Here is a 72,089-nt window from a genome sequence, read left to right as displayed (position 1 = left end):
CCAAATAACTCTATTTTCGTTTCGTCAGTCCATAGAACACGTTTCCAGAATGCAACATCTTTATCAATATGACGTTTTGCAAAGGCTAGCCTTGCTTTCAGGTGCATAGGCTTCAATAAGGGAGTCTTTCTCGGACGACATGCTTTTAAACCAGCTCTCTTCAAAACTCTACCAACTGTATGTCGAGATACATTCACTCCAGAGGTGCTCTGTTCATCAACAATCTCCCCAACAGAGATCCTTGGGTTTTGTTTTACTTGTCGAACAATTTTCCGTTCATCTCTTGGGGAAAGAATCCTTTTTCTCCCTCTACCCTCTAAACTCATAACGTGGCCTTGCGATTTGAACTTGTTTATTATGGCTCTAACAGTGGATTTGGGAAGGTTTAGCTTCTTTGAAATCTTATCATAGCCCTCCCCATTGGTATGGCATGCTACAACAAGCTTCCTGACGTCTTCGCTGTGTTCCTTAGTTTTAACCATGGCGATTGAAAATTATAATTTAGTCACTTATAATAGTTTAAATAAATCTCTATCTAAAAATTATCTGAAAAAAATTATTCACTGAATTAGCGTTAAACAAGCATAATATGGCTATAAAAAAGTTCAGAAAGCACGTAAACCGGAAATTGATTGATATTATACTGATACTACAAGAAAAACAAAGCCGTGCCAATAATTTTGAACAAGGGTTTTTTGCAATTGTGTTTGTTGTTCCTTTGTTATTTATTTTTTCTAAAATCGGATTGCTGCATCGGAAAGGCCAGTTAAAAATACATAATATACTTTGTTATTTTCTTTAATTTAATCCCTTTTTTAGAATTTATTAGACAAAATTTAACTTTTATTTTACCGTGCCAATAAATATGATCATCACTGTATATATATATATTTGGTAAAACTGGTAATTAGTAAAAACTTAAACAGAGTCCTCAATACTATTGCAGAGCAAATATGTATTTCATTATTGTATTACCTTTTATCTGTTTGGCTACATATGTTTCAGATGTTGGAACATGTATACGATCCAACAGCCTCGTCATACCTCGCATAATATATATATATATATATATATATATATATATATATATGTGTGTGTGTGTGTGTGTGTGTGTGTGTGTGTGTGTGTGTGTACCGGTTGATACACCAGTTCACGTTAGTACTAAAATAGGTGATTATTTGGGAATTCCAGGTGCGGTATATGTTATTCACTTATCGCCATATTGTTTCCATCGTCTATCCCTGCTTGACCCTAGATTGAAGCGGTGCCAGTTTGTGGGAGGTTTGGCTCGATATTTCGGAATCCTTGCATTATAACTCAGGAGACTGGAAGGTTGCATTGATGTATATATATATATATATATATATATATATATATATATATATATATATGCATATGCCTGTATGTATATATATATGTAACTTTCTTTCTCTCTCTCCCCCTCACTCTCTCTCTCTCTATATATATATATATATATATACATATTGATGTATGTATATGTTTGTATACAAACTGAACGTGATAAAAAAGCTAAAATGTATATATATATATATATATATATATATATTCAAAATTGTCTCTTCTATATTCAAAATATTTCTCAAAATTAATGATAGTAGTCAATTTAAGAAAAAACAAAAAGTGGCGTTAATTGCATGAGGCGAATATCTTTTTTTTAATAATTGATATTAACTGTAAAATATAGAGTGTCTTTATAGAGATAAATCTATTTTATGACGGCTATGAAGACATTTTGATGATATTACTGTGGGTTACTGATTACACTTTTTAGTTTTTATCTCCGGTTTGTGACTTAGTTTGTTTCAATTCATATTTTGTTTAAAGTGTTGGGGGCAGACAGAAAAATATATCCGTTTACAAAACCATTTATGAATACGTTACATATTGCAATATTCTATAAATTGAATAGAAACATGGGAATAACGAATATGTTTTGAAATCTTACGACCGTTTCTCTGTGAGCAGATATTGATTTATTAATATCGAATCTCATCATATGAACAGAGAGTTTACCCCATGTTAAGCCTAGTATAAAACATCATGACAAATGTGGGGGGCATCGAACAAATAGAGGGTATAGAAAAAGAATTATTATGTAATTAGAAAACATTTATACACTTTTATATAGATTACGTATGAATAAAACATTGACACATAGCCAAAAAACAAAGATTGCATTATAAATGATAAATTACATGGCTTTGAACTATTAGCGAACTATTTTTCTGATATAAGTTTTCCAAAATCAAAAGCAAATAATTAAGGAACTCTATAATGAGAACATTCATTCATTAAATTTAATATATTTCTGTCTATAACTGTTATTAAAATTAGCATTTTAAAACGTATATTAAACAGAATTTTACGAACGAGTAAATAAAATAATAAAATCAAAACTTTCTAATAAGAATAATTAATAACCATAGAAAGTTGCTTAAAAATTAAAATGTTGAAAGTAATATATTAAATAAAAGTATACACAAATATATAAAATTAAAGGATAATGTAATTTAAATTCAAATAATATAGCCAATAGATAGTTAGTTAAACATTTCATAAGAAAACTATGTTTAATTTTGTCAAATACTTCTTTCTTCAATCAGATAAGCAGATGAACAACTAAAACACAGAAGAAGTATAAGAAATGATACATAGATTCCGGTAGTGTTTTTTTATTAGATTATAGTTACAATATATATTACTGGGTTTTGGTTGGGCTTTCATACAGTTCAATAATATATGCATATGTCTTTCGAGTTTAGCATTTTAATCAATTTTCCAAGTAGACGGATCAAGTGATCCCACGGGAACATCATTTCTTCGATATCGAGTAGACTTGCTCGAGAGATTATTATTCATAACAAAAATGTCTGACAGAACCGAGCATGAAAATGGCTCAAATGGCTTAAGAGTAAAATCCCTCAATATAAATTGCGTACATATTTATAAAACTTTAATCAAAACACAAGGAATGCGATCCGTTCACTTAAAATATTTTAATTAAAAAAAACAAAACAAATACAATAAAAATGTAAGTAGCTTTATTTATATAAACGAAACCGTACATGTACGTGTGTGTATGTATGTCTGTGTGTAAATATTTAACTGATAAACTCTCAAACTAAATATCTCATGACACATAAATTAATAGATAATAGCAATCATGCACCGAGGATTGTTTACAGCTAGTAACATTTTCGGTTGGTTAATAAGGCGTACACATCTCTATCGGAAGTATAAATGCAAACTATTCATCTTAACTTGCCGATAGATGTTTAGGTTTTTTCTGCGCATGCCGAAATTCAATGCATTATGTAATATTAAACCATTTTTTATCTATCACTCGGCAGCTACATCGGAAACATACGCAGCTGGAGCGCTGGATATTTTTCTTTCGATTTTAGTTGCTTTGTTTTCTGCTGATTCTCACAAAAGGTAATAAACAATTACATAATTGTATATATATTAAACATTTGCTTTAATTCTTTTGAAAGGTGCAGCTTTAAAGAGAGAACATATTTTCTTGAACGTCATCATTTCTTTAGAGTGTTGTGACGATGTGAAGATCCTCTTCCCTAGAATAGTTTACCGAAACATATATAAGAAGAGCGATTACACAAAATGTAAATCATGAATCCAGTTTGTAAACTACACGGTTTTCATTTAAACGAATGGTTATGAATGCCCCTATCTAGAAGCGTTATGGATTGCATTGGTTTCCTGGTTTACACTTTATTTTAAGTGTTTTGGATTTCAATATCTATTACCTACGTTACATGCTTCCCTCAACAAATGCAGTACATATTTTCGGTTACATGCGTAGAACTGAAACTAAGATAATCCTTATCGACAATAAATATTTAATGGTAAACGGCTCAGGCGAGAACACACAGTAAGTGTAAATTCAAGGAAAACTGCCTACATTTAACAAATGGGCTCACTGGTTATGAATCGTGTGAGAGCTGTTAATTAATAATAAAAATAGATAAAATTCTGTTCAGCAAACTACGCGACGCAGCAAGTTGATATTGATCAAGAAGCATTTAAATAAATGGCCACTGGGCGGAAACACAGCAGAGTGAACGGATGAGATAGGTTATGACGAACTAAAAGCATGTAGGAATGCAAGTTTAAACAAATAAAGACCATACTATGATCTGTTCCATCTCATTCGAATGTATGCAGTTGCACCACCATCGGTTTGAATTATGTCACACCTTTGATTGAGAGGATACTAAGGCATCAAGGAGATTTCGGCATCAACACCTACACTAGAAAGCTAGGTACAATGCTAAACATTGATTGTCAAGTAAAATATGTGGTTTTACTTTGCCACTTCCACGATAAATGCAAAAATACCAAGTAGTAGTGTAATGTAATGATACAATTTGCTGAGATTGCTGTTACTCAGACTCTAGGGAAACTGGATGTATTTTTAAACGTGATAACGTTGATTACAACATATCTGAGAATGCGAAATTATAATATTACTAGTAATATTGATTCTATTACAATTATTCCTGTTCATACTATTACAACTAATACTACTATTACTTGTACTAATACTATTTATACTACTACAAATATTAGCTATCTAGTGTGATCAGATTATTTTTTCCTTTCTTCTGTCAGTAGAAATTAAGCAAAGGAAACGCGTTTGCCTGTGATTCTCTGTGTGTCCGTGCATGTGGGTCGGCGTCGATAAACTGTGAATGTATGCTTTCTGCCGTACTTATGCATTGCCACACACAAATATTCGCGTCTATGGTTCACAGCTTCTTATGGCTGGAAGGCGCTTACAGAGTCCAAGTTGACATCAACAGAGCAGCGTATAGGTCAAGAGGACACAATCCCAGGGTCACAAATTCACAAATACCGGGCGTGACGTGAAGGAGGAGAGAGAGAGAGAGCTTTCGAGCATGCTTTCTCGGATCTAGATTAAACATTAAGCCAGGACATAACAAATAAACTACATACATAGTGAGTGCTTACTGGAAGAATTCTCGGCATATTCGCCAATAAAAGAGAAAATCAAATAAAAAAGAAATGAGAAGAAAAAGAAAAAAATAAGACAAGAGTAATTTAGTTGATTGAGCCAAATAGGACAGTAAAATTATTTTACAGGCGAAAGAGATAAAGAGAAACATACAGACAGAAGAAAAGAGGATATATATATATATATATATATATATATATATATATATAGAGAGAGAGAGAGAGAGAGAGAGAGAGGGAGAAAGAGAGAGATGGAAAGAGAGAAAGAGAAAGATAAAACAAGAGAAAAGGGAGAAGGATGATGTTTATTTGAGAGTAATGTTGTACTCGTGTCAATAGTATTTTTAATGATTACGAGTATATCACATAAGGATATACATGACTTATACTTATATAATACGTACGTTACTATAAAGGTTCATGCCCTCATATACTTGCAATCTTACGACGGCAAATTTAAAAAAGTAGATTATAATATCGAATATATGCTATTGCTTAAAAAACACATTTTGGTTTTGAGCTGACGTGCCTGTCTTGTTATGTTGACACAATTACAATAAAAAGCAAATGGTAGACAATAAACACAACTTCACAAAGAGAAGAGGATCATGGCCATATGAACCAGAAAAGTGACTATATTTCTCTGTAAATGTATATGAAAAATATATACGTAAATGGTTTTCTTGATAAACATCAGAGAAAATTTGAAATACAGAGGGTAAATTAAATAAGAATACTTAAAAACCCTTAGTTAGCTGTACCGAGTCGTTTCCTTCTCTAAAGAAATATACGAAATAATGAAATTTTTGCATGAAAAACTAACGCGTAATAAAAGGGATAATATATATTTTCTATTCCAAAATTAGGAAGGAAAACTAAATTGCCAAGTATGCTTTCAGAGTCACGTATAACTCGAAGACACTCTTTTAAAAATATTCGACTTGAATAATAGTAAACTAGAAGTGATCATTAGAAGTAAAATAAAATATATATCTATATCTCATATTAATCAGTAAATATATCAAATATTTACTACTATAATATGAAAAATGTGTTAAATTCGAACATGTTAATACTTTCAGAAATCTGATTTCATTGAAAATTGCATTAAATTATGTTTTTGTACTTAAAATTAATTTTGTCTTTTAAAATGTGTAAAATAGCATATCATTCACTGGTAGCATTAATGTGATTAACACTGAGAAAAGCATTTTCAGTTGATATTTACAATAAAAGTATTGCACTAAGAAAATCATAATATAGAACGCTATAGAGGAAGGATATTATATGGCTCATTAATAAAGAATAGTGCAACACACAAAACAAAACAAAAAAACAATTACCTTACACGTACTTAATAAAGTAAAAAAAACAAGATCTATTGGCTCAAATTAGTATGTAATATATATGTTAATAATAGAGGCAATAACATTTCTGGAGTCACATTAAGCAGATTCTGAGGCAAAAGCAATCAAACGTCTTGCAATGATTTGCCAACAGCACGAAGTTTATCATGTATGTACCTTAACGAGTAATCGATGGCATTTTTATTGATTATCATGTTCTGATTGCTGACCTGGCTTTGTATTGCATTGTGGTAATCCATTGCCAGAGAGTTAGAAAATTTTCCCACAACTCAGGCGGATTTGAACATTCTGTGTTTAAGTGTATCACAATGAACAAATCCCTTATCGCCCTTAGCATTCTCGTTCTCTCTGCATCCTCCATTGTTTGTATCCAGCCATTGTCATCAAACAGTAATCCTCTTTCTTCGCAAGCAGATTTAAATGATGGAAATATATTTCCTTTCTACAGTTCGTTACCATACAAAAGAACTAGGTCACTTTACATGATTGAGTAGTAGACATAAAATGTAGAATTCACCACTATATAGTCAGACTCTATACATATGACTAAGAATATTTACTTAAAAAATTCCTGGCCGATTAATCATTTTCCTTACCACTTTTATTTTATGTCATGTCTTATTTTGGCAGGTATGGGATTTTGGCACATCCGAGTAATATATTGTTTGGGCAAATTCATCATTGTTGCAAATATTGAACAATGCTGTTAAAGTTGTGTATGAAGCATGTTCATTAAACTATCTGCTGTTTTTTATTTCAATACGGACCAGATGTTGATCAGGAAGATATATATGGAGAGAGATCACTACATGTTCTCTTACATGAATTCAAATCCAAGTATAATTAAAACTGCTTCTGGTAATTCAATATATATCATATATATAAAGTATTGCTCAATTTAATCTTGGTTTACATCACAAACTGTCTCAACGCTTCCTCCTACACTATATTACGTATTTAATGGATATAATGGAAGAGCATATTTCTACAATTATATAACGGTTAAATAACTTCAGTAACATCATGAAAAGTATAACTCATTTTGAAGTTATAGCTTGACTTTTAATAATTTGTACTTATGCATTTACCGACCCGGAGTTTCGTGAGGTTGGGTCGGATGCGAGCAGCAGATTACATAAAACGATTTAATCAGGTTAGTCGGGCATTGAAATAGTCAATGAAAATCTAAGCAGACGACATTTAATAAATTGAAAGAAGAAAACAGTTTTTAATCACGCACAAATATTTATTACCTTTAAGAAAATATTCTAAAAAGCACGTAAATTCATCCAGTGGTTGTTTCTACATCAGAAAACATATTCTAGCTTTTTTTTTTCATTTCATTATTATTTGATGTTAATACTCGTCATACTCTCAGCTGTTGTCATCGTCTATTTTATTCACTCGTTCATTGTAAATTATAACATCCTATCTAATATGAAAGCAGTACATTTCTCATATTTTTGGAAATATTAATTTGGCTCTTTTCACATATTTTTATCAAACAAAGTTGCATTTTCTATCAGTTAATACATTAACGACTTATCCGGAGTACCGTTCTATGGTTTGAGAAACTCTAGGAAGATTATTTGATAGTCCTTCTGTAAAGATTGCAGCTTTGTTAACTCCTGTGTTTCCACACCTTACAATGTAATTAATAAATAAAATTGATTGCCGAAGTATTTACTAAATTTAAACCAAAAAGTAAGTTAACACCCCTTTAATCGAAAAATCTGACGTCTGCGTCTCGTGGGGAGGCACCGTCAAATTAATTTCTATTAAGTATTAGATCCTGAACTGAATAAATTTGCATATGGATTAATTAATTGATTATTTTATATTTTGCTTGTTTTAAACAAGCCTGGATGCCCGAGGTTGCCCGACTATTTGGAGGTGTGTGTTGAGCAAAAAAACAAAACAACAAAAAAAATAGTAGGCAGGTAAGCTAAAACCCGTATGGCGGAGGAAAAGAACGCGATTAAAAAACATGACGTTTTGTGGCATTGACTCTATCGCTAAACCAGAAGTGGCGAAGTTTTAAATTAATGCTAGTCAATCGAAAGGAGAGGATAAATTTCGAAATACCAGCGAAAAAAGTGACCCTTTCTTGTAAAAAGTACTCAGTTGAGGGTAAAAGAATTAATGTTCTTGCTCAATTTTCTGATATTTGTCGTTTGAAAAAGTCGAGCTACCTGGCCAATCTGGCTAGATTAATATATAAAAATCAATATGTTTCCATGTCAGTTTGTTTGCCTGTGTCTATCTTTCCAAACCCTACTTCTTCCGAATCTAAAAGTCGCAGAGCGACGCTATGGGGTTTCAAGTAATTAGACTTTTAATGACCGTACTTTTATGGGTCTTAACCGGTATAAATATTTTTATAAGGAGTCAAAAATGGGAAAAAATTGAAAAAATCGTCATACATTTTGTATATTCGTCTTAGTTCATTTTTAATCGGTTCTTATTCGTGTCATATTAGTACAGTGGTAACGTCACCAGCTTAAATGTTAAAGTTTTGCTTTCGGTTTCAATTCTAGCTGAATCACCCAAATCCTTTTTTTTATTTTTGAAATCGCGACTCTATAATTATATATAAAAAATCTGGACAAATAAAAATATCATATTTAAGCGTATTTTACGATCGGACAAATCCTGCTTCCCTCTCCACTTGTATGGTATAGTTTTAAAAATGGAAAATAGTGATCAACAACGAAGTTAGCTGCGAGCGAAAGTAAAATGTTTCCGCCTGTCACGTTAGCAACTGAGCCAAGTGAAATTAAAATTAAAATATATACGTATGCGCAGATTTTGTGAAACCGGAAGTTGCAAATCGAATGTATTGTTTTTACGATTCAAACAAGCAAGCAGGCTGAACGGAGTTATATATATATATATATATATATATATATATATATATATATATATATATATATATATATATATATTTAAGCCCCCCCCTCTTTGGGTAGAGCACTGTCGTAAATAATCTCACCTGCTACTGAAAATGCGAAGCTCGTTGTTTGTTAGTTTACGAACAGGCGATTTGAGCACTATAAAAGTGGTGGCGGGTGTCTATTTTAATAGACATTCCGACGAGTTATTTACGGGCGTCGATTCCATGGTCGAGTGGGAGAACTGCCGACTGTCAACACGACGGTTCAATCCTTGGCTTGGGAGAGATGCTAGTCTAGCGGCACTGATGAGTTGTGATACAACGAAACAGGACTGTATGTCGATGACTACAAATATATTTTAAGCCCCCCTCTTTGGGTAGAGCACTGTCGTGAATAATCTCACCCGCTACTTAATTGGCTGAAAATGCGAAGCTCGTTGTTTGTTTGTTTACGAACAGGCGATTTGAGCACTATAAAAGTGGTGGCGGGTGTCTATTTAAATAGACATTCAGAGGACTTATTTACGGGCTTCGATTCCATGGTCGAGTAGGAGAAGTGCCGACTGTCAACACGACGGTTCTAGGTCCAATCCTTGGCTTGAGAGATATGCTAGTCTAGCGGCACTGATGAGTTGTGATACAACGAAACAGGGCTGTATGTCGATGACTACATATATATATGATTATATATATATATATAGATTATATATATATATATATATATATATATATATATATATATATAGAGAGAGAGAGAGAGAGAGAGAGAGAGATGTTGATGAACACGTATTGTTTGTAGAAATACATTTAATAAAATGATGTTTTAAATATATCGGTTCTGTGAACAGTTGCACAACAACGTAGAATATTTAGCAAACCTCCAGTCTTTCGTTGGATAACTACATGAATTATTATTATTCAAGCTTCTAGTATTTAATGATTTTCTGTCTTTGAAATTATTTGTAATTAATATTCTCTACAGTCAGTATAATAAACTACATTTAGATGTAAAGTTTTAAGTTTTCAGTCAATAGGATAAAACGCTTTAGCTGTTAGCAAAACAACAACGATCTTGATTGAATTGATATTTTCTCCACTCTATCGCACGTTTGGAAATATTATGCGTATGTGAATTTGTTTCTTTTGCATAAATTATTGTTGTAAAAAACACTACATATATTGATGTTCCAAATCTAATAATAAAATATGTGCTAATTTTTAAATTATTATTTTAGTGTACATGCGTATAGTTTGGTGTTAGTCGGTTCCGAATGAAATGTGGATATCCGTTTCGTTATCATACTCCCTAACGGTGATAATAGTATTCAGAGCTAATGTATCATTAAAACCAAACTTTATGATCCTATACTTTGTATCTTTCAGAAATTTAATGAACATATATACACCAAAGAGAACGACACACATCAGTAATAGTATAATAGTATACATAACGTCAATATCAGTAATAATATACACACGTTAAGAAACGTGTAATTAAATACTAATTTCAATGAGTACAGGTCAACAATGGTAGATCATAGACATAAATATATTCCTAATTAAAATTAAAAACGTATTGACAATGTGTTTGATCATTGAATCTCGTACATTGGAAATGTATAGGTTAGTATTATTTATCGATAAATCAACTTACTAAAATCGAATCCACTTAGTCTACCCTTGCGACTGATGAATAAAAATCCATTAGAAAACAAATAATATAATTTCAAATAAAGTGATAGGAAAAATAACATATATTCTTAGCAACTTGAAAATATTAACAACAAAGTTTGCCAGCCAGGAGCACTTCAACATTTGTTTTAGTTTCGGTTGATAATTTTTGTATTATGGCGTCAAGTGTTTATTTTCAGCCATTTTTCTCTAGCGCTTTCGATCAATAAGCCTCGTCAAGAGTAATTTTGTTGAAAAGGCTGTTTCTGTTGTCTGAGTATATATAATAAGATGTTATATATGTGTTTTTTTATTTGTTAAATTTTATTTACTTAATGGGCCTCTTTAAATAAGGACTTAATCAAAATATGTATGCACATATGCAACTAACATTTTTGTATAATAAACACACTTTATATATATATATATTTATATATATATATATATATATATATATATATATATATATATATATATACAGGGTGTCCATAAAGTCCGTGTGCGCCTTAAAATATTTATAATTTTATTTGTGATTGCAATAGAAATAACATGTAAAAAGGATTTGATTTTGGAGCGAAAATGTGGGAGCCAATAACAATTGAATGCAGTAATTACTTGGGATAAGAATTATAAAATGAGATAACAGTATTCAAAAAGAATATATATATATATATATATATATATATATATATATATATATATATATATTTGTTTTCGCAATAATTACCTTTTTGTATAATATCCGTATAATTTGTTATTTAAAAATTGTTTGTTTTTTGTAATTGCGAAAATACCTAAAAACTGTAAAACAAGACAGCGTTATTTCCGTTACATTTATCGTATATTAAAATAAAAAAATAAATGAAAAAAAGTTTATTGCGTTTAGAGTTTTTATTTAGGGAGATTATAAATAATTAAGTATTTGGTATATAAATAATAAAATATTTCAATCATTCCTATATACATCGCACATTTCAGCTTCAATTCCCGCCTCTATACGGGTCCGAAACTAGGTGCATGCCTTTTCCTCAAGCGCCGGCGATAGCTCAGCGAATACTCGACAGATGGCGGAGATCAAGCTATCTTTGGTGTTGTGGGAGGTCATGTTGGTGATGCTCGTAACATATGACCAAACGAAGTAATTCAGCGAATTCGTGTCGGAGCAAGAGTTAAGCCATTGAGTGAAGGGTACAAAGTTGTATCACCATTTTTTTAAGCAAGTCTGGGTCATATTGGATTTGTGGGCCGGAGCCGAGTCCTACTACCACACCCAGAGTCTGCCAGTTGCCACTTGATTGCACTAGCAGATCACTACACACTTCAGTATATCCAGGTCCACTTTGCTTTTGAGTTTCAAGCCGACTTCAAAAATATGAGATGGCATGATATGACCCTCTCTAGTAACCACACTAAAGACCATAATCATTGCTGGAAACATCGTTCAGCTGAGCCGTCAAACGTTTACCCGTCCGGATTTGCATTTTGAGGGTACTGGCAAAGGTTCTGTTTCATGACTTGGATCGGTAGAGAGAATCAGTTTTACAGCGGCTCATCTCTGATCTCAATTGTTTTACCCTGTCACTTTCCGACATGATAGATAACTCTTATCTCCTTTGGGATTTTTACACAACTAACCATCTAGTAGATAGTCTTAAAAAAATAAAACGAAAACAGGTTCTTTTCAAACGAAGATAGAATCACGAGATCCTCTCAAGGGCGACAATTTTATCGTTCTACCCTGCGGATTGTTTTGTTTTTATAGTCATGCATACGTCTGGGAAGATCTGATCCGGTTTTTTCCTATATAAAACAAACGAAATTTGAAATGTTTTAAGAGAAAATCAATCCGCACAGCTAGTTGCAGTACATCCAGCCGATGTATTTTAAAATGTTTTCATGTAAAACGGTAAACCCTCCTACGACTTAAAGCGATTATTCCCACATGTGACGATAGTAATGCTCTTCAGATTATAGGAAAATTCATAATACATCCGCATATAACAAACCAATACGTAAACTATTACGTTCGAAAATGTGGGGAGATTTCATTTACAATATATTTTAGAACCACTAAAATAGTATTAATCTGCCAAAGACATACATTAAATAGTTGTTGTTTTCATTCTTTAGAATACAGTATTTTTGAAATCCCAAATGGCCTTGCTGTCACTATCTCCACAGTGTACACAATTCTTTTGATATGGATTCGCAACGTGCATAAAATAATGAAGGTTTTTCCTTTGTATTACTCGTTAATAGAGTCTGCAAGGTGACTCAGAATAACAAGACTGATAAAGAAGTTAATCTGATCCTAAGCTGAGTTTACCGTCCGAATTGGCTGACAAGTTGAGACACGATGAAGGGAAATAATAATAGCGATGAGTTAGGATTTGCCGTGGGCCAAAACGACGAGCCACATTGAAGTTGAGGCAAACAGATTGCAGCCGCTCAGCACCCAACCCGCTCTCGTATATCCGGGGTGTGTGTGTTTTGGGCTTTCTGTAAATACAAAGGCGGGCAAACGAGCGAGCGGACGGACCGAACTCGTTTCGCTTATTGTGTTAAAGGTGAAGTGGCGAAGATGAGAAAAAAAAAAGAAAGGTAAAAAATAGAAAGTAGGAAGAAGAAGAAGAAGAAGAAAAAGAAAAAGAAAAAAAAACAAAGTGATCAATACAAAGAAAGGAGAAACGTAAATAAGAATAAAATAAAGAAAACGATAGAGAAAGGAAAATAATAATGTAGAAAGGAGGAACTAAAAAATAGTAGCAGAATATAAAACATATGAAAGATGGTAAAATAGAAATTATAATGACAATTATGATACACAAGGTGTTGAATACTAGCACCGCTTTTATTAATAGTACAAGTACTAGATGCTATGGTACAACTAATAATAGCGTGTAGATGAGAATGAATCGTAACACGAAAATTTAATAAAACGAGAAACATGTTAGAAAAATACAGGTAAAGGAAAAACTGAATAATAATAATAATAATAATAATAATAATAATAATAATAACAATACTACTACTACTACTACTAATAATAATAATAATAATAATAATAATGATAATAATAATATCGGGGACTTCTCCCTGAGGAACAGAAAGAATGCCAGAAAGGAAAAAGAGGAACATATGATTTGCTATATATAGACCAAAAGGTCCTAAAAAAGGTAAAAAAAAAAGAAGAAAGAATTTAGCCATGCTATGAATCGACTACAAAAATGCGTACGCACAGGATCTCTCAAGCATGCATAATAGAATGCTTTAAAAATGTATAAGATATAAGGCAGGGTCATCAACGTGATTGAAAATGCGATGAGAACTGGAACTGACAGCTGATGGACAACACAACAGAAATCAACATACAAAGAAGTATCGTCCAAGGAGATTCACTATCACCATTACTGTTCATCATAGCCATGCTGCCCCTGAACAATATACTGAAAACGTGCCAAGCCGGATACAAGTTCTCTAACACGGAGGAAAGAAATGAACCACCTGATGTACACGGACGATCTGAAACTTTTTGCAAGGATCAAAACTGAACTAGAGACATTGATAAATGCCACCAAGATATTCAGCCAGGATATCTAAATGGAGTTTGGTATGGGAAAGTGCGCAGTATTAGTTATGAGAAAGGGAAAGCTAGAGACTACAGAAGGCATGGAACTACCCAACAAAACGGGGATGAAATCAACAAAACAGAAAACAGAGATACAAAGAAAAAGACAGGAAAAGAAAAGTGGGAAGAGAAACAACCACACGGAAGATTCATAAGGATGATAAAAGATGAAAATAACGAAAATACTTGGACATGGATGCGAACAGAACACATAAGCCGAGAAACTGAATCCCTAATAACTGCAGCACAAGATAACTCGATAAGAACCAACCACACCAAAGCAAAGATCGACAAAACACAAGAACACAGCAAATGCAGACTCTGCAGACAAACAGATGGAACGATAAACCATATAATAAGTGAATGCAGTAAGATGGTTTAAAAGGAATACGAGAACAGACACGACGACGTGGGAAGGTTAGTATACTGGGAATAGTGCAAACAACTGCATCTCGAACGCACAGACAATTGGTACAAACGTACGCCGCCAACAAATACTTAGAAACGAGAATCACAAAGTCCTATGGGACATGAATATACAAACTGATAAACCCATCCAAGCAAGAAGACCGGATGTCGTAATAATTTACAAGAAATAAAAATCCTGTTAAATCTAAACTTTGCTGTTCACGCTGACCATAGGGTGAATATCAAAGAAAAGGAGAAACGGAGCAAATACACAGAGCTAGCCAGAGAGCTGGAAAGTATATGAAAGATGAAGAAAATCAAAATAATACCTATAATAGTAGGAGCACTAGAAACAGTCCCGAAAACTTTGAAAAAGAATCGAATAAATTGGAATCAAAGGAACAATACAACGAACAGCAACCATGAAAACAGCTGAAATATTAAGAAAAACTATTGAATGTGGAAACTAACATGCAGGAGCAACTAGTACGGGTCAGACAAACTGCTGCAAAGGCAAAACATGAAACACTACATGGAACCAATAACACTGAAACCGCATATCTATAAGTTCTCTGATCCAAGCCCATCCCCATTGTCACATGACTGCAGCCCAAAAGAGCGAGACCAAATAATCAAGTAGAGTCAAGGAGGGAGGAAAGACCGATGAACTGATCAGACCTAAGCCGAATAAGTGTGAAGAGAACTGGGACCTTGGGGAGGCTTATTGCCATTCAAATACCAGCAAAGACCAATAACTGCTGCCAACGAGAAATCAATGGCAAGCAGCTGTTGCGATAATGCCAATTTGTTTGGAAATGTCATCGAAAGAGGTGGAGAGTACTGGAAAACGGGGGAGAGTTGTTGCCACTCAGCTATTTTCAGTGAAAGCTGTCTGAAGACCTCTGTGAAAGCTCCTTGTGAACAAATAATAATAATAATAATAATAATAATAATAACAACAAGAAGAAGAAGTAGGAGTCCACGTATATTGGTTTAAAAACCTTCCAGCTCTCCACTAATTTCTTGCAACAATGCTAAGACGACTGTTTTATGACGGGTAACTTCCCTCGTTGACTGACAGAGGGAACTACAGTCCTGATTATGAAAGATAAGACAAAATGTTTTAAAGTGAAAAACTTAGACTAATCAGTTGCCTCTCACTCATGTGGAAACTTTTCACTAATATAGTGTTTCACAATATCCATGGGCATTTGGACCAAAACAACTTGGCTGTCGAAAAAGATCATGAGGCAACAAGGATCAGCTTCTGATCGATAAAATGATTCTAAAAACTGCAAAAGATCTACCAAACTTCCAATGGGCTGAGTAGACTACAAGAAGGCATTCGACATGGTTCTACATTCATGCGTACCCAAATGTGTGGAAATTTTCGGAATAGCCCCTAACATCCGGGCATCTATAAAAGTAACATGAAGAATCTGGAAACGAATTTAATTTAAGGAAATGTTGTATCAAGCAAATTGAAAGTTAAGAGAGGGATCTTCGAGATCTTTCCCCTATGCTTTTTATCATCAGCTTGATTCTGCTGACATTTCTTTTATGGAATGTGAAATCAGGCTATGAAATCGGAAAAGGACTTTCTACAGCCAAATATTTATTATTTATAGATGATCTTAAAGTGTTTGGAAAGAATAAGAACCAACTCTATACCTTGATGGGCACGATCAGATTGTTTAGTAATGTAATAGGGATGTAATTTGGCATCTACAACTGTGCTATTCTTGTGATGAAAAGAGGCAAGCTAGTCCACGCAGATGGCCTTAAACTTCCGACAACAGATCTGATGTTGACAGCGAGAGAGGCTAAAGGTTTTAGGGATGCTGGAAGCGGATAAAACTAGGAGCATTGAAATGAAAATAGCACACAGCCGAGTACAACAGAAGATTAAAGGTTATTATTTAATCACACATCCACAGTTGGAATACAATATATGCCGCCAAGGCCAAAGCAGTAGCTATCATTTGATATACTGCTGGTATACTTGACTGAAGTGTAGATGAATTGAAATGTTTTGGCACAAAAACATGTAAAATTCTTACATTTTATAAGGCCTTTGCTAAGGAAGGGGATGAACATGGATTGTTTCTACCTAGAAAGGAAAGGGTTCAAGGCTTCTTTAGTGTCGAAGAAAACTTAACTAAATATATTTTTGGAAGACATGGAATTCTTGTACATGAAGTGAGAAAAAAAGATAATTAGATTTGTAGTGTGCAACAGTCAGAGATTCCAACAGAGAAGAGAAAAATTATTTGGAAGGAAACTACACAGTGTATCCTTAAAGAATACTAAATTTAGAGATGACGACAGATGGGATTGATTGATTAGGGGAGATCTTAAAAGATCTACCTAGAGCATATTAATGGCAGCCCAGGAACAAGCCACCCGCACTAGGTCCATCAAACCCTACATCGATAAAACTGCACTAATGTGTAGAATGGGGAATGAAAGAGAAGAAACATTAGCGTACATTGTAATAGAATGCCCTATGCTAGCTCAACATCAATATAAAAATGGAGACACGACAAATTCTCCCAGGTCCTATACTGATATATGCAAACTCGACGAATTAGACCACAATGAGCTTAAACCAGAAGTGGTTCAGGAAAACGACGATTTCAAATTTCTTTGGGATATTCGCATACAGACTGATAAAGTCCTTGAACACTCCAGATCTGACATAATTTTACTAAATAAAAACAAAAGAAATTTCTCATTCATTGACGTAGCCTGCCCTTTCGATACCAGAGCGCAAGACAAAGAACAAGAAAATAAATAAATACCAAGATCTAAAATGGAAATTAGTTAAACTCTAGAAATATAAAGATGTCAAGGTGATTCGCATTGTGGTTGGAACGCATGGGACCATAACAAAAAGCCACCATGAATAGCTTAATCAGATTGACTAGACAAATTCTTTTCCAAATTTACAAAAAGCTTACTAGTTAGGAACGGCAACAGTGTTAATACAGCTTGAATGTCTAAAGTCAAAGGAATTGCCCTGATCTTCAAAAAGAAAAATCTAATTAAAAACATGCAGAACTTAAGACGTCTATGGAGGAGTAGGAGGAGGACTAATAATAATAATAATAATAATAATAATAATAATAATAATAATAATAATAATAGCAGAAACCTAATAAAAAGTATAAATACATGGACAGTATCACTAGTAAGATACTTTGGACCTTTTACAGGGTGGACAAAAGAAGAACTGAAACAACTCGACCAGAAAACCAGGAAACTCATAACTATGCAAAATGCACTACACCCAAAGGACGATACTGATAGGCTCTAAGTGAAAAGGAAAGACGGAGGGAGAGGACTGATTTGTATAGAAGAAGAAAAAAAAGAACTAGAAAAATACATAATGCAAAACACTGCAAGGAGAATTATAGCAGCAAGGGACACAGAAATAAACAACAAATCAGAAAACAGAGAGACAAATGACAAAGCCAGAACAGAGAAGTGGGAAGAGAAACAACTTCACGGAAGATTCATAAGAATGACAAAAGATGAGAATAATGAAAACACCTGGACATGGATGCGAAAAGGACCTATAAACCGAGAAACTGAATCTCTAATAATTGCGGCACAAGAAAACTCGATAAGAACTAAGCATATCAAAGCAATAATCGATAAAACACAAGAAAGCAGCAAATACAGATTCTGTGGAAAAAGAGACGAAACGATAACCCATATAGTAAGTGACTGCAGCAAACTGGCTTAAAGGGAATACAAAAACAGGCATGACCAAGTGGGGAGGGCGGTGCACTGGGAATTGTGCAAACGACTGCATTTTGAGCGTACAGACAAATGGAACAAGCATACACCCGCAAAAGCACTCGAAAACGAGAACCACAAAATCCTATGGGATATGGACATACAGACGGACAAACCCATCCAAGCAAGAAGACCAGATGTGTTAATAATTAACAAGAAAGAAAAATCCTGTCAAATCGTAGACTTTGCTGTCCCAGCTGACCACAGGGTGAGTATGAAAGAAAAGGAGAAACGAAGCAAATACACAGAGCTAGCCAGAGAGTTAAAAGCGATTTGGATGATGAAGAAAATCAAAATAGTACAGATAATAGGAACAATTCCGAAAAATTTCGAAAAAAGAATGTCAGAAATTGGAATCAGACGAATAACTGCAAAAGTACAACGACTAACGATTATGAAAATGACTGAAATATTGAGGAAAACCTTTGAATGCGGAAAATAATACAAGAAAACAATATAACGAATAAGCGTTACAGGGAATGAAGAACACCGAAGCTGCATATCTACAAGTTCTACACCCCCATCCTTCACCCTCCATAGTTTCATCACCTAATAAAAACGTGACACCAAAAAGATGAGAAGAGTCAAGAAGGACTGAAAGACCGAGGAGAGAGCGCCAGCCAGACCTCGGTTGGACAAGCGCAAAGAGAACTGGGACTTTGGGGAGGCTTAGTGCCACTCAAATTCCAGTATAAACCAATGGCCACTGCAGACGAGAAATCAATGGCAAGAGACTGTTGCGCTGATGCAAATTCATTTGCAAATGCTATCGAAGGAGGTGGAGAGAACTGGACGTCTGGGGGGACTTGTTGTCACTCAGCCTCCAGAGAACACCACAGGTTTCCAATCAGATCGCTTGTGTGAAAGCTTCATCTGAGCCAATGATAATTACTAAACACTTGAGTTAAGATTCTGAAGTATTAAAACCAAAAACATGAATTGTACTATTTCTCAGTGGTAGATACATAACAAGAGTAAGCAAAACATTTTTTAGTTGAATTTGCAATATATATACTTTAATTACGAAACCTTATTTATGTTTTCTTTATTTTCGAACCGCTTACATAGACACATTTATCTTTAATTTAAAACAACTTCTATAGCCCTTAGCACGGTTTCAAATAGAATATGGTACATCTATATCGCCGAAGACAATTTAAAGAAATTCTTCATTTAACTTAGGAAGTATTCTGAGATATCACTACATAGCGTGTTTCAAGCTTGCACTGGTTATATTTTTTATTTGGTAGATACTTGTTGGTTCTACACAATATAATCAATTTTACTCTAAATAATATCTATTTCCAATTATCATTTACTACATATTTGTTAAAAGACGCGTGAATTCTTCCAGACGTTGTATTAAGAATTATTGGTTTAATTTCACTCATGAAAATTTCGCTTAGTAGACTTGATATTTATCCCTGTTAATACGCGGTATGTATAAATTGAATTTAAGATTAAACAATTTCCTTCCAACTGAGCAATCATTTCCGCACGCTTATTGCATTTTGCTTCAGGCCTATTATTTCACAAGAACACCCAGCATTAGTCAACAGAAAAAAGCCCAATACTCATCCACAACAATACCCGGTCGTATGTTGCTAAACCGACCCTGCAGAAGTTGAACGAATTGGGTTACGAAACTCTACATTATCCGCCACACTCTCTAAATCGCTTACCTACCCACTACTGCTTTTTCAAGCATCTCAATATTTTCTACGTGATAAATGATCCAAAAACATAAGCGATATTCAAAACACCTTTAGCGATTCATCGCCACAGAACGTTTTTACGTTACTGGCATAAATACACTTGTTTTGCGTTGGCAAAACTCTCTTCGTTATGATGGTGCTTATTTTTATCAATACATTGTTTTGTATTTAGCTGTGATATATTCATCTGAATTTAATAGTTACAAACCGCAAGAACTTTCTTGTCAACCTAACATTAAATATATTAACTTATGAATAAAAATGAACACGCCCTTCTATGAAAGACATATACAGTTCTCTGTTCTTTCAGGTTATTAGATTCGAGTAAATGAGTGGGACACCCCAGTTGCCTTTATTAACGGTATGTATGTAATATTACTAAAACGACTCTCTGACATTCCTTTTAAAAATTCCCCCTAAAATTCTCCAACATACGATATAGATCCTACATATATACACATTACCAGGGTAGCTTAATGCAATTTTCGTTCTGTGCGACAATTCAACTATCATATCTATCATTTGTCGTAGCATTTTTAACAGATAATATATGCAAAAACTTTAATAATAACGTACTTAGTGATTATGGACGCTACACTTAATTGTCTATTTGCATAAATAATCGATTTCGCATTACGTATTTTATGAAAAAATATTATCGCGCCAGATAAAATGAGTAAAAAAATCCGACTGACTTTGTATTATATATACGATATTGCTGTAAGTATACACACAAAGTGCTTTAAAGATGGTATCCTTATAAATAATACTTCTATATGTGTAATAAACTAATTAAAAAGTTTACGCATCTTTATCTACATTGGTGTTCTCCCCTCTCTCTCTCTCTCTCTCGCTCTCTCTCTCTCTCTCTCTCTCTATATATATATATATATATATATATACATATGCGTCTGTGAGTGCGTATGAGCGTGTGTGAATAGGAGAGAGAGAGAGAGAGAGGGGGGAGAAAGAAAGACCGAGAGAGACAGAGTAAAAGAGAAATACAGAACAACGCTGCTTTTGGCAATATTCTGAGATTAATACATTCAAGTAATGCAGAGAAACAACTTTCCCGCGCAGACTAAAACTATAACAGGACGACCGACGTTTTCAGCGTAGTCTTTATTTACTCTGCAAACCGGTCATTCCATATTCATTGGCCAATCGTGTTCGCCCTCTAGTAACGTACAATGATTATCCAATCAGGCTACAGAATGTTGATGCACCAGTGGATTGCGTCCAGAACAAACATGGCCATTTTAAACACGAGTCAACTCGTCCGACTGTTGACAGAAAGCATGTTTATCGAACCGACGGCCCAAATAGAAACCACAACGCGAAAAAACAAATCTTGACAGACAGCCACGGCAGAGAAAGAGAAGTGGAGAAAAAGAGAGTTAAATGAATAATCTATACTAATAAATGTGGACATAGGCGCGCGTGACGCTAAAACTTTAATTGCCAATAAGAAAACCATCATAATATTAGAAATAGAAAGTGAGAAATTAAAACAAACTAGTATCAACAATACTAGTACCAATAATAATATTAATAATAATGGTATTAATTGGTTTTATTTTATTTTCCATATTAATATAATTATAAGACAATTTAAACTATGCTTGTCTGTCGTAAGCGCGATCGCTTGTTTTACATATTAGATCAATATATATATTTATTTTGATTGCAAATAATAATAAAACCAACTTTAAAGAATAACATTTTAAAAAATATCGCCACAAAAATAAATCTAGCAGAGTGCATTATCTCGAGTTTAAATTTATCGTTAAAAATAATTTAACCAAGAAAAATGGCATAGTAAAGAAAACGAAGGAATTTGTAGGTTCGATTTATTTTTTAACAGAACTATTTTCATTTTAATACTTTCTTATCTATTCACAGCATTATTATTAATCGGTATATATATATATATATATATATATATATATATATATATATATATATATGTATATATATATAATCGGTATATATATATATATATATATATATATATATATATATATATATATATATATATCTATTCTTAGAAAATATTACTTAATAAAAATACAAATATATGGAAGGTGCAGTATAAAATCCAAATAAAATGATTGTGGATAATAAAGTTATTATAGATAAAGCTATTATGCTCTCTTAGAGTAAAAACCGGCCTTGAAACCTAGTAGGTGATGCTCTTTTTCCTCTTCCCTGCAAACTATTTCCCACAGAAGAGACGTCGCGTCTCTGACTCTGCCTTAATATTATTTTCTTAACCTGTCCTCTACTGAACTCCAATCAATGGTTCACCCTTTCAAAACTTTCACAAAAAACACTCGACTAGCTACAATGTCTATAAAAGATTTTTTCTACCTTCTATTTGTACTTAAATCTAAATGCTAATTCCAGGAACAAAGCTTTTTTCTCAAAACTTTCCGCTTGTGGAAAACTGTTCCACTGTCCAGCTTTACTGTTGATTAAAACATGGTAGCCTTCAAATCCAGTGTCAACAATTTCTTGTTGTGCTGCCTCTATAAATAATGATATTATACTGAATTTACACCATTAACGATTACTACGCTACCACCTTACATTCATTAACACTTATTTTCGAGTGGTTTTAAAGATTTGATAAGTACTTACTTCCAAATAAAAAAACACATAATTAGTCCTCGCGCGAAAGAGCAGGACACAAAATGTTTATAATAATAATAATAATAATAATAATAATAATAATAATAATAATAATAATAATAATAATAATAACAAAGACTTTCGCTGGCGAGGACTACTATTGACCGTAACCAGTTATACAACCCTTTTGAAATTTTACATATATGTTTTTCTCGTTATGTACTGAATATTTGTTAATGAACCCTGTTTGAAATATGTTCCTTATTTGCAATGTAAAAACATTATCTTTCATCTAGCAATTAATGATATCGATATAAAATTTTCAATGATTTTTTTTAAATTGCAACAGAATGTGCATTGCATAAAATAAATGCACGGTAATTTTTGGATTCAATTTAAATAAAATTGTTATACATTACTTTGTAAAATTTATAAAAGTGCACTTTGAAGATAAATAAATTTCAAATTGAATCTTGTGCCTTGATTTATAAAGCCTATAGTAAAAACATTTTGTTTAACAATTTGTATGTCTTGGATGAAATGCTTTTCTAACTTGTTCATTGATGCTGAGTATTCACAAGTAGTGATCCTATAGCACTCCGTATACAAAACAAAAATATAGATTGAACGTATTTAGATTACGCTAAGATAACTATTACCCTGATTTTTATATGATAAAAATCTCTTTGTTATTCTACGTTTATTGGCGCCTACAAAAAACAAAATAATCAAAACGGTGTGTACAGGAGAAAATGATCGTTACTCGTATTGCAGGCGAGAAACACTAAGGCAAGCACTACTAATACATTTGTTGCAGTGACACAGAAATTACTAGACTTCTTTAGGGATATATTATTGTTTAAAATATGCAGTAGGACATCCACGGCTAGTCGGGAGAATTCAATGGTGCACGGTTTTTTCCTAAACAAAAATGAGTTCCACTCAGACTGTCAAAACAGTCTGTAACGGAAATCAATATTTCATTTCCATAGGGAACGCCAACTTTTTTACCAATCCGCGGTGATTGTCAATAAATAGTACATGAACATATTACTAATGAATTAAGTACTACTAAAATTTTATAAATCCTATATATAAAACGACCACAAGCAATGATAATAAGAACTACAATACAAAGTACATATATAGGGTATATACTTTTGAAAATTTCCATATTGAGAGGCGATAGAGAAAAAGTGACATTTCACGTAATATTCATGTGAAATATTCATGTGTTTTCGGAAATATTTTGCACGATAAATAGAAAACCCTACAAATATCCAAAAAATTTCTCGCACATATAAAAATGCCAATTAACGATCTAGAGAATAAATATATTGAAGAACTCATTTCCCGCATAGCAAAAGGATGTTTGCAAAATGTAACCAAAATATTTCGCATGTACTTGCTTCTAATATAAATTTTAAGTTCTTACGGGGGAAAATACTTAAATAGGTACATGCTATATATCTCCGACCCCCCGGGGTAATAATTCGAATTATAGATTAGCAATAACATCAAATGCATATAGATCAATTCAGATTTAAGATACGAACATAATTTGGGAAAACGTTATTCTTATCAAATAGTTAATATTTTTAACTAGTTGAACTTATATTTTGTTGATCCTTTTTAAAAGAATCAGTGGATACGTGAAAAATCGCAAATCATATTTCTCACAAATTCAAAGTTGTATTCATTTTTCGTCCCTCGTTTTAAATAATAATAATAATAATAATAATAATAATAATAATAATAATAATAATAATAATAATAAACAGAATATTTCAAATCTACAATTGACAACTATTAAAATATCAAATGGACTTGCAGCAAAGAAAAATGCACGAAGAGCTAATTTTGTTAAATCCAGATACAAAACCAATGACAGCAGTAGAAAATGAGGAAATACTACTAAACATTTCAAAAACAAATAAGATTCCATGACAAACCATCGAAAATGAAAGAAAGATTTCAAAAAATGTAACTAGAATTCACCATAATATGCCATGGTATTTTAATAAGTGAGGCCACAGAACAATATCGAGAAAATGTCCACAAGTTATTCTCTCGAATACACGATTTTAGTTTTCAAATCAAAGAAGGAATGTGTGATTTCCTCATGAGAGTGATAAAATACTTAGGTTCATCATCGATAGAAACGGATAAAGAACAAGCCCGGAAGGACCCCAGTTATAAAGAATATGTCGACTTTAAAAATATTACAGTTATAAAACTATAACCAAACCATTTATTATAAATATTCACGACCTACCGGTTTCAGTGAATGAGCAAATGAAAAGGATAGTGTGGAAATGGAGTCCTGAATGCTAAGTAGCAATCCATAGACTAAACAAATCCTTATGCCAGATTTATATTTCCAATATTATAAACCAAACTAGATTTAATAGTCGCTAGCGATGTGAGATCATACAGAATATGTGCCTTATATTACACAAAATGTAAGATGGATATAAAAATAAGATGTCTGCTCTCGACAAAAAAATAAGGACTATTCCTAGATCGAACAATTACCTGCTGCAGTTATGGCGACAGTTTCAAAGTTTCATCGACATTAACACGGAATTATTCCTTATACTACAAAGAGACTATAAACTTTATTGACCATCTTTAAGTGAGAAAAAAGATTTACCCGTCTACACAAGAAACATACTGCTGAGCAGGGAACCATTCTGCGGAATCAACATTTCAAACTTGAGTATTTCTCCTTTAAGTGATTAAAACACGTGGATGGAATTCACGATTGAATTCGAGACAGTGTGAACCTCTTGAGGACTCAGTGATTGTTTCCGTAGTGCCGATAGTAAACAGAAACCCACGGTGTGCAATTCTATTAGATATCTTCCGGTTACACTACATGAAATTAAACGTGCAGCATAAAAAGATTAATTTATTATGCTACGAAATAGGAAAATAGCACAGTTTTTCCATGTGTGATTGTTCCACTCTACAGCAAAAGGTCGTTATATTAAAAGCATTACACAAAAGATAATGATAGCTTTCTATATGGGCCACTCAGGAATAAACAGAATAACGAAACTCATCTGTAGGTATCCACACTAAGAAAGGAGCATTTAAAAAAGCATATGACACACCTGGACATCGGCATTTCTTCAGATATGGTGGATCATAGCTAACACACTATCAACAGTATCCCCAACAAAGACTATATAAGATCGATATTAAAAAAATATGTTGGCAAAAGAAACTACATTGTATGATAAACTATATTTTTGTATGATAAATGCTATCGCAGAAGGTAAATATATATCTACATGACTTACAAAAACAAACAATCTTTCTGGGAACTGGGTGCAATAGATATAATAATAATAAATATGGTGTACATTATTCAAGGTCTCAAATTCAGGCATAAAAGACACATTAATTGGACGAGAAAACATCAGTTAGATGAACCAAACTATACACTACGTTGAAAAAAGGGTCATTAAGAAAATATATGACGAAATTGACATCGAGCGACTCCAAACAGTTGCAGAACGATGTCGATCCTGAAGTAAATGGAGTTTAACAGATCATTTAACTATCCATCCAAAATTGAAAATGTACCACTTAGCGAAGTAAAAGCTTGGAAAAGGGGTTTATGGAGACTTACCCATTCATTCATAACAGACTCACCTAATCATTATAGAAATCAAAGACTATATATTTTCGTAAGGAAATATCACCATCTAACGCAAGATAAATCACTGTATTTGCATTCACCCTCGCTAACAATATATTTCTCTATCTAAGTCTGTTGTTGACGTATTTCTCATGTGACATTTTCTAGGGTCACAACAATATAGGAAGGGTGAATGGAATAGAGTATGAGATACACCAATAAAGACAAAAAAAACTATTCATAATTTATATAAATAATTGCTACAACTGTGCCTGTCTTTCACGGTGTTTGTTTGTTTTTATACATATAATAACCAGAAATAAAAATAGAACGAGTGAAACGGAGTATGGGACACGTATATACAAATAGAAAGCGACAAAAAAACTATTTATAATAATAAATACTAAAACTGTGCCCACTTCTCACAATCTTAGGTTTGTTTGTCACAGTATTTGATGACATTTTATAACACTAATATACCAGATGGGAAATGGTTTAGTTTGAACTATGGGGACTTCCTTGTGTATATTGGTTATCTTTCAAACCAACGCAGTTAAGATGAAAACATAATGTACTTACCTGTCAAATGCAAGATAAAGTAGATTTTACATGATAAATGTGTTTATGTTTTAACTTATTTTAATGTATTTTCTTGCAAATAAAAGTAGTGTACCACACATTACTGTTACTAAAAGCAAGATAAATTATTCTACATAAAGAAAATGAGGGGCTTGCATAGAAATCTTCTTATACAAGAAACAAACAAAATATTTCCTGTGATAGAAATAAAAGGTCGTACAACAAATGATCACATTAAATTATTTTGGTGTTTAATTGATAAATCTAATTCATAAAACTCACTATGTCTATCTGTCTGCCCCCGTGCTTTTCCAAATTGCATATCTACTGAAACAGTAGGTTCACGAACAGTACAAAACGGCTAAAATGATTTCCCTTTTTGTGAACCGTTTTTATGGGTGTTTACTCAGTTAACATAGTTTCTAGGTAATAAAGAGGCAAAAATTGAAAGTCATCAGAACTTGTCAACTACCAAGTCGACGTAAAAAGTATTCTACACATGCTCAAACAATTATACGTTAAATAAAATATGCACATTGATCTTACTTTATTTTCACGTTTTTATTGCTTAACTAACGTTGGCCCACCCAGTAACCTCTCTGGCGGTGATGCTTTAAAATTTGCTTACGGCTTCAGTTACGATTCTACCTGCTGGAACTGAAGTAATCATTTTTCTTACGTCGGAAAGTATTTTTATACGGTCTTCACATTTGGATGAATAAATAAAAAAAAATCCATATCACGCTAAATAGTTTCTTGATTAAAATCTAAAATAAACCGGGAATTTGCAATTATTGATATTTTTGTCATTTCTTTGAAAAATAATAGAACATAACTCGATTCTTGAGGCGTATTTTGAATTTCAGAAATCTTCCCAAAAATGCTTGTTTATTTTGAATAAAATTTTGCATGAATTCCAATTCATGTATAAATGTCTATCTCTCTTCTTCTAACCTGTATTACATGTCTCTTTAAAATGTACCCGGTCTCTCTCTCGCTCTCTCTCTCTCTCTCTCTCTCTCTCTAATACGAACACTCAACAACCATATAATATAATATTCATATCTTCTAAATATAACCCCAATGCATCAAATGGACTTGAAGTAATCTCGTACGCATCAGACAAAGCCAAGCTCTTTGTTAAGAAATTTGCAGCTAATTCTACACTTTGCAACCAAGGCCGCCAACCCCCAATATTTCCTCCTGTATCAGAAAACACGTTATGTTATATACACATATCTGTATGTGATGTATCAATCTAATCAAACACCTTGATTCCAGTAAAGCAACCGCCCCTGACGGTATTCCAATTATAGTGCTAAAAAAACTTACACCAGAACTAGCTCCCATCCTTACAAAACTGTTTAAACATTGTGTTAAGGATAATTGCTTCCCAACACCCTGGAAAATCTTATCAGTATGCCCTATATTTAAGAATTCATGTGATAGGTCAGTTCCATCTCAGTATAGCCCAATAAGTCTCCTGCGCGTCATGATAAAGTTGCTGGAATCTGTGTTAAAGAGAGAAGTAATCAACCATCTCAGCAGAAATAACCAACCTTAGTGAGATGCAATATGGCTTCCGTTCTGCAATATCTGAAGCAGATGTGCTTACAGTTATATCTCATAGGATTAGCAAACCTCTCGACAGAGGCTACATTTCTAGGGCAATTGCTCTTGATATGTCAAAGACCTTTGATAGAGTATGGCATAAGGTTTACTTCACAAGATCTCCAGCTACTGTATGTCTCGAAATTTCTTCTCAATTATTAAATCATTTCTATCTGATAGGTTCATAAGAGTAGTGGTTTATGGGCAGAAATCAAAAGCTCACATTATTATCCTGTGCCCAACTCTCTTCTTGATCTACATTGATGATATTTCAAATCATATTCTTACAGCATTCGTAGACATTTATGATGATGACACTACTATCTATGGTAGCACATCTAAGGCCGTAAACGACCAAGTTCTCTCCGATTCTCTCTCCTTTGATCTTGAGCAAGTGGTACAGTGGGGAAAGGAGTCGCTTGTTACTTTTAATGCATCTAAAACCAAGCTTTTATCTTTACATCACTAACGCTCTGACCCACATCTGGCATCAATTGAAATAAATGACTCTCGTCTTGGGGAGGCTTCATGTTTTGACAAACTTCTTGGCTTGACCTTTACTCCTGATCTGAAATGGAACAAATACATTAAATCCGTTGCCAAGTCCGCTGAGAAAATGGTAGGAACATTCTATCGCTCCAGTAGATATCTCAGTGCTGATGCAATTCTCTATCTATATAAGAGCCACGTACGTCCAAGGATGCAGTACTGTTGCTACACCTTGGCAGGAGCTGCTAGAAAGAACTTATACTGCCTTGATAGAGTTCAAAATAGACTTCGTAGCCTCGTAGCGGATGCCCTTTTCTCTTCCCTGCAACCTCTTTCTCACAGAAGAAATATTTTCGAGTTTGTCGCTGCTTTATCGTTATTTTCATGGCACGTGCTCGATTGAGCTTCTATGTATGGTCCCCCTCGCCAAACTTTCACAAGAAACACCCGTCTAGCAGAAAACACTATCAATAATTTCTCCCACTCTTTATCTGGGCCTAAACCTAAATGTAGATTCCATGAAGAAAGGTTCTTTCTCAGAACTGCACGTCTATGGAATTGTCTTCCGTTTTCCTGATTTCCAGCTCACTACAATATGTTTATCTTCAAGTCTAACGTAAACAAGTTTTTGATAAACCGTTCCATATAAGTTAACAAATTTATCGAATTTCCATTACTAACGATTACATTATTGTCCAGTTGTTTACTGTACACTCTTTATCCCTCATCCTCAAGTGGCATATTGGCCTTGATAAGTGATGATACCTATGTAAAAAAAAAGAATAGTTTCATACATCAAAATACTGAATATAAATATAGAAACCATAATTATTGAAAGTGTTCAAATTATTGAACATTGTGGTCCATGAACAACTGACAACACTCCCTGATTGGATTGAAAACGTTCCTAATCAGTTCAATTGGAAGGTTGACGCAGCTTCTTTAAATGGTTGATATCCACTCATTCATAGTAGCTCGTTTTGTGGTGTGAACCTTGTGTGTAAAAAGAGAAAAATCCATGACAGTCAGTGTTCGATACTTCCTCTTCGTCCTAACAATCTGTTTCGTAGATATGCTCTTACGTCATGATGATAGTGGGAAAATGCTTCATCATGCTGGACGTGCCATTTTTATTCCTAAACATCTCTTGAAACGTGGCATAGCGTATTCATGTAGCAAGTTGAGATAATTTAAATAGTGTATACATTTTATTGGGACACCCCAACTTGGCCTTTGGGTCAAATTCAAAGTGCAGTATCTGTTCTTCAGATGCTACACTTAAATTTCTTGTTCTCTATTAGTGGATGATAAATCCTTTACGACTGTTAAAATTTTTATTTTTTGTTCCTTTTCTCCACATTAAAAAACGGCCCTCGTGTCTAACTCCGTCCCGTGGGGAGGCATTGTTAATAGGGACCCCATATATATATATATATATATATATATATATATATATATATAAGGAGATATGTATATACGTATTTTTAATCAACATTTTTAACTGTAGTTTAACACTCATCTTTTTTCTTTTATTACGTCATCGTTTCTTTTATTTTTTACTTTAAGCATTTTTATACTTTTTTATCCGCTTCACCCAAACTTTACAAGCTCTCTCTGACATAACTCAAATCACACTTTACAACGTTTGTCTTTCAAATATTAGAATAATTTTCCGAATATATTCTTTATTTAGTTATACCTAATCTTTCCTTATTTTGCTAATGGTTACTATTTTCCCAAAGTTAGCTTAAAAGATGTTTTCTATTTTATTGATTACTTTGTGTGTATAGCAGATGAACACAAAACAAGCACTCGATAAGCAGCCTCAGCTTACGCAAAACGAGCAAAGGCTTCAGAGCGACACTGATTGGGCCGGTCAATAGAAACTTACTTTCTTCAAAGCACTTTCTGCTTTTGAGGTGTATTCAATAACGTCTGTCTGAACAAGATCCCCTGGCATTCTTTGTGCTTATACGCAGGCCGGCGGACAGATACGATTTGTTTAGGCACACAACAATAAAGTAGATAGTGCTTTGAATAAACTTATCGAATTCAGATTCCAGATTCATCGTCTTGACTATCGAATAAAAGAAAATGTTCTGCAAGTCCACAAAGTATCAGCAATGATATATTTTTTGAAAAGTTAACTCCAAATTTGCAGACAGAAAACTTATTCGCGAATAAATATAAAATCATCTAACTCTTGAAACAACTTTTATTGACAAAAAAAGAAAAACATACGTATCATAAATTAATATCACTCCGATATTGTCTAGTAAATTCAGTTCTGACATAGAGTAACTACAGTTCCGACGTTCATGAATGCAGTAATGATTCTAAACCAAAATAACATTATTTATGGAATAAGGATCTACATATAATTAAACGCAAATTCATATAAATCTCTCTTGTTATTTCTCTTTCTCCCTCTCTTTCTCTCTGTCTCTGCCTTTCTCATCATCGGCGGTCACTCGTGTCCAAGTAAAACTGTCTTCCGTTGTGGCTTCTGTGGGTCCTCAGGTGAGCATAGAGCCCAATCCTAGACCCAATTTTTCTTGTGCAATTTGGGCAGATAAATGTAGTCGTGGCGGGGTGGGGTTGGGTGTGTCTGGTTGATAATCTGTCCTTTCTGTGCTTGCGCTTATCCTCAGCAGCTTGAGTTAGGTCACTGCTATAAAGCGCAGCACCTTCGTGGACAGCGCTCCTCCATGCCAACCTGCTCCCAGCCACGTCCTCCCATGTTTCAAGGTCCATATGAAACCGCTTTAAATTTACTTTAATGTTGTCCTTATACCTCATCTTTTGGCCACCCTGGCCACGCTTTCCTTCAACAAGCTGAGGGTAGAAAATCTATTTTGGGAGGTGGAGATCCGGCATTCGGACAACATGACCAGTCCATCTGAGCTGGCGTTGAGCAACAGTAGCAGTGATAGTAGGAATGTCAGCCTCACTCAGGACGCTGGTGTTCGTGCGTCGGTCCTTCCAACTGATTCTGAGGATTTTTCGGAGGCATCTTTGGGGGTACGTCTCCAGGGTTTTTACGTGCCTCCCGTATGTGGTCCAGGTCTCCGATCCATAGAGAAGAGTGGGCAGCAAGACAGCTTTGTATACCATGATTTTGGTCTTTACCAGAAGGTCACGGTTCTCAAATACTCTCTTCCTTAGCCTTGAGAAACCCCACTGGCACAGCTGAGACGGTGTTGTATTTCATCATCTTTGTTGGCTTTTGATGATAGGATGCTGCCTAGGTATGGGAAGTGGTCCACATTTTCCAGTCTAGCGTTATCGATGGAGATGTTTGGGGGGTGAGACTGGAGTACTGTTGGTGGTGATTGATGGAGGATTTCAGATTTTTCTATATTGATTGTTAGTCCTAGCTGTTTGTACGCCCTCGTGAAGGCAACCAGTGTACACTGTAGGTCCTCTTATGAGAGGGCCACAAGGGCGTTATCGTCTGCATATGCTCCATAATGGATATGGTGTTCGTTCGACCTTTGGTCCTGAATCTGTTGATGTTGAAAAGTCGCCCGTCAGTTCTGTACATAATCCGAACTCCACGGGGAAGATGTTTTCCCGTGAGATGGAGGATAGCAGTAATGAAGATGGAGAACAGGGTTGGGACAATGACACATCCCTATTTCACTCCCGTGTCAACCCGGAAGGGCTCTGTTTCATCTCCACTACTACTGAGGACTGTAGCTGACATATTCTCATGTAGCAGTCTCAGTACCCGAATGTACCTCTCTGGGCATCCAAACCTTGCAAGAACCAGCCAAAGGGCTTGACGGTTCACCGAGTCAAAGGCTGTAGTAAGATCTATAAAAGCCATGTATAATAGTATATACACATGCGCACACACACACACACAGACATATCTATCTATCTATCTATCTATCTATCTATCTATCTATATATATATATATATATATATATATATATATATACTACAATGGGTACCCGGCGTTGTCTGGGTTGACATGAAGTTATATTTTAAACACGCCTGCTATACTAATTATTTTTCATGGGTAACGTGAATATCCCCAAAACAATTTCAAAAGTAAAAGAACGGATAAAACATGTAAATGTAATCGCCCCCCCCCCAAAGAAATATCTGATATCCTCTCCGCCAGATATTTCGGCAGAAGGGATCACTATTCTCAGAAAACTCACGATTTTGTGAAACTAAAAAAATAACGTTTATAAGCATTGATGCGCGCGGTTATTTTTTATTTTGGTAAATGTGCAGTTTAGCGGCGTAAATTATCTGCCAGACAAAAAAAATATAAAAAACTATTTATTTTTATATAAAACCAATTGTTAAACCTAAAGGCTGAAATAAAACCAGAAAAAAATTCAAATTTATTATTATTTTATCATTTATATTTATTATTCGAGGCCACTATATTGCTTTTAAAATTTGGCCTTTCTAAGTTTTGCAGATTGGCCTTTATAAGGTCTTTCATGAACTATGTTTTTGGCCGCCATTTGTTTTTTGTAATAAAAAAACGTAAAAAAGGCAAAATTCGGCCTTACAAAAAGCAAATCTGTCAAACCTAAAAAAGGCCAAACTTTAAACCTGTAAGGCGGGCACATTTAGTCTAATAAAAATGATAAAACAACATAAACATTACACTGGTCAACACAATATTTTTGGCAGGCAAAGTAAGACTGGTTTCTGGGGTTTTCAAGGGCGCTGAATCCGAATCTGAAATTAGTTTTTTCAAATTGGCTCTAGTTTTTGAGATATCACAGGGGGGTCGTTTGTCTGAAATCACCCATTCACAACCATAGCTAAACGTACAAAAAACGGCTAAATAGTGCATAAATATCAGATATTGATTTTTATGATAATCTTAAACCACAAAGACAGTGTAAAATCTCAATCTAACAAGTTAAGTTAGATATAACATCATTTCATTTATCCTATAACTGAACACTTTTCATAGATTTCGAGGATATACAAAAGATTTGCTAAAAATTTGCTGAATTTTAATTTTCCAAGTGAAAAAAAACATTTACATAATCAGTTATATATCATAAATTAATGCAAAGCATTATACACTAGATTCTTAGTTACAATGAACACACAAAACAATATTTTATTCACAAAACTAAAATTGACGTTTATACGATTTTCGCTTGTGAGCAACTTTTGGGCAGTCTCTCAAAAGGTTCCAGCAGTAGTCTGCCATCATGTGCTCATCCCATTTGCCTTGATACCTCTCTTCCATTGTTTTGATGTCTTGATGGAATCTCTCTCCCTGCTCCTCACTGTAATCACCAAGATTACCAGGAAATCTGTCGAGGTGGCTAAACAAGAAATGAACTTTAATGCTCGTATTTGCCCCTAGTTATCCGTATGCAGTAAGCATCTTACGGGCCAATTGCTTGTAATTGTCAGCTTTGTGATTTCCCAAAAAGTTTGTCACTACATCTGTGAAGGACACCCAAGCAATTAACTCAACCGTGTTCATATGATTAGTGAAGTCAGAATCCCTCATGAGCGTTCGAATCTGAGGTCCATCGAAGATGCCACCTTTAGCTTTTTCGATGGAAAGACCTGGAAATTGCCTGCATATGTACTTGAAGCAATCCCCATCCTTGTTCAACGCCTTAACAAACTGCTTCATGATCCCTAGTTTTATGTGCAATGGAGGGAAGATGATTCTATCCCTGGGTACCAAAGGCTTATTGATGACGTTGGCTGTGCCGACTTCGAGACTTTCTCGTTCTGGCCAGTTCTCCCTTCTCCAGTGCTGGATTCTTGCTCTGCTATCCCACAAACAAAGAAAGCAGGGATACTTTGTGTACCCACTTTGCTGACCAAGCAGAAAATTTACCATTTTCAAGTCCACACAAATCAGCCATTTATGAGTTTTGTAATTCAGCTTTTCAAGAACAAATTTGATAGCATCATACTCTTCTTTCATCTTGGTAGAATGGCCAATTGGTACAGGAGCAAACTTTTTAGACTTGCTTTCGAGCTATCTATAAAGAGACGCCAATCTGCTGGGTCATATGATGAGATCCCCATGCAGTTTAAAAGTGCAGAAACGTCATTACAAAAGACCAGGTCGTCTTCTTTAGAAAAGAAACGAAGCAAGCTGCCTTCCCTTGTCCTATAGTATGTTACTTTTGTGCCAGAATCAAGAATGTTTTTCTCTTGGAGTCATGATGCAAGAACTTCAGACTGCTCTTTCGACAAACAAAGGTCTCGCACTAGGTCATTAAGTTCAGATTGATTGAAAAACTGAGGGCCATTTGAGGGTTCTTCATAGTCACTACAGCTATCATCACTTGATATTGAAAGATCAGCTGGAATCTCTTCGGTTGCATCGATTTCAGGCAAACTGGTGAAAACAGGCACAGGTAGATCCTCAGAGTGCACAACAGGACGGATAGCAGCATCCAGGCTCGGATACTGCCAATTTGCTTTCTTGTGCTTGTTAAACCTCGTCATGTCATTGAGACAGAAGTAGCAGTCATCAAAATGATTGTTAGGCTCTCTCCACACCATTGGTACAGCAAACTTCAACTTCAGCTTACCGTTGGTCCAACCGCGGAGACTTTCTACACAGGTTTTGCACACCATATGTGGGGCCCAAGACTTGTCTTGGTCACCAAGTATCATATCGAAGTATGCTTTGTACGCCCTCTTGACAAAGTCTGTAATATTCCTCTTTTGTTGTGCCATCATATACTGCCCACAGATGTAACAAAAGACATCCGGTTCATATCTGCAACATCTTCTAGAAGAACTCATTTTCTCTCTGGCACTCATTTTCAACTGTGGAATTAAAAAGAAAATTCTTAATTACTGTTTAATTTATACTGCAACTATATTTATGGAACATGTTATTAAGTAATTACAGTATATAATTATATAAAAATTCTCCCTATATAAATAATTATATAAAAATTCTCCCTGAAATACTTCAATATATACATAATCATTATAATGATTCAATAATATCAGAAAATTATTATTTACTGCTTCTATATTGAAGTATTTCAGGGAGAATTTTAGCAGTTTAGGCTTATTTGGGGCTATCAGTATCTTCTAAACTAGAGCCAATCTGGCAAAACCAATGTTATATTCGTAATCAGCGACCTTCAAAACCCCAGAAAACACTCCTAGATGGTCTGCCAAAGAAAAAAAATAAAAATTTGTTGACCAGTGTTATTTTTTAAATTTTATTAAAGCCTAGGGTGTAATAATGTTTTATATAAAATAAATAAATTTATATTTTTTCTCTGTCCAATAATTTACGCTGCTAAACTACACATTTACCTTTATTTTTTGTAAGGGCACTTTTTTCTACTGTCTTTTTTTTGGAAATTTTCGATTTGCTTTTTAGGGGGGATTTTCGATTTTCTTTTTATTTGTGGTTTTATGTTTCTGATGTAATCCCGACCTCGATTTGTGTATTGTCGTTTAAGGAATCAAATAAAAGAAACAAATGAACCTTTTTAGTTTTTTTCGTGTTTTATGTTTGAATATTTAAAAAATAAGAATAAAAGCCAAACATTTTTCTATTTACACGGAATTAATTTTTCAGCTAGAAACTTAATGAAATCACCAAATGATATTTGGTGAACGTTGTTTTTTTAATGGATAGCATCTAGGGGCAAATAAATCTAAAAAAAATTTAAAATGGGTCACTGTTGGAAATATTAATTCAAAAATAAATTAAATTAAATATATTATCAATATAATTGTTGTTTAACATTTCTTAAAGAAAAATATAAAATCGAATACGTAAAATAATTCTCTCGATAAAAAACATTAACTAAGATACCGCTATTTAGTAAAATCGATTTTTCTTAATGTCATATGCAAATAATGTGATCTCTTAATTGTATATTTTTGCAATTATCGATAATATATATATATATATATATATATATATATAAATGAAAGATTAAATTAAAACACGTTTTGTATATATTAATCAAATTGTGAACAAACAAGCAAACAGACAGGAATACGAATTATATATATATATATATATATATATATATATATATATATATATATATATATTACCGATCTTGGGGAAAATATAAACTACCGCTAGCAGAAAGTTGTTTGACGTAAGCATATAAAAAATACTGTTTGTGTAAATAAATAGAGCTGAAGGGTAAAGACAATGTTTATTCATTTGTTACTTCACATACTTATCTAAGCAGCAGACAAATTGCGTAACGGTTAGAAGCATTGGGCGGTTGACTTTTAATCCTGGCTTGAGGAAGTTGCTAGTGTAGCCACATTAACGTGCTTTCATACAGCAAAAGAGTTATACACACACACACACACACACACACACACATATATATATATATATATATATATATATATATATATATACTCGCTGGACTCGGCCACGCGTTGCTGTGGCTCGGTTTGTTAAAATGGAACATATTCCTCAATAAAAATAGCATTTTTATTGTTTATTTACTTTTAATATGTTCTGCAATTTTTTTTCCTCCAAAAAGGATTTCTTTTTTACCATACATTGTTAGGGGAACTTTTTTTTTCAGGAAATTTTGCACTTTTTTTTTAAAAGAAAATTGGCAGTAAACGTTTCTTTTTGCAAACGGAATTTTTATTATAAAAAGAAAAGATGAATGTTTTATATGAACACTGTAAATAGTTTGCTGAAAGTATAGGAAAGTTTTTTTCAAATTGTGCCCCCCAAAGAATACAATGCAAAGAATAATGGTGCTTCTACACTTAAAAAAAAGAAAACAATAATCATTTAAATTAATTTGTTGTTGACCTTTCAAAGTTGCTTTAATTAATGTTTCCAAATATTTATTTGTTCGAAAAGAAAAAAATCACGCAAAAAAAAAAAAATTATGAAAATCCAATGTTGCTGTTATTCTTTTATTTGGTTGTCAAATGGTGCTTAAACCATGATGAATATGTCATATCAATTTCACAATGAAACGAGTCTCGGAATAGACACCAAACACCTCCCCATGTTAAGAACGGGTTTTCGAATAGACACCCCTAATCTTGTCAGCGTACCTGAAAACCTAATGAAGTTGACATGTGTAATATGAACGATGAGTTTGACGTAATGTAATAATGTACCGAATTGAAAAAGGAAGGAAAAGTCGATTTCCATTACATTTTTACCACAACTATAAAGCATTTCATTCTATGAAAATGTTGCCTAACATAATTTAATAATGCTCATAATATTTAATTATAAATAATAATTAGGTTTGGCAGTAAATTACTAAACTCCTGTCACACTAAGTAATTTAGGTGATTGAAATAGCAATTGAAAGATTAAGGACCAAATTTCCCATAAGTGAAAGAAGTTGTGTGTACACGTGGAGTCAAGAAAAAAGTTATGGCCGAAGCATGAAATATTTTTTTTTAAGTATTAACTGGAGAACGATTGCAGTTAAAACAAAGAATCAATAAATGTAAAACCAACCCACTCAGTTAAATGTATTTGTTGTTGACCTTTCCAATTTACTTTAATAAAAAAAAAAACGTATCCCAAAAATTATTTGCAAGAAGAAGAAAGAAAAAAAGTATTTTAAAAACTCCGATGTTGCTTGCATAACGAAATACTTGTTTTAAAGTTATATTTTGTCTACGCAATTACGGCGAGTTTACCTATGCAGTTTAATGTAAAAGTTCACTAAATCCAATGCATAACTCCAGTTGGAGATAAATCTAAGTTTTCTTTGAATAATTCCAAGATAATTAGTAAAGTAAAGTCCTAAGATAATGTAGTAAATATTACAAAAAAGAAAACACCTTGTTTGTGCTAAAATAGCATCGGTAATGAAATTCATTTTGCTAGGACTTATAGCGTAACGATGTTAACAATCGCAATGAAATCGGAAAAAATGGGAACATGAAAGAAATGGAACGAAAGTATACGAAACGCAGTAAAACGACAGTGAGGTTTTCGAGATGCATATAGAAATGCATTGTTTACATATTTAAATATAGTATTTCATGATCCGAGTTGGTAAATATCTAAAGAGCTCATAAATTGATTTGTAAGTAATCGAGGTTGATATGTTCGGCATCGCTTTACGTGAAAATTCAACATTTTACATTTTGTACTGCGATAACGGAAAAAATAATATTTAACTCTGTAATCGGAGAAATGGGAACAGAAAAAAACATTGAACGAAACGAAACGAAACTAAATGTAAAGGAAACGATATATTATATGTTAATGAAAAAAAAAGGAAACGAAAAGGAATCACTCAGAGAAGGAGAGAAACTTTTTTTCCTAGTGTAATAATGTTTCGAAATAAAGTATAAATAAGCAATGTATAATTAGGCGTGGTGCGTTTTCTGCAATAGGAAGCATTTCAGTGTGTTGTATGCAAATGAAAAATCCGAAATCGGTGTGCGTTCGTTTTTGGTTCCTCGTGAAAGATGAAGCGGCGGTGTAAATGGGGAGCTAGCAAAGGCAGAATTACATAGAGAGAAAAGATTTTACAACTTCCATTGATTCTTACAGGTTTTTGCAGTGAACTCTCACCAGAAAAAATATAGGAATGTACGATTATCTAGCAAGTGTAGAGGTAATAGGCTTATAACACACCTCATATAATATGCTGCAGTTTGTGCATATTACATTTGCATGAAATTTCTTGAGTTTTAATCCTATTATGGTCAAACTCAGAGGGGAAAATGACTTCATCATATAGAAGAAGAAGATAGAAAATAGATAGAAGATAGAAGATAGAAGAGAAGAGGAGAGAAAAGAAGAAGAAGAGAAGAGATAACTCGGCAGCACATTTTCTGTCTAGTAATGTTGATATTGCCAGGTGACGTAGTCATACATATTACGTTAGCGAACACAACGATGTAATTCGAGAAAATGGCGCTAAATAGATTTCTTATTTATATTATTATTGTTTAATGAACTATTGCAAGAGAAGTTGTAGTGGAGGAAAATTTTCACCCTTTACCCTCTCTTTAATATCACAAATAAACCGGGAATGGGAAAAGAAACAATATAAAAATCGATAAAATCGAATAAAATCGAAATTTGACTTTTTCCTGACACGAACAAGATTTAGCTGAGATTGAATAACATAAGATTTTCAGTGAGTAGTTTTTGTGTAGGAAACTATATCAGTTAAGAGACGGAGAATATTTGATTTTTTAAGATATGATTTTATTCTGTTGCCCGATCCCATTGTGTAATTTGCCAAGTCCTATAAGTCTCTGTGTAAATCTTATAGCTGCAAGTTTGCATACGTTGTGTGCTAGATATCTGCGTAACACTAATTTTCACCATTTTTCAACAAAAATAAAACTGCGCGTAATACTTGCAAAGCTTCAACTCATCTTAATGTTGCTAATATTCTGAAATCAAAGCATATTTTATACTAAAATTGTTAATGGTTTCACTGTAAAATTCTCATTATTTGCATATTTTTAATATTTAAATAACAAACACATTTTGTAATATCTACCTCTAAAATTAAAGCACATATATATATATATATATATATATATATATATCTTAAATAAACTTTTTTATGTTAGTCATTTTGTATATTTAGATTCTGATGCTGATTTCATTTGTTATTCATATTCTAAAGGAGCTACATATTAGTGGATAGACACGACCGTTTCAGACTGAAGTAGTTGTTTATGTTTATTACTATTGGAAGCATAATAACCCTTATCAAAATCAGAAAAAAATACTATAATTGTTCGCGAAGGTGACGCTGATCTTAGTATAAAATTTTGTTTTCAATATACAGGAAAGAGTACAGTTTGGAGAAGTGATGCGTGGAAAAGTAAAACAGAATAATTGTATTGTGTGTTTTAAGTCATATCAGTAAGCTTTACTTATGTTTATAATAATGATGGCCTCCGTTCAGCTTTAGTAGAAAGTATGTCCCCTAATATTATAGCGCTGATGTAAAAGGTGCACAATTTCCAACCACAACTGTCTCGAATCGACACCACTGGATTACGTGTGTAAGGAGCAATCCAGTCTGACTGAAAAGTGTCAGGTTAAGACAAAAGCCACACATAGCATCTGAACTCCCAAGTTGACACACACTTTAGTACGGATAACGATAAATAACATTTAATTATTACTAAAAAAATCATGCTTTTTTATTACATTTTCACCCCAAACTAGGCACATTGCTACTATCAAGGAAATAAGCTACAGGGGTACTATGTGGGGAGTTGGAGAGCAAGATGTCGATTTACGTTACACTTGAACTTCTGCATGTCAGTAAAGTTGGGGAAGCAGGAACTCGGAAGGGAATTCAAAAGTCTTGCGGTTCTGGGGAAGAAACTACTGGAGTAAAAGGCTCTCTTACATCTAGGTATCTCTACTGTGAAGGGGTGGGATTTAGCTGTTTGTCGGGTTTTTCGGGAGTATTCACGCCGAGGGATTACAAGTACTTGCAGTTCGTCGGAGCATTCGCCGTTAAAGTACTTGTATAACAGGCAGAGGGATGCTACATTTCGTCGATGGGATAGAGGCTGAAGCTTAGATGACAGTTCAGGGCCTATTAGGTTGGCGACTCTCTTTTGAACCTTTTCTAGGAGTGAGAGACTAGAAGCAGATGCACCAACCCAAATATGACAACAATACTCCATACATGGGTGAATGGTGGCCTTATAGAGGTACAGGATACTTTCAGGCGTTAGTAGCTTTCTAGCACGGTAGAGAGAACCTACCTTTTTCGCAGCGGTCCTGGCAATGCTCTCAATGTAATTTTTCCAACTCATGTTTCCTGTGAACGTTAGGCCGAGGGGTTTAAAATCTGTACTTTCAGATAAAGAGCCATTAGCCATTTCTCTTGGTGGTAGAGTAGGTTACTTGTAATTATTGAAGGAAACAAGTTTAGTCTTGGTAGCATTGAATGTGACCACCCATTTTTGTCCCCATTCCACTATAGATTGGAAGTCGTTCTCTAGTGTTTCTGATATTACTTTAGATATGTGTTTATTTGTTTTCCTGTCCTGTGTCATCAGCATATATACCCATCTCACAGACAATTTTGTCAAGGAGGTCATTTAGGAATATTAGGAATAATAGAGGTTTAAGGATAGACCCCTGGGGCACTCCCGCATTTATACCATATTGTTTAGATGTACGACCATCGAAGACAAACTGGATTTTTCTCTCATATAAGAAGGGTTTAATTATGTTAAGTATTCTTCCGGTGATACCTAATGATCTGATTTTCCTGAGAAAACCTTTATGCCATACCAAAAAGCCTTATATATATCTAAAGCTACCGCTCTACCCTCCCCTGCTTTGTCAAGTGAATGGTATATACGAGCAGAGATTACAGTTAGGATGTCTGTCATGGAACGGACTTGCCTAAATCCATATTTTTAGTCGTTTAGCATCTGTAAGGTGATGGATGGACTAGAGCTTAGTTAATTATGGACTCAAATATTTTGGCGAAAAGTGGGAGAAGGCTAATGCTATGAGTTATTAATTGAATACAGTTGTTTTTATACACATATAGATAGGTCATGTTGATTAATATATCAACTTGAGAAATGAATTCATAGATGTAACAATTAATTTGATAAGCATTTATCTGGTTTTGCTGATCTTTAGCTGTTTTCATTAGGCCAACGCACACAGTCCCTTGAGAAAGAATAGACAGAGAGTGTTATAAGAGCAATGACGGTGTTAGTGTGAATGCGACAGGAACGAGAGAACAAAGTACTTGATTTTGTCCCTTCAACATCCATGTAAGAACATGTTGAAACCGATTGTACGCAAGAATATAGAGGCATGTGATGTGATGGTACCTTATACAAGTGATGGTATATTATACAAGTGGTGGTACATTATACACATACGTTTTGATATTAGACAGCGTATGACAAGAGAAATAAAAATAATCAATTTTAGGATAAAATCAGAACCTGAAAGTTTACCAAATTATTTCCTGATTGAAAGATCAAATGTGAAATTAACTAAAGTCTATTGAAATATATGAAAGTCGAGCTGATTTATTTGTTTTAAAAGATTTATTTTCAAGTAAAAATCTCAATACTTGTTTCATGACTGCATTAATATGATGAAATGTAGGTTATAAAGGAATCTTTTAAAGTACTTATATTTTATAACGGTAAAAACGTATTTACGTTCTGATTTATAACCAATGCTAGCCCAATGAACGTATAAAGTTATGTTATCAAAAACAGACCAATTTAGTAGTTAAATTAATCAATCGAAATATGTTTCAGACTAACAGATTTACATGTATATTGTTTTACACTGTTATTAAGAATGCAATTCCTACTTCGTTATAAATTGATTTTGAAATGTACTTAGTAAAGTCTAGTCGACTTCTAATATATCATATTTTTCAATAATCACTGTAAATTAAATTCAAGAGCGTGATAATTCAATTTAATTTTGATGAAATATGTTAAAGAAAAAGTAAAGTGAACTCTGACTATAGACTACATTTTAAAATGTATTATTAAATGAAAGTTGTAAAATTTATTCGATATAAAGTGTATTCTTCCTCAGAAGAGATTATTAATCAATGCCTATGAACCGTTGTTCTCGTATTCCCACTTGAAATATTCTATATAAGACGGTGCTCTAAAATTCAGTGTTAGGCAAAATAGTCTTAAATCAGTTGGACACTTTACAACTAGCACTGTCTAGTATTAGTATAGATTGTGTAAAATATTAGTAATCCTTTACACGTTGTTATAATTTTGTTTTGTATAGTATCTTGTAACTATTTTGTTGAATTCTTTGTTGTGAGATTAAGACAAAAACATGATAAACCGTAGACAAATCGTTGGCATATTTTGGACAGTAAAGCCTTTGGTAAAAAGCGCTTAGCATGCACACTAATATTAGCGAAATGATATCCCCAGATGTCTTAGTAAGCTTAATTAAGCAGTTTGCATGGAATGCGAAAGACGGTCATATTTGTGTGAGATTTTTGAAATCGTAAGATTTCTGAACCTGTCCCTTTTTTGTACGTCTTATCGCATTATAACATTAGAAATGATTTGACTAAGAATTTTTTTTTGTCTAAAACAATGATTTTATTGATTGATTAAATGTTTTGTGGTTGTTCAGTCGACGTTTGATTGCAATGCGAGATTGTCCAACACGTAGACATTGAGAATGACGGGAGATTAAAAGTTATGTTTTGGTTAATGGATGGGCTGTATAAAGCGTGGTTGTAAAATGCACGGTTGTTATAACACCTGACTTCTGATTATATAAAAGAGATTTAATGTATTTAAGCCATCCTAATCCTTCTGATATTAACATTATCCAAACAGTACTAAGGAGTGCTGTTGTCAAGGTGAGCGTGGCGCTTTTTTTTAATTACAGCTGTTCAGATGGCCGAAACGTTGCGGAAAAAACAATCACGATAAGAATAATCGTCCAAACAATTCAAAATAATTATCAATCCTCATCTTCAAAATATACAGTCATCAAATAAAAATGTATTCTTATTTCTTAATATAGAAATATATTTTCATATAAAAATGTATTTTTATTTCTTCATATAAAAATACATTCTTATATAAAATGTATTCTTATTTCTTAACATAAAAATATATTCTCATATAAAAATGTATTTTTATTTCTTAATATAATAATATATACTTATATAAAATGTATTCTTATTTCTTAATATGAAAATATATTCTCATATAAAAATGTATTCTTATTTCTTAGTATAAAAATTTTTCTCATATAAAAATGCATTATACATATATGTAGTTTAAACACGTAGCAACCTCAACTCAATGGACGAATTCTGACGAGAATGAAGCGCGGAAATTACGTGTTGCTTAATTGTCATATATAATTTCTAAAATTTCAATATATACATACATATTCATATATATATATATATATATATATATATATATATATATATATATATATATATATATATATATATATATATATATATGAATATATATTAAAGTATACACATTTTGCAGTATTAATAAAATGCAAGCTAAAATATAGAGGTTATTACATTAAACGCCATACACAATAACAATGCTAATTATAAAGAGGCATCTCTAAGGCATATACTTCGTGAAAGCAGTACTATCCAAACACTAATATACGCGTTCCCGTCATTGTTCTAAACGGTGTCTAAATATCTATTAACTCAGACAGCGCCACAATCTACACAAATAATGATATCACAAGATAGAACATATATACTCCAGTTTCGCAATTTTTTAAAAGTTATCAGTTTCGCACATTCGATTTTAAGATTCGAAATCCCAGTCAGTTGCATATGATAACGCTATCTCCCGAGATTCCAACCCACGCACATGGCATTTTATTAGCTATCACTGACCAATCAAACCGTGACATGTAGTGATCTAACGCATAATTATCCAGGCATATGTTTCATAATCTACAAAGCTTTCGAATAGCATTATATGGCAGGTCACATATTTTGACATATTTTCCTAATTATTGTACAAAAGTGAAATATTGTCCAATGAAAGATTTTACGAACCTAGAGTGAATAAGTATAATAATGATAACACATGTACAATGACATTATGTAATCGTTCAATTTCGAGAACCGTGTACATAGAGTTGATTCCACCTCACTGAGGTGCGATAATACCGAATGTTAAAATTATCATAAAAAATATTATTCAGAGGCAAATAAAAAAATCAGAATGTTTGTTTCGAAATCGGACAGGATTAAAAAACTATTAAAACCTTGTGTATTTTCATTTCTAAACCTGTCGTTTGTCACCAAGGAGAAGAAAAACAAGTATATGCAGAAAGTCAATTGATTCGAACATTATTTGATCATTTTAAATTGATGTATAACGGATGAGGCGAGTTTTAAGTTTATTGTATTTAGAAGTCATTCCTTAACATAAAATCTGACTTGATGATAGGGTACATTGAAGTCATGACCAATATGCGCTCACTTACTCTTTAATAACCATTTAGAACTTGAAAATGGGCCATTAAACAATTTCTGAGTAGAGAAACCTTCAGAGATACGGTACTTAAGAAAGAAAATGTATTCAGCTGAGCAATTAACAGATGATTCAGTTTCATGTAACTCTTGCTTTAGTTGTGTTAATGAAAGCGAATGGATTATTTTAACAACTGTTATTGCCCACTTTCGTGGCATATGATTAGCTTCATACTATTCTGCGATCGAAACATTACTGGTGACATATGCAAAGTGTCTACAAACGGATAATTCATTCGATAAATCTACATTTAAAGAGTAGTATATGTTACAACAGATGTTGCACAAAAAATCATTGTTATAGAAGTACATTTTCTGATTCTGTTTGCAAAAAATGTTAGTCAGCCACTCACTTGTGTTTGCTGAATTAGCAGCACAAAGGTATTTATGAAAGTTTAGCGTAGAAAAACGTCTATATAAACGGTCATTAAAATTATCCATTATATTTCTTTATCGAGAAGTCGTTGCATTTATTAAGGGGATAGATTCAGTTTATAAGGTATTAACAATACATAATAATGTTAATTAGTGTAAGCGAGTTTTCTCCTGTTTGATTCTAGGCAGAAATAAACGGTTTTGACAGTAATCAAATTATATCTGACATGAGGTAATTCTTTGTAAATATTTGGAAACATGTAAAATATTTGGAAACATGTAAAAAATCTGAACATATTTTTCTAGGGTGCAAGTATGTTTATCATTGCAATTGGAATAATACTAATTCGTAAAGAATTATATAAACGAATTTAAGTTAAAATGATTTGCAAAGAAACAAAAATGCATCAATTTTCTCCGAAGGACAACAAAACTCTTAATATCTCTAAACCTAAAGTGAATGATTAATTAAGCAATTCACTACTAAATTCGCTAACAAATTATAACTTCAAAATGCAAGAAAATCTTTGAAGTTTTCAATAGAAAAGACAAACACTCCAGAATAATTCATGTGTAAAATTTATGGAATTGGAAATGATTGTAGTATACCCTATTACGACAAAGCTAAGTTTTAAAATGTTTATTATTGAACCTGGGGACTTAGAAGTTATTAAAATGTAGCGTTAAAATGTTGCAAATCTGATGATAAACACTTGGATTATATTCCAAAAAAGTGTATTTATTTAACGTAATTTTAATCACCGTTAAAGTAGATATATTTAAACAGTTATTTATGTTAATAAATTTGTAAGAACCCCGATCTCTAATACGTACACACATTTGCTTAGATTTCCTTTCCTTAATAAAAGTAATATTCTCAATGGTTCGGACAGCGCATGGGCCAGATATATTTTTTGTCATTAGGGATTAATAAACACACGTCACATTAGATCAATCTATAAAATGAAGTCACTCGATTTCTAAAAATAAAACTATAATCGAATCTGAAAACGCCTTATTTGATTTTAACCAGCTCTTTAGTATCTCTTTTCGTGTCAGTCCGTTTTTATACAATGCTAAAATATTTCCTTTAAGTTTGTCTGTAAAAAGTTATTTACCCTAAAACATATTTTTGATATGATTTAAACTTTTAAAATATATTCCACCTAAATATTATTAGATTATTAATGATATAATTGCAAATATTAACCTCTTAAGCCCAGCTGCAGCTGTGCCTTGTTTGGAACAAATAAGGGTAAAAATCTATGTATGTACCGTAATGAAACAGTCAGACTAGCGCATGAATATCTCCTAAAGTTACACAATATGAATTCCGTACAAATTCGGCAAGCTACATTTCGTGATGAATATATAAAATACTTACAAATGTCTTAATCTCAAGTTTTCATTTAGATCCTTCTATCGATCCAGTAGATATCTCACTGCTTATGCAATTCTATATCTATATAAGAGCCAGGTACGTCCAAGGATGGAATACTGTTGCCACATATGGGCAGGAGCTGCTAGAAAAAAACTTGTCCTGCCTTGATAGGATTCAAAATAGACTTCGCGGCCTGGTGGGAGATGTCATTCTCTCTTAGCTGCAACCGCTATCTCACAGAAGAGATGTTGCGAGTTTGTCTCTGCTTTATCATTATTTTCATGGAATGTGTTCGACTGAGCTTCCATCTATGGTCCCCCCTCGCCAAACTTTCACAAGAAACACTAGACTAGCTGAAAACATTCTCAACAATTTTCCACACTCTTTATCCGTGCCTAAACCTAAACATAGATTCCATGATCAAAGCTTCTTTCTTAGAACTGCACGCCTGTGGAATTGTCTTCCGTTTTCCTGCTTTCTAGCTGTCTATAATATGGTTGTCTTCAAGTTCAACGTGAACAAGTTTCTGATTAGCCGTTCCACTTAATTTACCGAACTTCCATTACTATCGATTACTATATTGTCCTTTTGACTACTCTACACTCTTTAACCCTTATCCTTGAGTGGCCTATCGGCCTTGATAAGTGGTGACGCCTATGTAAAAAAAAGCGTTGTCTTCTAAAATCATAGTTAATCCTGTATAGTATTATAAAGACTTATGCATGTAATGCCTTTATATTATTATTATTATTATTATTATTATTATTATTATTATTATTATTATTATTATTATTATTATTATCATCATTATTATTATTATTAAGACATAACTATGTTATTTCCTATTATATTGTGATATGTTTTTTTTTCAAGTAAATTAGTTATTTGCTTGTAATAAATTTTAAAAACGCACATACATTAATTGTTTGTTTGGTCTAATAAAAACAATATTATTGTTTGTATATTCTGCAACAAAATTCTTCAACGTGTATACATGAACATGCGTTAAGCTTTTGACTTTGGTGAAATTACGAACTTTTTTCTTTAAAAGGGCTTGAAATGATCAGATATTTTCTCCAGATTGTGTATATGCTCTTTCTATGATTGAAATGACAAATCTGCCTATATTAATGCTTGGTAATATGCACAATTTATAAAATACACTCGGGATTTGACGCAGACATTTTCCAGATAATTTCCCACACATTTAATGTCATAATTTCAAAATAAGTAATACATGATTGTCTAATTTCACCGAATCTGTTAGATTTTGGATTATTAAAAAAATTATGAGAAAACACTAGTCCTAAAAACACTATTTGCATCTGAGTTGACCTTAGGTCAAAATTATGGCACATTTTGCACATGAACATGAGTTAAAGCATATACACTGAGTGCATTTGCCAAGGCTGCTGCAGAGAATATGGGCTTTCTCTACCGCGCTAAAAAGTTACTTACGCCTGAGAGTATTCTGTACCGCTAAAAGGCCAACATTCGCTCATGTATGGAGTATTGGTGTCACATTTGGTCTGGTGCATCTGCTACTTGTCTCTCCCACGTAGACAGGGTTCAAAAAAGAGTCGCCAACCTAATAGGTCGGCACTAAGCTTCTACTGCTGTCCAATCGACAGAATGTTGCATCTCTGCACCTATTTTACAAGTATTTTAATGGTAGGTGTTTCGACGAATTATAAACCCTAACCCTATCCCCTCAAAGTAATTACACCTGAAAAAGCTGATAAGCAACAAAATCCTACCCCAACACAGTTGAAATCTCTAGAGATAAAAAGCTTTCTACTCTAATTGTTCTTACAAATCACTGTTAGATATGGAATTCGCTTCCCAGTTCCTGCTTCTCTGACTGTACTGACATGCAAAAATTTCATTGTATTGTAAACAGCCATCTTGTTCTCAACTTCCTCTGTAGTATCTCAGCTAATTACGTCCAAGATAGTAGCCCATCTACATCAAAGTGGCACTGTGCCTTGTTTGGGATGAAAATGCAATAAAAAAATTCAGAATTTAGAACTCTGCTACAAATATAACGTGGATATTATATTCCGCGATGCTGTAATTTATATATACATGTGGTTAATTAGTCTTACGGCACTAGTAATTACCAAACCATTTAATAAATTACTTTGTATAATTTTGCTTGATTTCGATAATAATTTTAGCTGTCTGGTTTGTAACTGTAACGAATATGGTTTTATTTCCGCTATTAATTAGTTTGACACATCACGTAAACAATTATTACATGCAGTAAGAGCGTTAAACAATTGTAAAATCATGTGAAACTATCGATGGGATATTAGCCATGGACAATCACATAGAAAATAGATTATTCCACTTAAAACGTGGCTTAGAGATTTTGAAGATAAATATACATGTAAGGTGTTGACAATAATTTAAAGATGTTTTACGTCAAGTAAATAATGACAAATGGAATGTTTATACTCATCGTTTACCCCACAAATATATTTAAGAAAAGGATCCGAGTTAAGGAACAGAATACTCATTTATAAATATAATACACTTTAGTTTAATATTAAGACCGTAATCAGCTTCTTGTCTAATGAATAGCAGAAAAGGAATAAAGTAAACGTCTCGCATAGAGATGAAAAGTTTAACAATGGGACAAGAGAAAAAAAAAAGTGACATGTAAATGAACACTCGCATTAATTTGGGGCAAATTTGTGGCGAAAATGCGGTTGAATTTGACAGGTTCACAGGAAATTAACGCTCAGCAACAAGTAGCGATCTCTGAGAAAGAATCCCCAGGACAAAAGAAAAGGCAGACGACACATTAAAAGACCAGAGACTGATGAATAATTTATGAGAAATAGAGAACCAGTTTGACAAGCCACGTATCTTTTAACATGGAAGATTGCCATCGATGGCTAATGCTGCGCTTTGCCAATGAAATCACATACATTAGATATTGTCGTTAGTTTCTACGTGAGAGTGACACCATTTTACGGAAATTACTTGCTCATTATTTTATTCGTACAGAATTAATAACATTTTAAGTTTATTAAATATAAAACAAATACAATGAAAATACTTGATAAGGGAATTTGAATCGCAATTCAGTCATTAATTACTAAGGACTCACGAAGAGATTGTCCACAGATGTGTAAAAGGGCACATGATATCGACTGAAAATTTATATAGTATTTCTTTTATTATATACTAGAGGGTTACCCGGCGTTGCCCGGGTGTTTTTAGGTGTGTGGTGTTAAATGAAAAAGAAACCGAGGGGTTAGGATCGAACCCGAAGCTCTTAGGCGTAGTTTGAAAATAAAATCGACCAGCCAGAATGAGTTAGTGAAAGATGTTTGAATTTATTTAAGTTAGAACCAAATTGACAGGTGCGCACTCGGAAGTCGTCGAGTGTTACGACGACGACGTACATGACCAGGTTTGTTTGTTATAAGCGAAGTAAAAAAAGAAAACAACGTTTTAATTAAGCGGGGGGATCAAAACATCCAAAGAATACACAAAAAAAAACTAACGTAAAGATAACGAACGATAAATAACAGAAAAATGAACACGTGAAAAATGGCTTAAATAAGCCTGTTTAAATATCAAAATTTAAAAAATCGGTGGGTACCCGGGTGTTTTAGGGTGTGTGGTCGGGGGTGGATAAGCGACGTAAAAAAAAACAACAGAAAAACGAACGTTACGTGAAAAATTGTTTAAATACACTGGTTCAATATTTAAATTTAAAAAATCGAAAAAAAAAGACATCTCACACCAGAATTCGAACCCAAAACGTTTAGATATTGAACCAACGCGCTAATCAACTGACCTAACGCGACGTACACGAAATTTGTTCAGTTTTTTTAAAAAGTAAATCAGGTCATGACGTAATCTGGCGCATGCGTAGAACCGCTCGTAGTCATGAGAAGACCGTTTTTGTTGACCCCCCCCTGTAAAAAATTGTCGATTTCGAGGTGAAAAACTGAACGTTTTGGGCCAATTCTCTGATATTTTTCGAGCGAACGATGGGGCTTTGATATGCTACGGAGTTTGTGAATTTTCGTCGTGTCTGTCGAAAGTTTTTAGCAGACACATAAACATACACATATACATACATACATACATTTTCGCTTATATATATATATATATATATATATATATATATATATATATAGATGGGTCAGTAACATGAAAAATGTTAATCGTAAAAGTATCCGATTAATCTCTGTAGAACACCTCTGGCCTCACTTTTTTAATTTCTTTATTTGTTAGTTTTCTCTCTGTCGCTGTCGCTCTATTACTATCTATCTATCTATCTATCTCTTTATCTCTCTCCCCTTTTTCTCTCTCCCCCCCCCTCTCTCTCTCTCTCTCTATATATATATATATATATATTATGCACACACACATACACATACACACACACACACACATATATATATATATATATATATATATATATAGAGAGAGAGAGAGAGAGAGAGAAATAAAAAGGAACAAACCGTATTATGTGTTCATTAACGTTTCGTCTTTATTTCGAGACTTTCTATTGATGAATGAGATTAAGAAAAAAAATACCAGTACATAATATTTGAAAATGTTTTCACATGCACAGTGTGCCGCAGTTCTATTTCAGAGAAACGGAAAAATACGTTGGAAATTCAAAAAGGAGGGGGTGGAGGGCTGGCGCTGTTAAAGAGAAGGAAATTTTAGTGACGTCATATAGTCGTTAATATAATTTTAAAACTATGAAACACAGTTAATATTCTTATTGGAAAAAACATATATCTGTGTAAATTCAAATATAGGTTTGTAACAGAAATGAAATGAGTGTTTTTATGTAATTTATTGATTGAGATTATGTGATAATTATTACAGGGGGTGTTTGAAGTGTGTGAGAAAGTTAACCTGTGTCTACAGTTAAATAATGTTCTTTTAATAAAAGTTTACTTATTAATGGCGCTATGTTATAGAAACCTTTACGTTGTTTAATAGTGCTTGAAATTGCGATAAGCGCAGATTCAAGAAGTCTCCGGCGCGGTTTATTTGCAAAAAATTTAACTACTTTTGCTTGTTTAAAGTCAAATATATTTGAGCGGTCGAGTTTCGATCGTCGCTTGCGACAGTTGCCTGTCTAACCGCAATGATGAGCTGTCAAGCAGCTACACAGTACTGTATGTGGATAACTATATATATATATATATATATATATATATATATATATATATATATATATATATATATATACTAGACTACCTGTGACCCGCTTGGTCGGTATGTTATATTAGCTATGGAATTCATGTATGAGCGTGACGTTGGTGACGTAAAGAAAATAGGGTTTTTTTTTTGACGTAACAGAAATATTTCAATGAAAACATATTAAAATGAAAAATCAGGGACGGATCACTCAAACATGAAAACAAATCCTCCCTATTCGTGTAACGTTACCTATTTTTCCGAATAATCGCTCAAAAATCGAAAATTAAGCATGATTTTCCTACGAATCGAACACTGATGAAAGTCATTTAGCAGCAAAAACGCACATGAACCTACCGATGAGAAATATAAGAATGAAAAACCCATATAGGAATCCTTCAACAAAGAAAGATAAAATCTAAAACAAAAATCTGAAGCAAAAAATAAAACCTACATTAATAAAATAAAATAAAACTAATGTTGACACAGAGTAGTAAATGTGTCAACAAATTTACCGTTCTCACACAACTCTTTTGTATCTAGAAATGTAAACAAAAAAATAAAAAAAAGAAGGAAGGAAGGAAGGAGGGGAAAGGGACGGATAGAGAGTAGTAGTCTCGGCTTTACTACAAATGTTATTATGTTTGTCAACGGGTTAAAGTTGAAATAAAATGACGACAGTATAATTGTAATAAAGAATAGTTGAAAAACACCCCCATGTTAAATAATAATTTCTAAATAATCACTTTACTATTTCAGTGCGCAAGTAAAAATCTGCAAAAGAAGCGATTTGTGTTTATTTGTTTAGGTTGTTATTGGTTAATGTTTATGGGCGAATGCGTAACAGGCTGTCGTAAACCAGAAAGTGGGTTACATCACTTATTACAAGGTCATTTGAGTTTTATAATTATACTAGAGGGGCTACCCGGAGTTGCCCGGTACCGTATAAACAATGAGAAAACATATTTGTTATTCTTCGGAGAGGGAGATTTTTAATATCTATGTATCATTAGCTTTTTCGAGCAAAAGACTATTTTACCTACCCTAGGATGGGTATTACATGTATCGAATAATTGTACCTTATCTAGGATAAGTAATTTATACCATATATATGAAATAATGTTTCCTTTGCAAGGATGGGTAATATACCACACATATTTAAAATAATTTTACCTACCCTCGGACAGATAGTTAAAAATATACATGAAACAATTCTACATGCTATCGACAGGTATTGTACAACATGTTAAATAATTTCTCTTGCCCCCAAGGCTACCATAATTTTAAGAAAACTGGAACACTTTTAGAAAGTAGATCATTCGACATCCCAAATTAGTACATAAATACATCATCTTGGTTAAGAATTAGGCAACCATTGCGTCATCATAAATTCAATACTACTGCGATTTTTCCTTCGTCACTATTGGTACTAAAATTGTAAGAAAAATTATGACATTTTTTAACAATGTCTTCAAATTAATGCATAAATACATTAACACAGTTAGTGATTAGACAACCCTTTCTTTATTATAAAAATCTACATTATTATGTTTCATTTTAATTCCCCACTACCGACACCAAAATTTTGCTGAAAAATACTTCATGTTCTGAAGATTACTCAGTAGGTTTTACAAACAAATAACAAATGTGTAAAGTTTAGTGAGTAGGCAATCCTTGCATCACTAGAAAAATTCCACATTACTGTGTTCTATTCTTCCTGACTACCGATGCCATATTTTTAAATGAAATAATATTATTTCTAGAACATAACTGAGCAGGTTTTCCAAGTAAGTATAAAAATGCATTGACACGGATTGTGATTAGGCAACTTTTACTTTACCACGAATTTCAATATTAATGTAGTTATTCCCTTCGACATACCAAACACATAATAGTAAGATAAATTATGTCTTTTCCGGAATATGATTCCACAGATATTCTATATTTTTGAAATATGACATTGTGGGACATTGCTTTGTAACCCCAAAACGGACATTGCTTTCCCCAAAGCAACCCCAAAAAGAGAATTCAAGACCCTGTTTAAAATTAAAATAACCCTGCTTCTTTCTCCTCCCCATTACAACCATCACATAATTCCCGGATGATAGCATTAAAAATTCAAAAACTATGGATCACCCCTACAGAAACTGATCTAAGTAAACTTTCTTAGAAAACCAACAATATATATGAATTAATCTAATTTTTTTATCGTAAACTGTTTCAGCTATAGCCAGAATCAACTTCACAAATAAAGTAATTTTGAGATTGAAAATTGTTTAAGCCATTTGTAGGACAAACTTTTCATTCTAACACCCTCATTTAATCCAAGCAACGCTGCGTAATCTGCTAGTATATATATATATATATATATATATATATACATATATATATATATATATGATCAAGACAATGTTTCTTAACTTTGGTGACCTACATAAAGCATTTGGTATTCCGAAGTAGTCACCCATCTGATAATGACCAACACAATGTTGCTTAAATATGGTGATCTACATAAAACATTTGGTATTCCACAGTAGTCACCCATTTGATAATGATCAGGACAATGTTGCTTAACGTTGGTGATCTACATAAAGCATTTGGCATTCCTAAGTAGTCCCCCATCTCATAATAACCAGACTACAAGTTGATTAACTTTAGTTATCTACATAAAGTATTTTTAATTCCCAAATAGTCACCCATCTGATACTGAGCAGGCTCCATGTTGCTTAACTTTGTTGATCTACATAAAGCATTTGGTATTAACCAGAAGTCACCCATCTTAAAATGAACACGACAATGTTGCTTAACTTTGGTGATCCGCACAAACTATTTTGTATTCCCAAGTAGTCATAGATCTGTTAATGACCAAGACAATGTTGCTTAATTTTAATGATTTACATAAATCATTTGGCATTCCCAAGTAGTCCCCCATTTGATAATGACCAAGAAAATGTTGTTTAACTTTGGTGATCTGCACAAAGCATTTGGTATGTCCAAGTAGTGACCCATCTGATAATGACCAAGACAATGTTGCTTAACTTTGGTGATCTACATAAAGCATTTGGTATTCCACAGTAGTCACCCATTTGTTTATGACCAAGACAATGTTGTTTAACTTTCGTGATCCACATAAAGTATTTGGTATTCCCAAGTAGTCACCCATCTGATAATAACCAAGACAATGTCGCTTAACTATGGAGATCTACATATAAGCATTTGGTATTCCGAAGTAGTCACCCGTCTGATAATAACCAATAACATGTTGCTTAACTTTGGTAATCTACATAAAGCATTTGCTATTTTCAAGTAGTCACCCATCTGATAATGCCCAGACTCCATGTTGCTTAACTTTAGTGAACTGTACAAATCAGTTGATATTCCCATGTAGTCACCCATCTTATAATGACCCAGTCAATGTTGATTAACTTTGGTCATTTACATAAAGGATTTTGTATTCCCAAGTAGTCGCCCATCTGGTAATGCGAAGATCCATATTGCTTAACTATCGCCCCCACAACAGCGGAGTTACTATCTTTCAAAGCATATCTGAGAAAATTGACCAAGTCCTTTCTACTTATCCTTCAGCTAACATTCACGTATGTGGAGACTTCAATGTTCACAACGTCGAATGGTTGACCCACTCAAACAAGACCGATGATGAGGGGAGGTTCTGTCATGATTTCTCCATTGCCTATGACCTCACTCAGATTGTTCAGGAACCTACCCGTGTGCCCGATAATGACGGCCAGTATGCGAGCCTACTAGACCTTTTTCTCACAACTTGCCCTGAACTATGTTCAGTTTCTGTTCTGTCGCCTCTTGGATCTTCCGACCACTCTGTTGTATCAATTAAGATAAAAATGAAATGTAATAAGTCCCCAGACGTACCTCTTCATCGTACAGTATATCGATACACTAAGGCTGACTGGGATAGCTTCCGTACATTTATATCTGATCTACCTCTGCATTCCATGTTTAAAAAGGATGTGTCCTCTATAGTATTAGACCTAACTGAATGGTTAATTGTAGGTATTGACCATTTCATACCCTCTAAAAAGTTTCAGCAAAAACCTAACAGCCAGCCATGGTTCTCTCCAGAATGTGCTGCTGCCATTGCGCACAGAAATCACTTTTTCCACTGCTTCAAACGTAATAGATGTATGGAAACTAAAGCCGTTTTCAGGACTGCCAGCAACCATTGTAAGAAAGTAATAAGGAACGCAAGAGAGTTGTATGCTCAATCTGTTAAGTCCAAAGTAGCTGAGCAGCGGCTTGGTTCCCACCAGTTTTGGCAAATAGCAAACAGAATCCTGAACAGAAGCGTGTGCTCCATCCCAACTATTATCAATGGATCTGAGGTAATCTCGTCAGCATCAGACAAAGCCAAACTCTTTGTCAAGAACTTTGCAGCTAATTCTACCCTTTGCGACCAAGACCGCCAACCCCCAATATTTCCTCTTGTATCAGAAAACACGCTATGTGATATACGTATATCTGTACGTGATGTTGCCAAGCTAATCAAAAACCTTGATTCCAGTAAAGCAACTGGCCCTGATGGTATTCCAATTATAGTACTCAAAAAACTTCAACCTGAACTAGCGCCCATACTTACAAAACTGTTTAAACGTTGTCTTAAGGAGAATAGTTTCCCATCTCCCTGGAAAATCTCATCAGTATGCCCTGTATTTAAGAATTCAGGTGATCGCTCATCCCCCTCTCAGTACAGGCCAATAAGTCTCCTGTGCGTCATGAGTAAGTTGCTAGAATCTGTATTAAATACAGAAGTAATCAAACATCTCAACAAAAATAACCTTCTTAGTGACACTCAATATGGTTTCCGTTCTGCTAGATCTACAGCAGATGTCCTTACAGTTATATCGCATAGGATTAGCAAATCTCTCGACGGTGGCAATCTTTCTAGGGCAATTGCTCTTGACATATCTAAAGCCTTTGATAGGGTATGGCATAAAGGTTTACTTCATAAGATCGCTAGCTATGGTATAGCTGGAAAAGTCTTCTCAATTATTAAATCATTTCTTTCTGATAGATTCATAAGAGTAGTAGTTGAGGGGCAAAAATCAGAAGCTCACAATATTAATGCCGGTGTCCCTCAGGGATCCATCCTGGGCCCAACTCTTTTCCTGATCTACATTAATGATCTTCCAAATCATATCCTTACATCATTTGTAGACATTTATGCTGACGACACTACCATTTATGGTACCACATCTAAGACAGTAAACGAGCAAGTTCTCTCCAATTCTCTCTCCTCTGATCTTGAGCACGTAGTACAATGGGGAAAGGAGTGGCTGGTTACTTTTAATGCATCTAAAACCAAGCTTCTCTCTTTACATCATCAACATTCTAATCCACATTTGTCATCAATTGAAATGAATGGCTCTCGTCTTCAGGAGGCCTCAAGTTTTGACAAGCTTCTGGGCTTGACCATTACTCCTGATCTTAAATGGAACACGTATATCAAATCTGTTGCCAAGGCCGCTGGAAAAATGGTGGGATCTTTCTATCGATCCAGTAGATATCTCACTGCTGATGCTATTCTCTATCTATATAAGAGCCAGGTACGTCCAAGGATGGAATACTGTTGCCACATCTGGGCAGGAGCTGCTAGAAAGAACTTGTCCTGCCTTGATAGAGTTCAAAATAGACTTCGTAGCCTCGTAGGAGATGTCCTTTTCTCCTCCTTGCAACCTCTATCTCACAGAAGAGATGTTGCGAGTTTGTCTCTGATGTATCGTTATTTTCATGGAAAGTGTTCAACTGAGCTTCAATCTATGGTCCCCCCTCGCCAAACTTTCACAAGAAACACTCGTCTAGCTGTAAACACTATCAATAATTTCCCCCACTCTTTATCTGTGCCTAAACCTAAACGTAGATTCCATGAACAAAGCTTCTTTCTTAGAACTGCACGCCTGTGGAATTGTCTTCCGTTTTCCTGCTTTCCGGCTGACTACAATATGGTTTTGTTCAAGTCTAAAGTAAATAAGTTCTTGATGAGCCGTTCCATATAAGTTATTAAATTTACCAAATTTTCATTACTAATGATTACTATATTGACCAACTTCTACTGTACACTCTTTAACCCTTATCCTTGAGTGGCCTCTGGGCCTTGATAATGTGGTGATGCCTTTGTAAAAAAAAAAAAAAAAAAAAAACCTATACAAAGCATTTTGTATTCCCAAGTAGTTAACCATTTGTTAATGACCAAGACAATTTATTTTTATTTCCGACTATTATTCTCATCTTTATTAGTTGTTGTTTTTCATCTTTTATTGGTTTGTTTATTCACAAGGTTTCGGCCAACTATTCCTCTGGCCTTCGGCAGGTGGTAACCGCGACGGATAGGAACTTCGAATCTCCTAACTGCATTCTCAGCCATCACTGCCACCCGTAGTTGTCGCCTCACCACATTTTTGGCCAAGTAAACCTCTGGCACGCTTTGGGTGGGATTGAAACCGCTATCTTCAGTCAATGTTCATCTGGAACTGTAGAGATTCAACGTCTCTATCAACTGCGCCACGGGCCCCGAAGGGCGATCAAGGTTGGATTCTTTGATCTTATAAATCCACGTTTATTTATTATCTGATCTTCCATAGTCGGGTCCGTACCGATTGGTATATATATTATTCCTTAATTGGAATTCATTTTTGAGATGAGCATTATATATATATTAATTCATTTTTATTTCGGACTATTATTTTCATCTTTATTAGTTGTTGTTTTTCATCGTTTATTGGTTTGTTTATTCACAACGTTTCGGCCAACTATTCCTCTGCGCTTCGTCAGAATTCAGTTAGGAGATTCGAAGTTCCTATCCGTCGCGGTTACCACCTGACGAAGGCCAGAGAAATAGTTGGCCGAAACGTTGTGAATAAACAAATCAATAAAATATGAAAAACAACAACTAATAAAGATGAGAATAATAGTCCGAAATAAAAATAAATTAATATATATAATGCTCATCTCAAGAATGAATTCCAATTAAGCAATAATATATATACCAAGACAATGTTGCTTAACTTTGGTGATCTACATAAATCATTTGGTATTCCCAAGTAGTCACCCATTTGTTAATGACAAAGAAAATGTTGCTTAACTTTGGTGATCTACATAAGCATTTTGTATTCCCCAGTAGTCACCCATCCAATAATGACCAAGACAATGTTGTTTAACTTTGTTGATCTACATGAAGCATTTTGAATTCCCAAGTAGTTACCAATGTGATTATGATCAGACTCCATGTTGCTTAACTTTCTTGATCTACATAAAGCATTTGGCATTCCCAAGCAGTCACCCATCTGATAATGACCAAGACAATGTTGCTTTACTTTTGTGATCTACATAAGGCATTTGGTATTTCCAAGTAGTCACCCATCTGATAATAACCAAGACAACATTGCTTAATTTTGGTGATCTACATAAAGCATTTGGTATTTCCAAGTAATCGCCCATTTGTTAATAACCAAGACAAAGAGGATTAACTTTGGTGATCTACTTAAAGCATTTGGTATTCCCAAATAGCCATCCATCTGATAATGACCAAGACAATGTTGCTTAACTTTGGTGATCTACATAAAGCAATTGGTATACGCAAGTAGTCACCCATCTGATAATAACCAAAAAAATGTTGCTTAACTTTGGTGATCTATATAAAGCATTTGGAATTCCCACGTAGTACCCCCTCCATGTTGCTTAACTTTAGTGATACATATATACTATTGTTTATTCCCAAGTAGTCACCCATCTGCAATTACTAAGCCAATGTTGCTTAGCTTTGGTGATCTACATAAGGCATTTGGTATTTCCAAGTAGACACCCATCTGATAATGACCAAGACAATGTTGCTTAACTTTGGTGATCTACATAAAGAATTTGTAATTCCCAAGTAGTCAGCCCTCTAGTAATGATCAAGACAATATTGCTTAACTTTGGTGATCTACATAAGTCATTTGGTATTTCCAAGTAGTCATCCATCTCATAATGACGAAGACAATGTTGCTTAACTTTGGTGATCTACATGAAGCATTTTTCAATACCAAGTAGTAACCCATCTGATAATGATCAAGACAATGTTGCTTAACTTTGGTGATCTACTTAAAACATTTGGTATTCCCAAGTAGCCACCCATTTGATAATAACGAAGACAATGTTGCTGAACTTTGGTGATCTGCATAAAGCATTTTGCATTCCTAAGTAGTCACTCATCTGATAATGACCAGGACAATGATGCTTAACATTGTTGATCTATATAAAGCATTTGGTATTTCCTAGTAGATACCCATCTGATAATGACGAGTCTACATTGTGCTAAACTTTGGTGATCTAAATCAGGCATTTGTATTTCCAAGTAGGCGCCCATTTGTTAATAATCAAGACAACGTTGCTTAACTTTGGTGATCTACATAAAGTATTTAGTATTCCCAAGTAGGCACCCATTTGTTAATAACCAAGACAACGTTGCTTAACTTTGGTGATCTACGTAAAGCATTTGGTATTCGCAAATAGTTATCCTTCTGATAATGACCAAGACAATGTTGCTTAACTTTGGTGATCTATATAAAGCATTTGGTATTCCCAAGTAGTCACCCACTGATAATGGCCAGACTCCATGTTGCTTAACTTTACTGAGCTATACACAATATTTGGTATTCCCAAGTGGGCACAAATCTTATAATGAACCAGACAATGTTGCTTTACTTTGGTTATTTACATAAAGCATTTTGTATTCCCAAGTAGTCACCCATCTGATAATGGCCAGGATCCATGTTCCTTTATTTTAGTGAGCTTTACAAATCATTTGGTAGTAGCCACCCATTTATTAATTAAAAAGACAATGTTGTTAAATTTAGTGATCTACATAAAGCATTTGGTATTCCCAAGTAGTCACCCATCTGATAATGACGAAGAAAATGTTGCTTAATTTTTTTGATCTACATTAAGCATTTTGCATTCCCAAGTAGTTACGATCTGATTATGACCAGACCCAATGTTGCTTAACTTTGGTGATCTACATAAAGCATTGTGTATTTCTAATTAGTCAATCATCTGATAATAACCAAGACAATGTCGCTTAACTTCGTGATCTACATAAAGCATTTGATATTTCCTAGTAGAAGTCTAGGTGCGTGAAAAAGTGGTAGTCCGTAGGTAAGAGATCCCCTAATGGATAAGAGCGATTGCGGACTACCAAACAGTTAGCATAATCATCTTTTGGTAGAATTTCATAGAATGTTGTGGAGCTCAGTCCACTTAGCTGAGCGTCGTCAGTTGTCATAAATACACGCTTTTGATCCCAAAACACAAACTGGTCGAGAAACGAGTCGTTCTTGTTGCGTAAAAGAACGGAAAATGATACTTTAAAACGTCGTTTTTTTTTCGTAATCGTTCAATTCCTTAGACACTCATTTAATCTCGTTCAAGTGCTAAAATAATCTTTGTATACATTACGTTTAATTCAAGAGCAAGTTCTTAAACAGTTGTGCGAGGATTGTCTTTGACTAAGGCTTTCAATTGATCGTTGTCAACATTCGATGGCCGACCACTACGCTCATCATCTTCTAGATTCTTGGCGATGCCACGTAATTTCTTACAGAACCATTGTGCACTGTGTTTAGTAGTCGTTCCTAGATCAAAATCTTCGTTGATATCGCAAGCTGTTTCAGCAGCTTTTCGACTAAGCTTGAATAGAAATAAGAAAATTCTGCGAATTTACTTTTTACTCATATTGTATACAACGTTATGAAAGGAAGATACACTTGTTTTTAAACTATTGCAATTTAAACGAATTAATTGAGCGAGAAACGACCTTTAAAATAATATATAAATAACGGTATTATAACGAAATCGTATTTGAAAATAAATCATTTGAAATCCAAGTTAAAAATTCCGCAACACCTTTCTTGTGAACCTAATATATATATATATATATATATATATATATATATATATATATATATATATATATATATATATATAGTGAGAGAGATAGATAGATGGATAGATAGATAGATTTATATCTATATATGAATATATATGTGTGTGTACGCGCGCGTGTGTGTATTAGCGAAAGCACGAGCATCCTTATAATTATATTAAGATACGTTTAAGAGATTAACAATAAAAAGCGGATAACTTGAACACTAGGAAAAAAACAATCAAATATACGATTTTTAAAAATGGCTTTAACGTGGCCACTTAAAAGGGTAGTTGAACATATAACCCCCCCTTATTTACTATATCAAATATAAACAGAAAATATACGCTATTGATTAATTTGTGAAACGGTAATTTATATCATAACACAATGTAGCAAACTAACTTCAAATGAATAAAAAACAGACGCAGCAAACTGGGAACTATATAAGCAGCTGAATTTGAAACAGACAAATGATTGGCAAAAAATTGAGATAAAACAGGATCAAATGAAAAACTGAAACCAATAACCATACGACATAATGATACAAACAAACAAAAAATAGCTCGGTCAAACAAAGTTATCGTATACAATAAAAAAATCGACCAAGCATTATTACTGCCATATCTGGTTCTGTGCATCTGCCACTAGTCTCTCTATGTTAAATAGGGTCCCGCAATAGCAACCAAACTTCAACTCTTGTTCCATCGTCGAAATGTTGCATCCCTGATTCTGTTTTACAATGTGTTCCGAATGATTCTGTGCACTCGTATCCTACTGATGAGATACTGAGATAAATCTTCGAATGTCTAAACTAATCCATATAAACTAGAAACGCGAACCAATGGTAGGAATTTGATACAGAAATATAGGAAAGAAAAAAGAAAAATAATTACAGTAAAGAATAATAAAGAAGCTAAAATGCCTATAATATGATACCAGTCCGCATTAATAATACGCCCACCCCCCTATGTAACATTGCGAGCTGAATTCAAACAAATATCTATTGATACTTTAAAACGAATGGTTATTGTTAATGATGGGTAAATGGCTGTTGCGATTACGCAAAATGAGTTGCAAACCTTACCAAAATTGTTTCCATATGCTTAATATCTTGGAAAAAATACGAAGTAAAATTTGAATCATGAGGCGACTGAGAATATCTTACAAGCGCTGATGCTGAAAAGAAGTAAATCCTAAGAAAAACGCTCGAATACAGAAACTAATCAACAAGAATGGCGAACAGTAATCGGTTTTTTTTAGAAATTGTAATAGAAGTAAAAAGAAAACTGAAATCAATGACCAATGGTCATTGCCAGCGAGAAGTCAATGACAAATGACTCTTGTAATAACGTAAGTTTCGTTTATGTTATCCAAAGCTGTAGAGAGTACTGGATAACGCTGCCACCCAGATTTCAGGAAACCACCTGGCTGTTGTCAGAGAATAATCTCTGATGATGATCTGGGTAAATAATAATAATAATAATAATAATAATAATAATAATAATAATAATAATAATAATAATAATAACAACAACAACAACAACAACAACAATAATAATAATAATAACAACAACACCAACAATAATAATAATGATAGTAATGATAATAATACTACTACTAATAATAATGATAATAATAATAATCATAATAATAATCATAATACTAATCATAATAATAATAATAATAATAATAATGATCATAATAATAATAACAATAATAATAATAATCATAATCATAATCATAATCATAATACTACTACTATTACGAATAATACTAATCATAATCATATTCATAATAATAATAATAATAATAATAATAATAATAATAATAATCATAATCATAATCATAATAATAATAATCATAATAATAATAATAATAATAAAATTAATAATAATAATAATATTAATAATAATAATCATAATAATAATAATAATAATAATAATACTAATCATAATCATAATCATAATAATAATAATCATAATCATAATAATAATAATAATAATAATAATAATAATCATAATCATAATAATAATAATAGTAGTAGTAGTAGTAGTAATAATAATAATGATAATAATGATAATAATAATAATAATAATAATAATACTAATAATAATACTAATAATAATACTAATAATAATAATAATAATAATAATAATAATAATAATAATAATAATAATAATAATAATAATAGAGCGATTATGAAAATAGAAAGAATCCTCGATCTATTCGTTGTAGATGCTGGCAATTTTCGCATTCCATAGTCGATCAGTGAGGCGATCATTTTGCCCTCGAGTCGACCTTCATCGATCATTTGTAAAATGTCAGTCTGGAAATAAAGTCGAATCCAGGTTCATCTCCTAAGAAAAGTCCCCAGAGACACGGCACCAGATCGAGACAAAACCTAGAGTCCCAGCGTGTTAAGTAAATTGCATTCCTCGTAGTCAGGACAGCGTGGTGCGCAGGGAAGTATGTCTTTCGCTAAGAGGAAATGAAAAATAGGGCAATCGGTTAACATTTTTTTTTCTTCTTTTCGAGGGAATAAGAACCTCTATTTGGAAACGCAAACGCCAAAATAAAAATAAGAAATCCTGTTGGTCGGAATGATGATAAAGAGTGTATCTAAAGAGACAGGAGATTGGGGTTAATTGAAGAAGAGGAAGTGTTTGTGTAATTAAGACTGTGGCGATAATTGATATTTTCGTCAGGATGCCTGCCTGTCAAGATGGAGTTGATTGTCAGGATTGATGGGAAACTAACGCTTTTAAGTTAGTCACGTCGGTGAGTTCAAGCTGGAGTTTTAATGATGTTAAACGGTGATCAGATTTATTAATTACTTTTACATTGTTATTATCTTCGGTAATAGTCCGTCAAATATGACAGGGAAATTTATGTTAGCCTAAAACCCCCTGCACCTGCCTCCTTCTCTCTCTCCACCCCTTTCCCGCTCTCTCTATCTCTCTCTCTCTCTCTCTCTCTCTCTCTCTCTCTCTCTATATATATATATATATATATATATATATATATACATATACTGGGTGACCCAACAAAACGGGCCCTAACTCTACTTAGGCCCCGTTCCTTTAGTATTTTGTCCGACTGAAATGAGACTTTGGTCTTAACTGGTTTATCATATTCAAAACATCACACCAAAACACTAAGGTATTTGGCCTTTTTTCTCAGTTCTACAGTATATGTTCTAGATGCCCTCCATTTAGCTTTTGTCTTTTTTTTGGGGGGGGTCCCCCTGTATGTATATATATATATATATATATATATATATATAGATAGATAGATAGATAGATAGAAAGATAGATAGATAAAAGCAAAAATTTAAAAAAAAAACATCGAAGTTAGTTTCGTTCACTATAAATACAAGTTTATAAAAAGGCAAATGTCTGCTAAATTGTAGATTCTGCCGTTCTAGCAGTCACAGAATTAAAATCAAGGAGACATAAATTATATAAAACTTGCAGAACTAAAACATTATTAGGAATAAAGAAAGGCCAATACCATTCTAATTACCGTAGGCGTACTAGAAGAATTCTGAAAATTACAAAAAGAACTATAATCAATAGAAATGCAAAGGGCAATTGAGATCATAAAATGGACAGTATTCCTGCAACTGACGAAACGTTAAAAGAAGTCATCAAATATAAATTGTAACACGGATCAAAGATAATATACAGCGCCCGGGCTAAGATATAAAGTTTATTTAAGTGTAACAAATGTAAATCATTTTTGATTATTATTAAAAATTACATTTAATTTAATTAATATATATATATATATATATATATATACACACACACACACACACACACACAGTGTATCACAAAAGTTAGCAAATCCTCACATTTCTGCAGATATATAAGTATATATCTTCATGGGACAACACTGACTTAAAGACACTCTGACATAATGAGAAGTCATTTGTGTGAAGTTTATATAACAGGGTTTATTTCTCAGATATTTTTAAGTGTAAAACATAAAAAAGTCAATTATGTGTGAGATATTTAATGTGCGAAAAACATTGAATAGACGACGAATATATATATATATATATATATATATATATATATATTTAAAGGATGTTAGAACAATAGTCTAAAGAGCTGAGTGTATTTTAATGTAACAGTGAAATTACTAGTTTAATTAAAATACAAGAAATAGAAAGTGCTCGTTGTAATTTAGATATATAATAAGTTCGATAGTTAAATGTCCTAGAGCTAATTCAATATTAAGTAATGTGATTGATAATTTAAAATTTAAAAATCAAATTTTAATTAAATTAAAAATCCGTTTCATAAGAAGGAACAACAACGAAATCAATTATCTGTACGATCGTTTCGGAAAACAATGCTTTTTATTGTGGTATACATCAAATTATGTACAATAATTATATATAGTTTTTTGATAAGCAAGGTCTCCTCATCAGCAAATTTTGAAGGGTTTTTATTGAATTTAAATACATATATATATATATATATATTGTGTGTGTGCATGTGTGTATAAATGTGTATACATCTATGTGTTTGCTTGTTTGTGTGCATTAACGCACACCGCATATCACGGATTTGGAACCAGTAACTGTATTAACTTTCAAAAATATTCTTATAGTTTATAATTTGATGTAATTAAATATGTCGATCATAATAATAGTATTTCTCGAGGAAGGCATTATTGACAATTTTATATATATATTATTACAAGGGTATCTTTTAAATTACCGAATATTAAATTAATCTTAACATTCTGCTCATAAAATCATAACTTCGGTAAAATAAAGTCATTTTCATTACAAGCTTAAAATATCTGATTTGTTTAAGAAACAGGTATTATTCAAGTTGATTATATTTCAGGACTTAGTTTTCTTCTTGGCTTGTTGAAATTGCATTTTATATACATAAATATTGGAGTAATATGAATAACATAATTAATTATGTAACTATCAAAGTAACGATTATGTGTGAAAACAAATACGAAATTAATGTTATATATTAATACTTCTAAGCGATTAATTAATTCAATTTTCTTGTAAAGTAAAAAATATACATCATGACATGATAACTATTTTAGATTTGTATGAGGTGCATCCACGCCAAAATAATTTGGATAAACCGTGAAGGATAATGACCTTAATGAAAGATAAGCACTTGCCATATCTCAAACTCTTTACATTTTACTTCCTTATCTCTCAGTACCGTCATCAAATGCCAACATGTAGATAGTTTTACACACCAGCGTTTATGTTTGCTCAACTCCTTTCTAATGTCGTGTTCCGCTGCCCTTGATAGCGGGTCGTCAGGCAATCCAATGAGATGCACATCTGGATAGATCCCAATGCTCTAGTTTAAATAAGAACCAGACAGCTATTTTTAAAAGAGATATGCACGGAATATCTAACCTAAATACACGATTAAGTTATCACTGCGTTTAATTTTTCTCCTATATAACCCGAAGCAATTTACTTGACGATTTATAGAGTTGTAATATAAAGATAGGTAAGAATATCAGTAAGTTAATAAAATAATATTCTTACCTATCTTTATATTATCAAAATAAATGTGTAACGTATAATTCATTAATTTATCCTCCTATTTTCCTTCTCTCCTTCTTTCTTTCAACTATAACGTCCGACAATTCAAAAATTAATTAATAATAAATAAAAAACAATAAATATTTCTCAATATCTCCCCGCCCGGTTACATCACTTTAAACCCCATTTGCAACCCGTTCTTTCCTCCTCCCACCACACAACGCCGACTAACACTGACTCCGCAACCTGTTGCCGTGGTGATTCATTAAATTAACTGCTAACTCCTGCTTAAACTCATGCCGTTATAAATAAGAATAGCGTCTTTTAATTTTAAACCGTTATAAACTAGAAGAACGTATATAAGCATTAACACATAATTAATATTGAATAATAACATCCTCTCTTATTATATACACTTCTACTACTTTACATTCCAACGTCCTCTCTTTTCTAATCCCCCCTTCTTATCTGACCCCCCTTCATCTGCTACGATTTTTCCATTCTTATTTGGTATTATAACTCAGTCCATCTATGAATTTTGACGAAGCTAGTCGGATATTTCCTCTTCTTTTTGAGGATTTCCCCCTTGCTGAAACAATATGTAAACTCATTCTGGACTCACAGTAATAAATTTCCTATATACTGCTCTGGCTATACATTGAGCACTCTAGTCCGGGTTTTTCACCACTGATGTCCCCCACTACAAGGTTATATATATATATATATATATATATATATATATATATATATATATACTTGTTTATTGTTATATAAACATGCTCACATCCCGCTGCTACAAATAGCCACTTGTTTCAATCAAACAACAGATATCATCAGGTAGCGACTTGACTATTCAAAAGTTCAATGAATAATCTAAGATTATTCATTGAACTTTTATATATATATATATATACTCGGGTTTTTTTTTATATTCAAAAGTAATGGACTAATGAATTCAACGAGGTTGTTAGATAGTGCTCAATAAAAAGAGCTGATAATACTTGTTTATTGTTATATAAACATGCTCACATCCCGCTGCTACAAATAGCCACTTGTTTCAATCAAACAACAGATATCATCAGGCAGCGACTTGACTATTCAAAAGTTCAATGAATAATCTAAGATTATTCATTGAACTTTTGAATAGTCAAGTCGCTGCCTGATGATATCTGTTGTTTGATTGAAACAAGTGGCTATTTGTAGCAGCGGGATGTGAGCATGTTTATATAACAATAAACAAGTATTATCAGCTCTTTTTATTGAGCACTATCTAACAACCTCGTTGAATTCATTAGTCCATTACTTTTGAATATAAAAAAAACCCCGAGTATATATATATATATATATATATATATATATATATATATATATATATATATATATATATATATATATATATATATAACCTTGTAGTGGGGAACATGATGGTCTGGGTCTGTTATAGACGATCCCGTCACCATGTTTAGTTAAATGGATGGAATGGTAGAAGGATTCAAAAGCAAAAGGTCGGATCATCATGATGAAAACATACCGGTATATATCAGCGAAAGAATGCAGATTGTCTTACATGAATTTACATGAGCAATATTAAGGATATAAACAGAAAGAATAAGAGTTCATTGAGAAAGGAGTAACGTTACTTGCGATTGATGAGAGTCGGACGGGTTAGTTAGGAACGCTGTTTGGTGACCTTGCTCCAACCAGGAGCGACTCTTCGTACATGTTGACTGCCCGTGAGTTCAGCGGAAAAGAGACAGAGAAAAGAAAGAGACAGGAAGTAACTTAGCTGTGTCGCTCTCCGGTTATCAGAGTTAAAGAATGACAATCGAGTTCGCCTGAGAGTTTCAACTCCCACACACTAGTGTCTATAGGTACTTAATAATTATTGTAGTAAATAATAAGTTCAGCCCCTTTAATAAACTTGTTTATTATCGTTGAGCACTTTCAGTTGTAATAAAGTCGGTCAAATTAGGTAATACGCGCAAATCGTAATATAATAATAATGGCTGTCGCTAAAAGCATTTAATAAGAATAAATGTTTAATTTCAACTTGTATCTCTCGCGGTTTTCGGTAGTCTAGGGGTTCGGGTCCTTGCAAATGAAGCCAGACATGATTTAGTCTCTCGACTGTCGTTAGTTTAACACCCTGCACTGATGATTTCCGAAAGGATGAACCACTAGTGTCTGTAAGTATTTAATAATTATTATAGTAATGATAATAATAATAATAATAATAATAATAATAATAATAATAATAATAATAATATATAGTTATTTAGCGAAATACTGTTGAGCTATATCACAGCTGATCAGAGTAGCAAGAGCTGCACCCATCTTCAGTCAAAGATCGAAACCTCACTCATGTAGTTAATACGTGTTGGATCTCATTAATGGGCAACGAGAGTGGCGTTTATAAATGATTTCTGCGATATTTATTTATAAAAGAATTTACGGCAACTTTATCCTGTTTTTTTTTATATTAAATATGTTTGCTTTTGTTATAGTCCTGCTACAGGTTTACGAGGGAAAATTGAACACCAAAATAAAATAACGATATGTATTGCACAGTATACAATAGGTGGGTTGTACATCGTAGCCGACGAACAACCTAGTTAGTCCATCGGTGGATCGACTGACAACTTACGGCTTTGTCCTCGGTATTTATTGCGTGGAATAATCTATTCGTAGGAACCATAGGTTAGTTCCCCCACAACACCCCCACAATATGATTAGTACGGACAGTGTATCAATATTTTATCCACTTGGGGTGGACTATGTGCGGCTCGGTGAGTTTACTCTTCCTGTCCGAACGTCGTGGTTCTGGTATGATTTGAGAATGCTCAATATCGAACGTATCGTAGATGGTTTCAATAACCTCTATTTATTAGGAGCTTCGTTGTTCAGAGCGGACCATTTCTTTTGACCTACAAGAAAAAAAGTTTTATTTCCATTTTCTCTTGTATTAATCGGGAGAATCCAATAAAACAATTAAGCATTTGCGTGAATAGACTGCGTCAAACACACTCGAATTTTGTATTCAATTTTGTAGTATATATTTTTACATATTAAACTTTTTCTTGAAAAATATAGACTCTCCTAAACGCAATGCAAATGACCGCATTGATTACACAAAGACGGGAATTTTCTTCATTTTTTCTTAGATATGTGTTTACACGTGTGCCCTTATCTTGTCTTTTATTTTTTACATATTTTTTAAATCATCTGTCTACTTTTAATCTGACCGACT

Source organism: Euprymna scolopes, chromosome 16 (genome assembly GCF_053919585.1).
Source record: "Euprymna scolopes isolate OS-2025 chromosome 16, ASM5391958v1, whole genome shotgun sequence".
Classification (NCBI taxonomy): Eukaryota; Metazoa; Mollusca; class Cephalopoda; order Sepiida; family Sepiolidae; genus Euprymna; species Euprymna scolopes.
This window is presented reverse-complemented; position numbering follows the sequence as displayed.